We start from the raw sequence: 65,296 nt of genomic DNA, 5'->3' as shown, positions 1-65,296 counted from the left end.
AACTATTTGAGAACTTTTTAAAGCTATCCCCGGACGTTTGTAAGCTTATTGACAATCTAAAGGACGGCTTTTAAACTACGCCCCTTTTACGGAGAGAAAAACCCGTCCATACGGAGGGGATAGATTTGTAGGGGACTACACTTGCCCTAAGTATTGGTTGATAATTTATAAGCATCAAATTTCGTTTTAATAAAAAACATATTTATCGCTTTTTAGTCACCGACCCAAAAGGCTCAGGGGGTATTAGGATGGGTCACCGCCCGGGCTCCGTCCGTAAACTTTTTATTTTAAATGCATCTCCTATAAACCTAGGCCAATTTCATCCAAATTCACAGGAATTTTCCTTGGGTGAAGCCTAAAAAAGGTTTTTCAAAAAATTTAATTTTCCATGCAGAATTTGGTTCCCATGGAAACCCGAAAGGAAAAACTTTAAAATCTTTTCTAAAAAACCCAGAAGCCCAAAAGGGCTTAGATATTTGTTTTAAAAGCATTCCTAGTGGACCTCTACAAGTTTTGTTAAATCATGACCCCGGGTTAAATTGACCCCGCCCGGGGGTCATTGATTTTAATGGAAAAATCTTAAAAAACCTTCTTCTCAAAACCAAAAAGCCTAGAGCTTAAATTTGAATGTAGCATTCCCTTATGGCCCTCTATTAAAGTTGTTCAAATGGGCCCCCCGGGGTCAAAATTGCCCCCGCCCCAGGGGTCACGTTTTTTAAAAGGGAAAAATCTTCAAAAATTTTCTAAAAAAAAACCAAAAGGTTAGAGAAATTTTGACATGTAGCATTGCTAGGGACTTCTACAAAATTTGTTCAATCTAAACCCTGGGGTAAAAAAAATTGACCCCGCCCAGGGGTCATTTGATTTTACATGGGAAAATCCTAAAACATTTTCTAAAAAAAAAACCAAAAGGCCCAAGATCTTGATATTTTTTGACATGGCTTTCCCCTTGGATTCTAAAAAATTTATTCAAATCATGCCCCCCCGGGTCAAATTGCCCCCCCCCCCATGGGGTTCTTGAGTACATAAAAAAATCTTAAAATTTTTTCTAAAAAATTAAAAAAAAACAGAAGGTTAGAGCTTGATTTTGACATGAAACATTCCCCTAGGGGACCTCTCAAAATGCAAATCTTGACCCCCCAGGTAAAATTTGACCCAGCCCAGGGGTTACTTTATTGTACATAGGGAAATTTTCATAAATGGCAAAAAAAATAAACAAGCCTGATCTTAGATTTTGATATGAACATTGCCTAATAGATGCTAAAAATATATTTAATATTCCCCGGGTAAAAATTGGGCCCCCCCCCGGGGGTTATTGATTGTATGGGAAATTTTCCCAAAAAAATTTCTAAAAATCATCATTTGACATTTAAAAACATGTGCTCAATTACTGGGTGAGGACCCAATCTCGCCCCTCTTTTGTTTTTTTCGCCTATTGTTTCATCTTAGGTATTCAAGTGTTTCTGAAATTTTTTCATTGAAACATTGGTTATAAAGGGGAAGAGAAGGTAGGAAAATGTGACAAAAAAAAAAAAATGAAAAAAAATAATGAAAAGAACTCATTTTTCCCTTTTTTTATAATTTGTAAATGGAAATTCGAAAATAAAACCTGTGTGAGTTATTTTCGTCATTACGTTTCAAATTGACTGGGAAATTTGGAAGTAAAAACATTTTTTGATATTTGCTACTAAAACTTTGTTTTTAAAATTTGATGGCATTATTATTCTAATGCATTGTATGTGTCGTTTTCGTAAACACAACCCTGTTCTTACGTTGTGAAATATTTTTCCGTGTTTTAAAAACTTTGGGAAAAACTGAAAATTCTTTATTAAAAAAATTCGTAAACAAAGTTCCCTTAATAGACCTTTCAAACGTAAACGTAAATGGAAACGGAATAAAATTCGTAAATTTTATTTTAAATAAGGGTCAAAGGGGAAAAAATTTGATTAATTGGATGAAATTGTCCCCCCTAGACCACAAATTACCCAAAAATTTTACGAATTGTTTCCCTTTTGAAATACGTTTATTTAGAAAGGTTTTTAGTATTTAAAATTTTTTTTTAAATTAACAAAATGTATAGATTCTTTTTCAAATTACGGCGTAAAACGTTGTTTCTTTAGTATTGTTTTTTATAATTTGGAAAAAAGGTTTTAAAATTTTAAAAAACAATATTCCAACCAATCAGATGTGTCCCCTTTTTATACTTTTTTGGCATGCGTACAGACGGGGTTTTCCCCCGGCGAAAAAACGTGGTAATGACTGTGACGGGCAGGAGATGGGACTATCCCAGGAAGACTTTTAGGTATTTAACAGTACGTTTCATTTTAACCCTTCCCTGTTATTTCTTAAAAGGGACGGTTGTCATTAAATTTGGGAATCCCTTTAATTTTATTTGAAGGTGTGAAGGAAAGGCCCAAACGGGAAGAACCATCAAAACAAATAAACCCCCTTACAATATTTAAAAATTTTTTTTACATAAGATGTTTTATTTAAAATGAATAGTATAAAAGAAAAAAAAAATGATTTAAGAAAGAAAAAAAAAAAAAAAGTTCAGTATCTCTAGATAAAAAGTTCTTATACTTCCATTTATTGACGTGACAAGGTTTTTAATGTAATTGTGAATTTAAAAGTAGCACAAAAAAAAAACTTCTAATTCAGTCCTTTAAACCGTAAATTACGTTGTTCCGTGTTGGCCCCCCTTGGGGTAGGTGTTGCTCCCTGGTGATTCAGGGGATAACAAAATCATCGTCTTTGGGGTTTTCGGCACAACCATGGGCCCAAAAGCCTGCGGGGGAAAATATCAATCCGGGCGGTGAAGAAAAGTAAACCCTGGGCATTGTATTTCCGGGTTATGCTCCCCCAGATAAAATCGTCTGGCGGAAAAAGCAAAAATATATAAATATGGTAACACCTAGCAAACCAAATGTCGGGGCAAAAAATGCCCCTTTGGGAACCCCATACCCCCCGTGGGCCCCCATAAATAATACTGTACTTTACAAAAAATTGTATAATTCAAACGTCCATGTTAAAAATAGTCATTTATTATTCCATATTAAAAAAGTTATTATTAAAAGACAAAAGTAAATGAATGTATGAAAAGTATATGATGAAAATTATAGTAGGACATGATAAACTGCAGTATTATTTACAAACAAATTAACAAAATTCAATGTAAATCAAACGTTAATGAGATTGGGCATCCATAAAATTTAATGATACCTAAAACGGAATTAATTAATGTGCTTAGAGGGAAACAATTAAAAATTACAATATATATTAAAAACAGGTTTAGCTTGCCATATAGTTTTAACAAAAACAATAAAATGCAGTAATGGCTTCCCCTAATTTAAAACAAATTTTTTAAATAGTTTTTGAAACGGGGCTTTACAATTTCACGATACAAATTTCATTTAAAAATTAAGCTTATATAAATAAAAATTTTGACCCCCTTTTCTAAATAATTTAAAAAGCTAAAATTTAATAATTATCCTAAATCCCGAAACTAGCAAAAAATCACATGCAAAAGTAATTTTACAAAATTTGTAGAATGAACAAAATTTAAAAAAAAAAATGAATGCAAAAATAACAAAATCTAACAAAAAAATTTTCTTACCTCGATCGAATAAAAATTTTAGAAAGAAAATAATTCAGACTAGTTTGTCTAAAAAGGTAAGGTGGGTGTGCGAAGGCAATCTAGTCAGTCTATTTAAAGGATAAGTCCCCCCAAATACTAAAATTTTCTGGGATTCAGGAAGCCGGGACTTTACTATTTCTATTTTACGGGATTCACGATTAGCCGGGGAATCTAAACTTTGGCGCGTTTTTAAAATTTGAAAATTTTTGGGCCCTTATAGGGTTTTGGGGAAAAAACAAAATTACTGAAGTTTATAAAATATCAACTTTTTATTTGAACGAATTTAAGAAATTTTCTTGGAAATTTAAGTTATGAAATACGAAAAAATGAAGGTATTTAGGCGTGAAATCTGCATTTACCTCAATAACTCAAAAATTTACAAAAAGATGATGCAATACCTGCATTTACACTACAGCTAAAATAAGGCCCGTATGTCAATTTGTGACAAATGGGTTTCACTGAACATTTACTGACTGAATAGCGAACAGTGCGTCACGATCAGCATGCATGGACGTGCAGACTGATCTTGGTCTGCACTGGTCGCAAAGGCAAAATCAATTGCCTCCAGCAGACCAAAGGTTAATTCCTTTAGTTTTAATTGATTATTTCTGATAGAATTGACAAGTCCCTGGATTCTCAAAATCATAATCCCAGTGCAAGTGTCAAATGGGGGATGAGAGAGTGAGACACAAGCTGGGTTTTTGGTTGCGGGTTTATCCCGCTACCAAAGTTAAGTGTATTTCTGACAATCATGTCACGTCTTTATTTGATTCCAAATCACATCCAAAAGGTCAAAGGATTTTATGCACTGCGCACATTTGTTGTGTGTAAGCTTATCAACAGTCGTCACAGCCATAGAGCCATGCATCGCAAAGTAGGTCCATAACACAAAGAAGCTGTAACTGAATAATATTGTAGACGGGTTGCTTCAAAATAATATTTTAGACGGGTTGCTCAAAATAATATTGTAGACGGGTTGCTTCAAAATAATATTGTAGACGGGTTGCTTCAAATAAATTGTAGACGGGTGTTTCAAAATAATACTGTAGACAGGTTTTTTTCAAAATAATATTGTAGACGGGTTGCTTCAAAATGATATTTTAGACGATTTGCTACAAAAAACCAAACAACAAGTACATTTTAAATATATGAAAAATACAAAAAGGATGGGATTGTAAGGGGTAGATAAAAGGGAAAGGGTTTTTCCTACATTCGATGTTCCTTGAAGTGTATCAGATTTAAACAGATGGTGATTGTGATTAAATATATGAGCGTGCCATGAGAAAAAACCCAAAATAGTGGGTTTGCGACCAGCATGGATCCCGACCAGCCTGCGCATCCGCGCAGTCTAGTAGGATACATGCTGCTCGCTAACAGTTTCTCTAATTCCAATAGGCGTTTGAAGCGAACAGCATGGATCCTGACCAGACTGCGCGGATGCGCAGGCTGGTCTGGATCCATGCTGGTCGCAACCCACTATGTTGATTTTCTCGGCACGGCTCATATGTACTTTAAGAATAATCCATTTTGCCCCCATACATAAGATAGGCTATATTTTATCTTACATTTAGATGTCACGCCTAACAAGGATGTGTCTGGCAAGACATTAAATTGTAAAGGTAAAGATATTAAGATTTTCATAATCCTGCTTTTAAGTGCGACGATTAATAAGATCTCTGGAAAGTTGCAGTCAATGTGATAAAGCTATTTGGCACTTAATGCAATATATGCAAAATATATACGCTATTAGAACGCCATTAGACTGTGTTGTTCGTGTTGATGCATGTAGAAGTAAGTTTCTTATTCATCAAACTGTTGTTTGGGAGGAAATGATTTGGCCAAATGTAGACATTTGATTGTTAGAGACATTATTTATTTGAGGTGGAAAGAGGGAGGTGTAGTCGCGTACTGAATCAATTGAGAAGCAACCGTTGCTTACTTGAGATGAATTGAAGGGTTATTGTGCATTGAATCATTTTAGAAGTAATCCTGCTTTCTTGGAGTGGAGAAGAAAAGAACATGCGTAATGAATCCGCCAAGAAGTGTAGTAGTAACGGAAGAAAGTAGTAACTAACAAAGCAACTCCTGTTCTGTTTGTACATGCATTTTTAAATGCTCTATTTGGGTCGCCGTTTATTCTCTTTTAAATTGGGCGTTAGGAAAAAGAAATCATCGATTTTAGGAAGTATCAATCGGTAAGTTTTACTAATATCTCAGATAATTCATATGAATCTTAGAAGCAGTTCAAAACGTTGAAAACGGTTCGTAATAGATATTTGAAACGAGTCTGACGATTTCTGGTAATCATAAAAAGTCATCACCAATAAAAGCAATACATATAGTCTTCGTGTCATGTTCATGGAAGAATAGTGACAGTATACGTTTGTTTTGTGATCTCGACCGAACAATCCCGTAGGTTTCTCGGTTGCCAACAATCCCGTGGGATTCTGCAGACGTAAATACACAAAAACGTGTATTAGCCCTATATTTTAGGATATTTAAGTTTTATCTAAATGCTTAACGGTATATTTCACAGTTTCTTTTATTTGAGCCGTGCAGGGGAAAATCAAATAGTGGCTTTGCGACCAGCATGGATCAGACCAGCCTGCGCATCCGCGCAGTTGGTCAGGATCATGCTGTTCGCTAACAGTTTCTCTTTCCCAACAGGCTTTAAAAGCGGACAGCATAGATCCTGACCAGACTGCGCGGATGCGAGGCTGGTCTGGATCCTGCTGGCCCGCAAACCCACTATGTTGGTTTTCTCAGGGGCACGGCTCATTTACATTTATATTTAATGACAGTCTTATAAAAAAAACCTAGCTTTTCAGACTAAATCATTTAAAAAAAAACTTAATCCTGGATTTTACTAGTCTAGTAGACAAACTTAAGTTTATTCTAGGGACCCCCTGTGGATTTGGGAAATTTGTACCAAAAATTTTATTCAGAGTTCAAGTTTTCATTTTCGCGTAATTATACAATAATCCATTTTTCACCTTTGGAATCAAAAATCTTCACACAAAAGTGGGCTCGTCTAATTCATATTCCAGACAAATAAGCAGACGGTATTTCATCCCGAGACGATATAACACTCAAACAGACGTCTTATTTCGTACTCCTGAGAAAAGAAAGAGAGAATTTTGTCTGGAATAAACAATTTAGAATACAAATTCATCATAAACTGTGCATCTTTAGCTTATTCACTGTGGTGGACGTTTGTCTAACAGGACCTGCAACATATTTAAATTTCGCTATATTATAATTTTTAGAACTTGCAGGTAGAAATCAACGAAAAACACATTTGAGCCGTGCCATGAGGAAAACCAACATAGTGGTTTGCGACCAGCATGGATCCAGACCAGCTGCGCATCCGCGCAGTCTGGTCAGGATCCATGCTGTTCGCTGACAGTTTCTCCAATTCCAATAGGCTTTTAAAAGCGAACAGCATGGATCACTGACCAGACTGCGCGGATGCGCAGGCTGGTCTGGATCCATGCTGGTCGCAAACCCACTATGTTGGTTTTCTCATGGCAGGCTCATTTATTGTTTAAGTGGCATTTATCAGCTTTCTTAGATTCGCGTTTCAAAATAACTTCTCAATTTTACCATAAAAAACTGTTCAAAATAATCTGAAGAAAACTAACATGAGAGAAACAATTTCACTTGCCTCGAAAAGATCTTTCTTCATGTGTACTTTTTACTAGTATGTCATGTCATTTTATTATAACCAGAAGGTGGAGTCCTGCGTTTATGTTACGACAAACGAGAAAGTCTTTTAAACATTTAAAGACAAACGGCGAGGGTTAAAGTTTGAGACGGAAAAACCCCGAATTAAAAATTACAGAAGGAAAGATTTGGATAGCATTATGAAAACTTTAGTTTGGGAAAAATTTTTAACAAGCACAAAAATTTAAAAAGACAATGGAGTGTTAGGTGTGACTTCAATCACTTGCCCCTCACCGATGTAAGTTTGAGCGTCACTTGAGGCGTTGAATTCTTCATGTAAGGAAGCCATCCAGGTGGCTTACGGAAGATTGGTGGTTCTACCCAGATGCCCACCCGTTACGTAATAATGCATGGAGGGGCACCTGGGGTCTTCCTCCTCCACCAAAGTTGGAAAGTTGCCACATGATCTATAATTGTGTCGATGCGACAATAAATCCAACAAAAACAAAAAGCATAGTTACTATCAGATGGGAAAAAAAATGAATAGAAATACCATTTTTCATGGTGAATTAATACATTAATCCCCATTTAACTTGCTCCATGATTTTATCAATAAACTTGGAGTATATACGCTGGGGAACAGTAAATATGTTCATGATTGCCTCGATTGAAGAATACATTTGGTTTGATCGGGCAATGTAGCTGGACAGATATATGACCAATTACACCATGTTCATTTGATGTGCTCCTACTGATTATAACGAGTTATACTTGTAGGTCCTCTCGGAGAATTTCACAGACCAATTCTAAATCATGGCATGCAAGTTGGTAGACTTTAAAAGTTCCACTCGATGTTTTGTATAAAATGTCCTTCATAAATGTGATTCACACATTTCAGCTGATAAACATACTGTGAAAACTTCTATATTTTAACGGGGGACTAATTTCTGTGCATTTCATGGTTGCGCCAATCCATGAAAGGAACAAGCGAAGTTTCCATTCTTTTATGTCCACAAATGCATATCACGACAAGTTGGTCATTTTGAGTTACCGTAAAACAACAAAATTTTATATCCGCGAAATTAAATAATTTTTCAAAGTATATATGAAATATCCCTTTAATATTAGTTTGCATAGAGTTTTATATATAACAGTTACTGATTCTTGTCTATTGCTGAAATTGTTTGATTCCTTAATTAGTTGTCAGTCAATCAGATTTCTTTTCCAACATGGTGGTTGACGCAGCATACGCAGTGAGGACGTCAGATGGTAAAGGGGGTTACAGATATCCAATCAAGGCAGTGAATATACTCAAAGCACCACGGACAGAGTTCCAGTGAAAGTGTTCTTGTCAAGGGTTACGCTCTTAATTGTACAGTTGCATCACAAGGTAAATATTTTAACAATGTTATTCATTTCATTTTATGCCAGACAGGAAGTTCCAGTGTATTCATTATTCATAGGTATGCCCACTTAGCTCAATAGGGAGAGCTGAGATCTATGGAAAGCGGGGTCATGAGTTCGAACCCTGGGATGGGCATGTGTTTACCGTGACAATTTGATGAAAGACATTGTATCTGAAATCATTCGCCCTCCACCTCTGATTCCTGTTGGGAAGTGGGTAGTTTACTTGCGGAGAATGGGTTTATACTGGTACTGAATCCAGGAACACTGGTTAGGTTAACTGCCCGCCGTTACATAACTGAAATACTGTTGGAAAAACAGCATTAAACCCAAAACAAACAAAAAACAACAAAGCTAGTTTGATAGTTACGGTGAAGTTGTTTGCATTGATTTGTTTTCAGCTCTACCAAAGAAAATAACCGGAGCGAAAATAGCATGTTTAGACTTCAGCTTACAGAAGGCCAAGATGAAGATGGGGGTGCAGGTGTTGATAGAAGATCCAAATCAGTTAGAATTAGTTAGACAGAGGTACGTTTCCATCATCTATTTCCGGATGTAAACAGTGCTGTAAGAAACTGAGACAAAAACGATGATCAATTCTGTGGAAAAATAATTAATACTTCTTACACCAAAACATACAAGTTACGGTCAAATTATCTTAACAAAATTTCAGAACTACTGCTTGCAGTCGCCAAGGTTGATTGTTTACATCCACAGACTTTTTGACGCATGGGAAAACAGACAAAAATACTATACTTCCAATTGTACGTTCTGAAAATAGGTTTCGGTACTCCATGAAAAATATGCAATTACAAAGAAACAAAGTGGAATTTAAAGTCTGAAACTGTAAATAAAAGATATTAAATGCTTGCAATTTCATGAAAGGTAACTTTCAGAAGAATGGAACCCAAATTGATTTTGCTGTCAGTGGATAAAAGAAATACTGGCTGTATCTAGCCCTTACCATGCTGGACACGATTGATTCTGCCTTTGTGACCAGTGCAGATCATGATCTGCACTGTTTGCCATTCAGTCAGTATCTTTTTGGTATGCACCCCTTTTAACAGTTAATGGTACTGTCCAAACTGAAAGATGGACAAGTTCATTATTGAAATTTAGCTGGGTAAGGGCTAGAGTTCTGTATTTACTGAGGCTTTTGTTATCTGTGCACTTAGTGTATTCATTTTACTGCATTTTTCAGGGAATCTGATATCACAAAGGAAAGGATAGAGAAAATTTTATCGACAGGAGCAAATGTAATTATGACCACAGGAGGGATAGATGATTTATGTCTGAAGTATTTTGTTGAAGCAGGTGCAATGGCAGTAAGAAGATGTAAGAAGATTGATCTGAGGAGAATTGCTAAGGCAACAGGAGGTGAGTTAAATTATTATTTGAGAGGTGTTGGGTGTTGCAGCCAGTGTGGTCCGCTGACTTCCAATCGCTTGCCCCACATCACCTCGTGTAGAATACTGTCTTGTGAGGAAGCCATCCAGCTGCCTTACCAGAGTTTGGTGGTTTGACCCAGGTGCTGGCCCATGCCCGTAGTAATACCTTGACATGCATCTTGTGGAAGTCAACCAGCTGTAGGGCTGGGTACCGCCTTGAAAAAAATACCGCGGTATACCACGGTTTTTTCCTAATTACCGCGGGATATACCACGGTATACCACCAACTCTAAACCCAACAAAAACAAAACAAAACCTGGAAAAATGCCATATGATCTATAATTTTGTCAGTTATATCTTGAACCCAACAAAATGAATAAATATATATAAATTGTTACTATGTGTCTGCCTGAACGTCCCGAATTAGTGTCTGGTCAGTAACTTTGTCATCCAGCAAGGGATTTTAATATAACTTGCTACAAATGTTCCCCATAATGAGACGATGTGTCATGCGCAAGAAACGGATCACTACCTCAAAGGTCAAGGTCACACTTGGAGGTCAAAGGTTAATGGAGCTTTTTTCCTGTCAGGTTCATTACTCTGTCACCCTTGAAGGGATTCTAATATTATATGGCACAAATGTATCCCATACTGAGGTGACATGACATGCGCAACTCCAAGACCCCTAGCCAAAAGGTCAAGGTCACACACAGATTTCAAATGTCAAGGTTTTTTTCATGTACGGCCCTCTGTGATCCATCGAAGGATTTTAATATTACATGACACAAATGTTCGCACAATGAGACAGTGTGTTGTGTGCAACACCCAGGTCCCTAACTTAGAAGTCAAAGTCACACTTGGAGGTCAAATTTCAATAGGTTTTTTTCTGCGCAGTCCATAACCCTGCCATCCATCAAAGGATTTTAATTTTTGGCACAAATGTTTCCTAGAATGAGATAACTTGTCATGAGTAACAGCATGACCCCCCAGTTCAAAGATCGTCGTAGTCTGAGGTCAAAGGTCAATGGGGTTTTTTCCTTTCTGGTCCATAACATACAGGTTATAAAAATTTTGACCAAACATTTACCCAAATATTACATATCAGTTACCACTTACACTCAAATGAAGCAGTATGGGTGGGGGGGGGGGTGCATGCAGTTTTTCAAAAGTAGATTCTTGTTGAATATTAGATTAGTAAACAGTTTTGTGGGTGTCGTAGTATTGTTGTTTAATATTTCATATGTCATCTTTTCTTCAGCAAAACTATTTAATTTTTCTTTCAGCTGTTCTCGTGACGACACTGGCTAACCTAGAAGGTGAAGAGACCTATGAAACGTCATATCTAGGTCATGCTGAGGAGGTTGTACAGGATAGAATCTGCGACGATGAACTCATTCTCATTAAAGGGTAAGAGCTTGATAATGTTGCATTTTGGTCCTGAATCAAATTATTTTCGGACAGGCTTTGTCAGATTTAAAATTGACTTAAAGTCAAACTTTGGATTTTTCTGTACTGGTCCATATATTTCAGGCTTTTGTTTGCCAGAATTTTTCTGCATTTATAACTATATTGAAAAAGGATATTTTTGGAATCGAAATGTACTTTATCTGGCTTCTGATTTTTAACTGAATCTGAGGCCTGGTCAAAATTCCCGACCTTTGCAGCCCTGGCAGCAAATATTTGTAGCAGGAGAGTATCAAATAACAGTACTACATTAGATTGTTAGTAAAAAAAATAGCTTGCTTTCAATGATTCACTAGCAAAATGTAAACTATTGTGTGTGTGTATGCTAAAGTAAGTCAAGAAATATCATATGAGCTTAACACTTTATTAATCCACTTATCCGTATGTGGCACATCAGTTTTTGTATGAAGTTAATGCAAAATTCAAATTAGCTTTTGTATTCCTCATATTTAAACATTAATGAAAACTAAGCTGTGAAATTTCCAAGATCAAGTACTTTTACTTATTTCTGTCACTTCTTACAGGCCCATTATTGATTTTAGATAATCTTAGTAGTAATTGTAGAAATATAAACTATTAAAAGTCTGGATTCTGAAAGATTAAACATACAAATTAGAAACTGCCAAGTGTTGGCTGTTGAAAAGGTTATAAAAATAAATAGTAGTTTGGTAACTTTTGATGAGGTTATGAAAATAAATAGTAGTTTGGTAACTTTTGATAAGGTTATAAAAATAAATTGTAGTTTCAAAGTGGTAACTTTTGATAAGGTTATAAAAATAAATAGAAGTTTGTAGTGATGGGCCGACAATCGGTGACAATCGAATAATCGTCGGCGTTGCATTAATGAGCGCGATCGCCGACTTCATTTTTCCCAGACCGATTAATTACTTGGCACCCTAAACGGATAATTTAGTTGTTTCTGACCGGTTCTTTGGGGCAATTACGCCAAGGGAAACTACTCTACCTAAAACTGGCTTCCTCCAAAGTCTCAAAAGAAATTGAGGTCATCTGTGATCACCCAGATTTTGGAAGATATATGGCTTTTACAACATTAAGCCGGGAAAACCATCAACCTAAACTCTTGACATTAGTGTGGCAGTATGCATAGCATGCCATAAGACTTATGCAAGCATATTAGCAAAGGAATTTTCATTTTTTGATTTTGTGGGATTGAAATCATTCCAGTCGTAAACTAAGAAATAATAAATCAATAATACGTTTTTTGCTCCAAACAATTTTAATTTGATAACACAATATCACTGGATAAGTCCCTTGTGAAATTAAGACAAGTACCTGATTTGAAGTTCACTATCTTCACAAATATTTTACTTTTATGCTGTTAACTTACTCATGTTTATGAAGGGATACAATAGAAATAGGATATTTGACGTCTGTGTGGTTCATTTCTTAAGTAATGACATAAAACATACACTGTGAGATGACCTTATAGATATGCAACTAGAGTAACCGATTATCCGATTAATCGAATCGGTTGGCTTGTCCGATTATGCCGATTAATCGATTGGCAAATCTAACCGATTTGCCCATCACTAGAGGTTTGGTAACTTATCAATGAAAACCTGGGCTCATATTCATCCAATTTTGTAAGTTAGACTTCAGAAAGCTAAACTTTTCTTTTTGTCATTAAGTGTCTTCAAATCACTTGCCCCTCACCGAAGCGGGTTCGAGCCTCATTCGGGGCGTTGAATTCTGCATGTGAGGAAGCCAACCAGCTGGCTTATGGAAGGTAACTTGAGAACCACTTGACCCAGAATGTTGAAAATTCATAGGATGATTGGACATGCAGACTAGATTACCCTTATTGATTTTGGGGTCACTTGATCAATGGTCAAGGTCACATGGGCCTGAACATGGAAAACAAATTCCATTCAGTAACTTGAGAACCACTTGACCCAGAATGTTGAAACTTCATAGGATGATTGGCCATGCAGAGGAGATGACCCCTTATGATTTTGGGGTCACTCCGTTAAAGGTCAAGGTCGCAGCGGATAGAAAATGGAAATCCATTTCCGGTTTATAACTTCAGAACCATTTTACCTAGAACCTTCAAACTTCATAGGGAGAAAGGACTAACAGAGTAGTTGACCCCTATTGTTTTTGGGGGTCACTTCCTCAAAGGTCAAGGTCACAGGGGACTGAACATAGAAAACTCTTTCCAATCAATAACTTGAGAACCACTTGACCCAGAATGTTGAAACTTAATAGGATAATTGGACATGCAGAGTAGATGACCCCAAATGATTTTGGGGTCACTTGATTAAAGGTCAAGGTCACAGCAGCCCGAACATGGAAAACCGTATCCAATTCATAACTTGAGAACCACTAGGCCCAGAATGTTGAAACTTAGTGGGATGATTGGACATGCCAAATAGGTGATCCCTTTTGCAGCCAACCATCAGTGTCTCTTTGACTTTCGCTCTTGTCCCCTATTGACTTCTTGCATATACGACTATGCAGTGTGGGAGACATGCGCTTTTTGTGCCCCCCCATGAGTGGTGGGGGCATATAGATTTGGTCTTGTCCGTGCATCCGTCCGTCTGTCCATCCGAAGTTCTCGACGCCCCTAGCTCGAAAAGTATTTGATATAAATAAAGCTCAAACAGTATTAAATTTTGATATAAATTGATGAAATCTTGCATGAGTCTTTATCATAATATGAACTCGCGCACCTCCTATTTTTCGTCTGGCTCCCCTATTTTCAGAGTGATGGCCCCTGAAATAGTCAAAAATGCACATTTTCACCTTGTGACACGCCTACCTCAAAAAGTATTTGATATAGATTCATTAAACCTTGCATGAGTCTTAATCATGATATGAACTTGCGCACCTCCTATTTTTGATTTGGGTCCGCCCCCTATTTTCTGAGTTATGGCCCCTGAAATAGTCAAAAATGCACATTTTCACCTTGTGACATGCCTAGCTCAAAAAATATTTCATGTAGATTCATGAAACCTTGCATGAGTCTTAATCATGATATGAACTTGCGCACCTCCTATTTTTCATCTGGCTCCATCCCCTATTTTCAGAGTTATGGCCCCTGAAATAGTCAAAAATGCACATTTTCGCCTTGTGACACGCCTAGCTCAAAATGTATTTGATATAGATTCATGAAACCTTGCATGAGTCTTAATCATGATATGAACTTGCGCATCTCCTATTTTTCATTTGGGTCTGCCCCCTATTTTCTGAGTTATGGCCCCTGAAATAGTCAAAAATGCACATTTTCACCTTGTGACATGCCTAGCTCAAAAGTATTTGATATAGATTCATGAAACCTTGCATGAGTCTTAATCATGATATGAACTTGTGCACCTCCTATTTTTCATTTGGGTCCGCCCCCTATTTTTAGAGTAATGGCCCCTGAAATAGTCAAAAATGTACATTTTCACCTTGTGACGCACCTAGCTCAAGAAGTATTTAATATAAATGGTTGAAAACTTGCATAAGTCTTTATCATGATATAAACTTGCACACCTCTAATATTTTGGCTGGCTCCACCCCCTATTTTTAAAGTTATGGCCCCTGAAATAGTAAAATAAATGCACTTTTTCACCTAATTATGTGCCTAGCTCAAAAAGTATTAGATGTAAATTCAGGAAACCTTGCTGGAGTCTTTAACGTGATGTGACCTTACACACTTGGCATTCTTCTTGAGAATCTTAGCTCTTATTACAGAGTTATGGCCCTTGAAATGGCCAGAATAGTGGATTTTTTGTTTGTGATGCTCATAGCTCAGAAAGTATAGGGCCTAGAATAATGAATCCTTTTCATAAAATGTTTGTTTAGGCTATACCCCATTAAGACTGCAAACATTTGAATTATTGCCCCTTATTTGTGACAAATGTACCAGTGGGGGGCACACCCTGTGTCCTACAGACACATTCTACAAATTCTAAAAATTTTCGTTTACAAAAGCATCTTCTAGTTTACCACTTTATTCTGTGGTAAGTGCGCAATAATCTTTTAATGTAATGAATACATAACTATAAACATCTAGAAACTGTTAATTAAACAAAATAAATGTCAGTTTAAATCCTCTGGACACATTTTACACCAGGATTGGAGGCTTTTAATGTCTTAAATCTGGTGAGATTGAATCACATTAATATTCTATTTACAGTAATGATTTGTTGCAAAAATGTTCTTTCACAAGAAAAAAAAATACATAAACAACCAGAAACAGTTATACTATTTCTGGGCGATAACTTGAGAACGCTTGGGCCTAGGATCAAGAAACTTAATAGGGAGATTGATCGTGACCAGCAGAGGTCAAAGGTTAAGGTCACATTGACCCAGAACAGTAGAACTTTTTTTGCCAAATAACTAGAGAATGCTTTGGTCTAAGATCACATTTGATACGGAAGTCACTTACAACTGGTAAATGAACCATTATATTGATTTGAGGTCAGTACGTCAAACGTCAAGTGCACAGTGTCCAAATAATTTCTGTTGAGCAATTACTGAATGCATCAAGAGGGGGCATTTCGTGTTCTAGGAGCTCTTTTTACCATTGAAGAATATTTTTGATATTTGTACCCCCCCCCCCCCCCCCCCCCCCCCCCCCCCCCCCCCCCCCCCCCTCTGAAGGGGGTGGGTATACTGGTTGCAGGTTGTCTGTCTGTCTGCCAGTAGACACATTGTAAGTACAAACTCCCCTGACACAATTTAATGAAACTTCACACAAGAGATCAGTACAGTAGTTGTGCATTTTAGGTTATTTCAGAAATTTTGTTTGCAGAGTTATGGGACTTTGTTTTTTTAACTATACTATATACATAGAGTCTGCATATGCAATCTTGTGCGTGCCTAATCTCCTGAACCCATGCACACAATTTGATGAAACTTACCACAAGTGATCAGTAGTAACCCTAGTTGTGCATGATGCATCTTAGGTTCTTTCAGAAAAAAATTCTGCAGAGTTATGGGACTTTGTTTTTTGTTACTATACTATATACATACAGTCCACATAATTATGCAATCTTGTGTGTGTCAAATTGCAATGTACTGTGTCAGGGCGTGTGGGGGGTTACATTCATCACCTTCAGTGATAGCTCTAGTTTTCTCTGTGAAAATACCAGATATAATTCACTCTAGTATTTCGATAATTCACTGAAAAACATGATAAATGGCCAATATGTATATACAGAAATAATATCGGTAGTGTTGAACAATATCTGATTAATTGGCAGCAGACTTAATTAAGTAGACAGCTGCACAAATATTATCCACACAGACAGAAATACTGTAATTGCACAGTCATTCTATCAGTTGGTGTGCCTTTCCTTGCTTCTCTTGGCAGAAAACTCATAAATTTGATGTAAAACCAACACTTAAAATTGTTTCTTCCCATTTCATGGGAGATATTCTATTTATGCATTTGCAACCTGTCTGTAAACATTCTTTGCTTCTAAAAAGTCTGGATGTGTACATGATTAACCATTATCATGCTGGACATGATTGATTCTGCCTTTGCAATTAGTGTAGATCATGATCAGCCTGCACATACGTGCAGTCTGATCAAGATCTGCACTGTTCGCTATTCAGTCAGTATCTTTTTGATTAGCACCCCTTTTAACAGTTAATGGTACTGTCCAAATTGAAAGATGGACAAGTTCATTCTAGAAATTTAGCAGGGTAAGGGTTAACGTACAAAACACTACATAGACAGAGTAAAACATTATTATTGTCTACCAACAAGGACAAAACAGATGGAAGGAGTACTATAGCATACTCATTACTGTCTTGGCAGAAACACCACTTGGATGTATAAACCATTTATGATGTGCCACTCCTCCCTCTTAAAGCCTGTTAGTGCATATCAACAGCACAGCCCACTCGGATGATTTTTGGGAGAGTTATCTCCCCTTAAGGTAGACTACCCATTATGACATTCAGTGATTTCTGTCTGACTATGTATTCACATTAACCATTTTCACATTCTTTGGTTGTAAATGAAGGTCAACATGAGGCTGGCTTTCCATAAAAACTGAGAATGCTGAAATTGCTGATCTCCCCTTAAGTATAAAATTTGCCCACTTCTCCTAGTCTATTGACGAGATTAGAATGACTTTTCATAGGATAAGTAGCTGTAAAATTGAATATTAAAGTGTTTAAATTGAAACTTTAATCAGGAACAGAACATAAATTGTCAATTTGTGTGTCCCAGCACTTTGCCTATCATAATCTCCTGATATTTATAGGTTATACAATTGGGATATAGTAAAAAGAAACATTTCCATGTTGGTAAAACCTGGCTGGTTTAATCAATTTCCAGAATGTTTTACATTAAATTTTTAGCTCAACTATTCAAAGAATAGGTAGAGCTGTTGGACTCACCCATGCGTCGGCGTCCGCGTCCCGATTTGGTTAAGTTTTTGTATGTAAGCTGGTATCTCAGTAACCACTTGTGGGAATGGATTGAAACTTCACACACTTATTCACTGTAAAAAACTGACTTACATAGCACAGGTTCCATAACTTCTATTTTTTTACAAAATTAAGGCCCTTTTTCAACTTAGAAATTTGTGGTTAAGGTTTTATATGTAAGCTGGTATCTCAGTATCTACTTACGGGAATGAATTGAAACTTCACACACTTGTTCACTGTGATGATCTAAATGCATTGCACAGGTTCCATAACTCTACTTTGCATTTTTACAAAATTATGCCCCTTTTTCGACTTAGCAGTTTTTGGTTAAGTTTTTGTATGTAAGCTGGTATCTCAGTACCCACTATTGGGAATGGATTGAAACTTCACACACTTGTTCACTGTGATGATCTGACATGCATTGCACAGGTTCCATAACTCTACTTTGCATTTTTACAAAATTATGCCCCTTTTTGGACTTAGAAATTTTTGGTTAAGGTTTTGTATGTAAGCTAATGGGAAATTGAATGAAACTTCACACAATTGTCCATTGTCATGAGCTGATATGCATTGTACAGGTTCCTTAACCCTGTGTTGCAATTTTACAAAATTATGCCCATTTTTGGACTTGAATATTCATTCAATTGACAAGGCTGTTGAATAGTCGAGCGTTGCTGTCCTCCGACAGCTCTTGTTTTACATATATGAACCAGACCTTTACTCGCCTACAAACCTTATGTAGAATTATAATGATTGTGACTAAACTTGCAGGGGAAGGAATTATAAAGTGTACAGTTTTGATCAGGTTTTTCAGAAGATATTGTTCCCAAATTACTACCTTAGATGTATTTCATAATACACAAGGTTATGCTATTGGGATAAATCAAAAGAACATTTTAGATTGTTTAGACTCTGTTGAACTGAACAGTTATTAAAATGTTGTACATATTGTTTTTAAGATAGATTTTTCATGCAAGTATTTATGAAATGTGTTTATGAATTTTACCAACTAGTATGGTAGGATTCTTGATTCTTCTGAAATTTTGGTATTCTGATATAGGAAAACGTTTAAAGGTATAAAATTTGTTCAGACTGCCTCTAAACTATTGATTGAATTTTAATTAAACTTCATAGGAATATGTTGGGTAACTTTGAAAAACTACATATTGCAGTGTTCTTAACCCTTATCATGCTGGACACGATTGATTCTGCCTTTGCGACTAGTGTAGATCATGATCAGCCTGCACATCCGTGCAGCCTGATCAAGATCTGCACTGTTCGCCATTCAGTCAGTATCTTTTTGGTAATCACCCCTTTTAACAGTTAATGGTATTGTTCAAATTGAAAGATGGACAAGTTCATTCTAGAAATTTAGCAGGGTAAAATTAGGAGCAGAAAGTTATTTTGTGCCTCAGCACTTTGCTTGTCATATCTCTTGATGTTATAGGTTCAATACAGTTGGGGTATGGTAAGAAACGTTACCATCTTGGTCAGATTACTGCATTACTTCCTGAAGCATGTACGCTGTAGAAGTTGTCCCGGAACTTTGCCTGTCATGTCTTCTGATGTAATAGGTTATACATTTGGGATATAGTTAAAGGAACATTTCCATGTTGGTCAGACTTTGTTGGACTGACCAATTTCCAGAATGTTGTACATCATTTCTTTTACAGAAACTTTCTTTCACATAGTATATTTTGTTATGTTCTCTTGTAAAATGTTCCTGATGTGGGTATTTCAGAAAAGGTTATGTTCCCAACTTACTACCTGTGTATTTTATAGTGCACAAGGTTATGCTGATGGGATATAGTAAAAGGAACATTTCCATGTTGGTCAGACTTCTTTGGACTGACCAATTTCCAGAATGTTGTACATTCTTTCTTTTGCAGAAACTCTCTTTCACATTGGTTCTCCTGTAAAACATCCCTGCAAAATGTTACGTTGATGTGGGTATTTCAAGAAAAGGTTAAATTCCCAACTTACTACCTGTGTATTTTATATAATACACAAGGTTATGCTGATGGAATAAAGTAAAAGGAACATTTCCATGTTGGTCAGACTTTGTTAGACTGACCAATTTCCAGAATGTTGCACATTATTTTTTTGCGGAACCTTTCATTCACATACTTTCTCCTGTAAAACATCCTTGCAAAATGTTATGTTGATGTGGCTTTTTTAAAAAAAAAGGTTATGTTCCCAACTTACTACCTGTGTATTTAATAGTGCACAAGGTTATGCTGATGGGATAAAGCAAACTTGTAAAGGAACATTTCCATGTTGGTCAGACTTTGTTAGAGTGACCAATTTCCAGAATGTTGTACAGTCTGTCTTTTGCAGACCCTTTCTTTCACATAGTATATTTTTAGCTCACCTGTCACGTAGTGACAGGGTGAGCTTTTGTGATCGCCCTACGTCCGTCTTCCGTCCACAATTTCTTGTCTGCACGATAGTGGTTTCATTTATGATTTGATTTTAACCAAACTTGCACACAACTTGTATCACCATAAGATCTTGGTTCCTTTCTTGAACTGTCCAGATCCCATTATGGGTTCCAGAGTTATGGCCCCTGAAAGGGCCAGAATTAGCTATTTTGACCTTGTCTGCACAATAGCAGCTTTATTTATGATTTGATTTTTACCAAACTTGCACACAACTTGTATCACCATAAGATCTTGGTTCCTTTCTTGAACTGGCAGATTCCATTATGGGTTCCAGAGTAATGGCCCCTGAAAGGGCCAAAATTAGCTATTTTGACTTTGTCCTCACAATAGCAGCTTCATTTATGATTTGAATTTAATCAAACTTGCACAAAACTTGTGTCACCATAAGATCTCGGTTCCTTTCTTGAACCGGCCAGATCCCGTAATGGGTTTTAGAGTTATGGCTCCTGAAAGGGCCAAAATTAGCTGTTTTGACTTTGTCTGCGCAATAGCAGCTTCATTTATGATTTAATTTTAACCACACTTGCACACAGCTTGTATCACCACAAGATCTTGATTCCTTTCTTGAACTGGCCAGATTCCTTTATGGGTTCCAGAGTTATGGCCCCTGATAGGGCCAGAATTAGCTATTTTGACCTTGTCTGCACAATAGCAGCTTCATTTATGATTTGAATTTAATCAAACTTGCACAAAAACTTGTGTCACCATAAGATCTTGGTTCCTTTCTTGAACTGGCCAGATCCCATAATGGGTTCCAGAGTTATGGTCCCTGAAAGGGCCAAAATTAGCTATTTTGACTGTCTGCACAATAGCAGCTTCATTTATGATTTGATTTTAACCAAACTTGCACACAACTTGTATCACCATAAGATCTCGATTCCTTTTTATACGCCCTATGAGACGTATTATGTTATGGCCTCAGGTGTCCGTCTGTCTGCCTGTCTGTCTGTTGGTAAGCAACTTCCCTTCCGCTCTGTAACTCTTGAACCCCTTGAAGGATTTCAAAGAAACCTGACACAAATGTTCACCTCATCGAAACGATGTGCAGAGCGCATGTTTCGGATGGCTCACTTCAAGGTCAAGGTCACACTTAGGGGTCAAAGGTCATATGACTTTGTTTTGTGTGTATATTGCTCTGCATTTGCATTGCATTGCAATGCTCTTGTTTTTATTTGGCAGATCCTTCTTTTGTTCACTTACAATAATTTTTTTTTAATTACTTCCCTTTTATATTACTATAAATAGCTTATTTAGTAACTTTTTTATTATTGGCCGTAGGGAAAAACCGAGACCACTTTCCTGTGGTACAACATGGATGGTACCTCCAATTTATAGGTGTATTTTGACATATCTGTACCTTTAAGAAAATTTCAACTATATTTTCTCATGATTCTTTTGATTGATCTTGATTATGATTTTTTGACCTTCTTGTCCTTAAGTGCAATGATGAAAGGTGAGCGATATAGGGCCATTATGGCCCTCTTGTATAATGTTCTCTTGTAAAACGCTCCTGATGTGGGTATTTCAGAAAAGGTTATGTTCCCAACTTACTACCTGTGTATTTTATAGTACACAAGGTTATGCTGATGGGATATAGTAAAAGGAACATTTCCATGTTGGTCAGACTTCTTTGGACTGACCAATTTCCAGAATGTTGTACATTCTTTCTTTTGCAAAAACTTTCTTTCACATTGGTTCTCCTGTAAAACATCCCTGCAAAATGTTACGTTGATGTGGGTATTTCAAGAAAAGGTTAAATTCCCAACTTACTACCTGTGTATTTTATAGTACACAAGGTTATGCTGATGGAATAAAGTAAAAGGAACATTTCCATGTTGGTCAGACTTTGTTAGACTGACCAATTTCCAGAATGTTGCACATTATTTTTTTGCGGAACCTTTCATTCACATACTTTCTCCTGTAAAACATCCTTGCAGAATGTTACGTTGATGTGGGTTTTTTTAAAAAAAAGGTTATGTTCCCAACTTACTACCTGTGTATTTAATAGTGCACAAGGTTATGCTGATGGGATAAAGCAAACTTGTAAAGGAACATTTCCATGTTGGTCAGACTTTGTTAGAGTGACCAATTTCCAGAATGTTGTACAGTCTGTCTTTTGCAGACCCTTTCTTTCACATAGTATATTTTATAATGTTCTCTTGTAAAACGTTCCTGATGTTGGTATTTCAGAAAAGGTTACATTCCCAACTTACTACCTGTGTATTTTATAGTACACAAGGTTATGCTGATGGGATAAAGCAAAAGGAATGTTTCCATGTTGGTTAAATCTTGTTGGATTGATCAATTTCCAGAATGTTGTACATTATTTCTTTTGCAGAACCTTTCTTTCACATCCTTTGTCCTGTCAAACATCCCTGCAAAATGTTACGTTGATGTGGGTATTTCAAAGGTTATGTTCCCAAAATACTACCTGTGTATTTTATAGCACACAAGGTTATGCTTATGGGATAAAGTAAAACTTGTAAAGGAACATTTCCATGTTGGTCAGACTTTGTTGACTGACCAATTTCCAAAATGTTGTACAGAAGAATTTGAATGAGAAGATTTGAGTGTGTCACTTAATATTTCATGTGAGATTACAAGTTATGCAAATAGAGTAATGTGAAAAAGAGCGTTTCCAGATTTGTTAGATTTTAAAATACTGACCAGTTTCCATAACATTGTACATTAATATTTATGAACTTCTAGCACGTTTTGTAACTTAGTTACTGTTAAAGGGACATTTTGATTAGTTAGTTCTCTGTTGACTGGATTGAAATGTTCTTTTTTCCCCACATATTTGTATTAGACCTTACTTACTTTATTATCCACTTAATCCATAACAGGTTTACCTGCCAATTTGCAGCTTTATTTTGCAAGAACTTGATACAAACTAGACATTATTCTATGTCCCAGATGGTTCTAGAACACCTTGTGTATTACAAAATGGAAGCACAGTTTTACCTTTTCATTATCATAAGAGGTAACTAATAGGAACTGAACACTTGGTTTTGCTGTATCTCTGTGGTTCCAGCAGGTATAAAAGTATTTATTCATGGATACCTTGTGTTTTTATTTTGATATAATTATAATGGTAAACCATAATTTTTAGTCCTTTTTAGTGCAATATTACCTGTACTGTATTGCTGTGCCATAAAACCCAAATCAACAGAGGTCTTCAAGGATGGTAGTAGGACATAGTTAAATTTTTGAAATATTTTCAAGAATGTCAGAAATGTATTTTTTATCATTTTAAATCATTGTAAATTTTTAAAAATAAAATTTAAGTTAAGAGCAACAACAACAACAACAACAACAAAAAAAACAAAACAGTGTTGTCTGACTGAAATGGATGAAACTAACAGATGAAAATACCCCATCAAAGTTGTTTTGTGTAAATAAATTCAAAATTAATTAAAGTCTTAATTTTAAAAGTTCCTAATTACCTCCCTTTTAAATTTTTAAATGATACTTGAGTGGTATGGGCATATATTTAAAGAGAAGCAAAGGAAAAACTGGTTCAGACAGTAATGTATAAGCATGTAGATCATAGTACATAATATACAAAGATCAATGAATGGTTTTTGTCTGATGGAATTCTGAGAATGATGGATTTTTTCTTTTTCATGTATCGTCCTACATTGTTGCATGTCAGAGATTAATTAAGCTGGCTTCTTGAAGAATTTGGAGAGAATTTGGACTCTGGCCAGATACAGTAATGCTAAGAGGTGTAGCTAAATTTTTCATCTAACATGAATGCTGGTCAATTGCCATATGATTAAAGTTTTCTTTGTGACTTTAAACCCATGATTTCATCTACAGTTGAACTTCCTTCACTCAAACTGGAAGGGGCCCGCCCGCTTAGCTCAGTAGGGAGAGCATTGGTCTACGGATCGCGGGGTCGTGAGTTCGATCCCTGGGCGGGGCGTATGTTCTCCGTGACGATTTGATAAAAGACACTGTGTCTGAAATCATTCGTCCTCCACCTCTGATTCATGTGGGGAAGTTGGCAGTTACTTGCGGAGAACAGGTTTGTACCGGTACAGAATCCAGGAACACTGGTTAGGTTAACTGCCCGTCGTTACATGATTGAAATACTGTTGAAAAATGGCGTTAAACCCAAAACAAACAAACAAAATCAAACTGGAAGGGAAAAGCAAAATTTGTTCGCGTTACTGGTAGTTGGAGCCATCGAAAATTGACATTATGTAGATATTTTGCCGGGACTTGTTGATGAGTTCAAGCGAAGGGTAGTGTAAGAATTATCTGAGTTCGAGCGAATGAAGTTTGACTGTATATTCAGGATCAAGGTCTTCATATTTTTATGTCGTGTCATTTTTGATCCCCCGCCACGAGTTGTGGGGGGTTATAGGAATGGTCTCTGTCTATCCTTCTGTCCTTACGCCTGTCCGTAACATTTTGTGTCCGCTCTGTATCTCCTAAACCCCTTGAAGGATTTTCATGAAACTTTGGTCAAATGATCACCACATCAAGACGATGTGCAGAACACATGAGTCAGCCATGTCGGCTCAAGGTCAAGGTCACAATGCAAGGTCAAAGGTTTGAGCCTTCCATTTTGTGTCCGCTCTGTATCTCCTAAACCCCTTGAAGGAATTTCATGAAACTTGGGTCAAATGATCATCTCATCAAGACTATGTGCAGAATTCATGAGCCAGCCATGTCCGCTCAAGGTCAAGATCACAACTCAAGGTAAAAGGTTTGAGTCTTCCATTTTGTGTCCGCTCTGTATCTCTTAAACCCCTTGAAGGATTTTCATGATACTTGAGTCAAATTACCACCTCATCAAGACGATGTGCAGACCTCCTGTGTCAGCCGTGTTGACTCAAGGGCAAGGTCACAACTCAAGGTTAAAAGTTTGAGCTTTGTATCTCCTAAACCCCTTGAAGGATTTTCATGAAACTTTGGTCAAATGATCACCTCTTTCAAGACTATGTGCAGAACTCATGAGTCAGCATGTTGGCTCAAGGTCGAGGTCACAACTCAAGGTCAAAGGTTTGAGCCTTCCATTTTGTGTCTGCTCTGTATCTCCTAAACCCCTTGAAGTATTTGCAGATTCATTGATTTCCTCATACATGGACTATAAAATATACTCAACAAAGTCAATGCTTCCACCCAATACCATCAACCCTTTCACTATCCATAACAGCGGCGGGGGATATAGCTGTCTTTGAGACTGCCTTGTCAAGTTTATGTTCCCAGACAGATTTTGTCAATGTTCTTTATTGAAATGTGAAAAGGAGAGAATAATTATGCAGATGAAAACTGAGACTCATTTTTTGTTTTCTGCAGCTTTCGATCATGTTCAGCTGAAATTTTGTCCTTTAAAATCTTTCTTGTTATTGAGAAGTTAAGTGTGAATAACATTAAGTATAGTCTGGGGGGAAAAAAATGAGAATGTGATGCCAAGCAAGGGTTATTTAAGACCTATACAGGTTTTCCGTGTCGTGATTTGTTGATGTCTTTATCACGTGTGCTTTACATTACTTTAACAAATGAACTCCTGAATAAGCATCAGATTCTGTGCTTTTAGAAACATTTCTAGCATTATTATCTTGGGTGAAATAAAAGCTAAAAAATGCATTTTTATACCAGACTGTTTTAACAACTAATTTTCCTGAAGATAGTTTAATGGTGAAATGTAAAATAGAGAGCATTTTCTTAGGAATATAAAAAAAAATTGTTGACAATTTTCACTTTAAGGTGTGGGATGGATTTCCTTAGATCTATTTTGCAAATGATTATTGGGGAAAAGTTAACTGTGTAGAGATAATGTTTAAGGGTACATTGATTTACTGGTAGTCTATTTTCACTTAGTCAAGACTTGAAGAGTGAATTTAAGATTTCATTAGAACTTTTATCAAAATGCAATAAAGATACACCTCTGTGGCCAAGTGGTTTAGGCTGCTGACTTCGAATCACTTGCCCCTCACCAATGTGGGTTTGAGCCTCTCACGGGATGTTGAATTCTTCATGTGAGGAAGCCATTCAGCTGGCTTATGGAAGATCAGTGGTTCTACCCAGGTGCCTGCCCATGATGAAATAATACACACAAGGGCACCTAGGGTTTCTCTACCACGGAAGCTGGAAAGTCGGCATATGACATATAATTGTGTCAGTCCGAAATTAAACCCAATAAAACAAACAAGCCAGTATATATTGCATTAAAAATCTTAATGCAACAATAAAAAAGCAAAAGCTGTTTTCAGTCAAGGTGTACATTAATGGTAACATTATTTTGTTTTGCAGAACAAAGGCAAGGTCTGCGGCCAGTATCATCTTGCGTGGAGCTAATGATTTCTACTGTGATGAGATGGAGAGATCTGTACATGATGCTCTTTGTGTAGTGAGGCGTGTTCTAGAATCAAAGACTGTGGTGCCAGGAGGCGGGGCTGTAGAGGCAGCACTGTCAGTCTATCTGGAAAACTATGCCACATCATTGGTAAGTGAAAATTTTTGTATCGTTTATGATTGTCAGAGGATTTCAGTATACCTATGTTATGGAGAGACTGCCTTCCTTTATAAGGGGCCTCGGTGTCTTAAGTGGTTAAGGTGGCTGACTTCATAATCACTTACCCCTCCCTGCTGTGGGATGGGTGTAGAAATTTCTCCATCCAGTTGATTTGTGGAAGGTTGTTGGTTCTACGCAGGTGCCTGCCCATGCCTGAAATAATGCTCCAAGGGGCACCTGGGGTCGCCCTCCACCATTAAAAGCTGGAAAATCGCCATAATTATGACCTTTGATTGTGTCCTTGTGACGTTAAACCCAACAAATTGTAACTGGGTGAAAGATACTCTAGAGGTCACGTTTTGTACCTGATTTACATGCAGACTGGTCAGAAATTGAATGTTTTGGAATCTAGGTTAGTTCTGAAATTTGATAATCTGGACTTGGAGCTAAAGTCACAATGTCAAATGGTAGAAAAACCTTTAATACTCTTAAGGTCACATTTTCTGCTTGACCTTCAAGAAACTTGGTCCAAATGGTTTTGTCACATTCTTTATGAAATCTAATTTGCAAAAACAAGGACACAAGGTCAGATATTTTCTATCTTCATCTTCTTGACACTTGGTCTCAATGTTTGTCAGTCAGCTTTAGGTAAATTTTAAATTATATCATCTTGTGTCAAACAACAAGGTCAAGTGATCGGTACATGCCCTTCTTGGCCCTCTTGCTCAACAACTGAGTTTGAATTTTTTTATGTGCCTACAAAAATGAAGGTGGCATGGTCATGAGACACAGTGGCTAAATACCGGTAACTATATTATGAACTGATCTGTATTGCAGGGTTCAAGAGAACAGCTGGCCATTGCTGAGTTTGCACATTCACTGCTGGTTATACCAAAACAGTTGGCTGTGAACGCAGCACAGGACTCCACTGATCTGGTTGCGAAACTGAGAGCTTATCACAACATGTCTCAAATGAAACAAGATCAGAGAGAACTAAGGATGTAAGTGTTTAGAGTTCAGGGCTTGAGAAATTCACTTGTCCTCTCGTAAATATTAGTAGAAGTTGGCTGCGGGCAAGTGGAATTTGCTGTATTAATCATCTTGCAGGAAGTGGGACCAAAAATAAAATAAATGCCATTAAAACAGAACTGTGCAGAAGTCAAATATCTAAATGGAAGTTGATTTAATTGTTTGCAACTCTAAAATCTGGCCCGTTTCATTATAGTGCAAAATTATGATCACATTAGCCAGATGCTCTATAGTCCATGTCAAGATTTCCATAAGTTATGCTGTTAACAGACTAAAGACTGTGGGTAAAAGCCTTTTTCCATAGTGAATTGCTTCAAACTTTATATAAATATATTTGAGTTACTGTGAAATCATTAATATTCGTGGGGGACTAATTTTCGTGTATTTCGTGGTTGAGTCAATCCACGAAATTTAATCCCAACTAACAAGTAGGGGTGGGCGATATACCGCGGTAGACCGGTTATTGCGATGTTTTTTCCGACGATACGATATTGCGATATGATTTTCGAATACCGGTTATTTTATAACATTAAGTAACACTAACGTAAACCAAGAAGATTCACAAAAAAAATCCTTTTCTTGCCAGCACGATTCAACTTTGTTTTCATTTTTCTCCTTTCATTTCCGGTGCAGGTAGCAGACTGGTTTACAGCTATTTTACGGACCCAATTCCACATAATAAAACCAATAAGAAAATTTAGATAAATATAATTTCGTATTTGTCAACGACTCATTAGTAATTTTTCTATCAACTAGAATTTATTATTCATACAACAGCTATACCACTTTCCTCGTTTAAAATCGGTGAATTGAGCAACCTGTGTTATATGATTGTATCCGTAAACCGAATGTAGTGCCGCATAATAAACTAAAGAATATTTTGACGCAGTCTACTTTCGCTTTTGAATATCCGGTAATCGGCGTCATAGCATGATAGCAACATGTCGGACTTCGAGATTGTTGAAAATAAAGGCAAAATCATCAACAGTTAATAGTATTTGTGTATGACAATTTGACAATACTCCCCATAATCTAGTCAAAACTTTTTTTTTTTGTTTACTGGTATTTTTATTTATTGAGAAGGTCGAGCAAACACTCTTGTTGTTGATACTAGTCATTTTACTCATTTTTAATTGAATAAATTTGAAGAAAACAGTATGATTCATCATGTTTTTGTTCATTAGATAATTGGTACAATATATCCCAGTATATTGCAATATCCACATACAATATTGCAATATATCGCAATACCAATTTTCGTGGCAATACCCACCCCTACTAACAAGTAAAAATTCCATTCATTTTATGTTCAAAAGTTGAAATCCACGAATTCATATCCCCACGAAATTGCCGTTTTGACAAAAACCACGAAATTTCATGCCCACAAAATTAAATGATTTTACAGTAGATGTTTGTCCAGTAGGGAACAAATGCCCACTGAGACTAAAGTACAACAGTACAGCAAGAGGACCATCAAAAGGTTTTGTTCTCGGGTAATATAAATATTGTGAGCTCAACCTAGTGTGCCATCTTTTAATTTTTGTTGGCAGAAACTTTGCAAAACTACTTTTTCATCGGAATAAAAGTCTGTTGGTATGGAAATTACATTGAGAAATGAATATTATTTTTAAACCTGAAAATTCCAGTTTTGAGTTTTCTCAATATATATGCTGTTCCTTTTGTAGGGTTGGACTGGACTTGTACAAAGGAGTTGTCAGAGATAACAAGAAAGCCGGTGTTCTAGAACCAGCCATCTCAAAGATTAAATCCCTGAAGTTTGCCACAGAAGCCGCTATTACCATCCTGAGGATCGACGATATGATAAAATTAGCGCCGGAACAGAAACAAGGCAGCGCTTATCAACAGGCGCTCAGATCTGGACAATTATAACTTTAATTAATAAATAGTCAACTTGTGTTGAAAGTAGAAATTTTCTTGAACAAATGAGTAAAAGAAGGCCAATAAAAATGCATATTTATAGAATTCAGACATGAAATGGTACTCGGATAAAGAAGTACACAAAGCAATAAGTGTTGAGATATGAGAGTGAAAATAACGGAAACTTTAATCAGTACCACAGTAAATTGTAGTTTTGTCATAAAAATACTCTAAAAAATTCATTGAAGAAATTTGCAAATATGAAGTCTTGGGCAGTAATATTGGTAGATAGGATGAGATTGATAATTCAGTTTGTTTATCTGTGTATAAGGTCTAAGACTTCTCATATAATGTCATTCTTTTGTGAGTGAAAAAAAAAACTATATGTTTGGATATAACAATATTTGATATATATTTGTACTGTTTTGTCATCCGTGAGCATTAAGAAGTGATAAGCGCTATTTTGGGCTGTCAGTTGAATGGCTGCCATGTTTGTTTGAATTTACTTATTTAAATGATACAAACTGCTAAATGCATTTTAAAATAATTGAATCACAATTTTCTAGACAGTCCATATATGCAAACTGTCTATATTCACAGAGTATCAAATATGTCTGGGAGAATCTTTAAGTACTTTACTGACAGTTTTAAGTCATCTGGAGTAAATAGATCTACATTTTGAAGGGTATTTATCACTTATAAAATTTAATGTTCTGTAATGCTGGAATACAAATAATGTGTTCGGATTATTATTGTCACGATTTATTTATTTACAAATCCATCCTGTCATTATTTCAATGTGATGCTTTTCTCTTTTTTTTTTGTATGAGCTTATAAAAAGTTTTTATAGTATTTCAAGTGTTGTTGAAATTTTATAGTATAAAGCTTCGAGATAAAGCTGGAAATAAGCGCATCTGTCTATTATTGCAAAGTTTTGTTAAAATGGTTTTGGTACTCCAGACCAAGCTAGAAATAGAAAATTGAGCGTAAGATTCTGCATGTGCCTTTCAGTCTTCATTGAATTTGGTATTTTGACTACTTGAGTTTGTTTAAAATGATTACACTTGAATGCACCAAAGGGGATTCTAAAGTTAAAAATATCGGACCCTTTTTAACGTATGAATTGCTTTATGAATAATTTAGTCTGTTGCATCCTGTTAAATGGTAAAACGATGTGCAAGAGGTAAAAATGCTCTACCGGTAAACCTGCAGTGAACTTCTCTTGAACAAATTTACTGATCTTCACCAAACTTGTCTGTAACTAAGCAAACACTACACAGGGACCAGAAAGGTGAAACCCTTCAAAGAAGCCCTTGAGGTTTAGGAGTATATCAAGGAGTATATTAATCATCACACAGAAATATTTGGTAAACAAGATATTTACCAACAATCTACCTGTCCATTATGTGTTCTACTGGTGTCCTGCATGACTGGATACTTAAATTATTCTCAAAAAGTTGTCCCCCTTTAAAAATGACTGTCATTTGTAAAGAAATAAATAATTGCTGAAAACTATGTTCCACCTCCACCTAGTTGAGTGAAATTTCAGCACTGGGACATTATTGCAAATACATCAAAACAGATAGGTAATAGTTCTTTGAAAATAGCGAGTTTTTAAAGGCCTTGAACTGTCTGTAGCTCATTTATGCAGTTCTTTTCCGGATTTTAATGCATGTAATTGTTTTGCACAGTAATATACATATTTTATATGCTGTTTAATTTTTCATATAAAACAACCCTTTATTTCTATGATTTGGTGGTGTTTGAATTTTTTTCTAACAAAGTATGGGGCTAACTGTTAATGGATCTTTGTTTTCAGTCTGTAGAGTACCTGTTTTCAGACCAGTTGCTAGAGAGTTTATAGCATACAGCGATGAACATTGATGTTGCGGACCAATATGGCAGATTGGTTCAGGCCGCTGACTTTTCATCACTTGCCCTTCATCGCTGTGTTTTTACCTCGACAGCAATTCTACTCATCTTGGCGTCGGCGTCACACCTTGGTTAAAGTTTTGCTGTTTTAGGGTCCAAAGTCGCAGTGACCAGTCGATAATTTTGTTTGCCAGCAGTGGCCAGTGGTTGTTAAATAACCTGATCCTTTTGAGTCTGTTAGTCAAGTCTGAAGCTTTGGTCAAGGAATGAAAAACTTGTTAGGATAATGGCCTGTTTGGGAAGCTGACCCCTATTATTTCGGGGGTCAAGGCAGAGGTCACATTAACAGCAACGGCTGCAAATCAGTAGCAGGAGCAGTAGATTACCCTATTGTTTCGGTGGTCAGGAGGTCAAGCTCCCAGTGATCGAAAACTGCACGATTGTTTTAGACAAGTAGAGTCAAACTTCATATCATGAACGCCTGTGGTCAGTAGATAACCAATATTGACCTTGAGGGTTCAAATGGTTTTAAATATATCACAGAAGAATGATTTGGGTAGGACTGTCGAACTTAACAGAATAATTGCGAGAGGTCAGACGATGACCTGTATTGATAGGGTCAAAGGTCACGGTGACCTTGTGATTAAAACGATTTTTGATCAAAAAGCTGGAGAATGTTAAGACCAATGATCAACTTCAAAGCATGATTGTCTATGCCCTATTTTTAGGTCAATGTCATAGCATAAAAATACTTATTTAATTCAAAGAGGTCATGATAGGGGATATGTGTTTTTTGCAAACAGTTCTGATTTATTGAATGATCAGCGATTTAGGTCCTAGATTCAAATCATAATGGAAGAAATAAATGTACAGTGAACTGGATATTGTCACGTTACATTTGTAAACAGTCCAACAATATTTTGTTATCATCTGAACAAATGCAAATATACAAAGTTAAATACGTAATTGTTATTATTACTAAAATGACATGGTGGTTTTTCCCAATAAGAAAGGTAAATACCAAAAATTCTTGACCTTTCACTTTCATATAAATGTTAGACGTCCTCGCATCTTATCTGCATATTGAAGCTAATTCGAAAACAGTGCATGCTGATCACCCTAATGCCTCAGAGCTCGTACGGGAAAGGTTACTTAAAGGTTATAAAACAGAGTCAAAGGGCTGATACGGAAAATGGTAACTGTGATGTTCTAAACCAGAGTCGAGGGTCCGAGACAAAGGTTGCTGAAAGTTTATAAAACTGGAGTGGAGGGTCATTTACGGTAAAAGGTTACTATAAGGTTATGAAAAAAGAATCTAACATTGGGCAGCTATGATGTAATTTTTTACTCTTTGCATGTATATACAGTGCATCACGAAACGTTACAGACAACGTATACATGATACAGTTTACAGCAATCGTGTCCAATACTTATATACACACTGTGATAAATGATATGTACAATATCTAAGCCAATACAAATAGAAGTACAAAAACTTCCAAAACCTCACACACCAAAGAGCACACATATACACTGCACACAGCCCTCGGACGAACAAAACTTCAGTCATGTAACCAGTTTTTTTATTCACTTTTTAGTGAAATTAAGGCGAGATTCATTTTGACTGGTTTAACGAGTTGGAGTTTCGCAGCGTCCCTTATCTTCAGCCTCCTGTTATGATTATCCGCCTTATACACCCTTATTGTCTCCGCCAGGTAATCGTGACACGCATTCCTGTCCATATCTCTCGAAAGAGGGGTGTGACAGTAAACGATAGATAGCGTCTTAGATATTAATTGAACTGAACGGGCTAGGATTCTACAACTGCAGTGTGTTTATTCTGAAGTTGTTGCCACACACCGTGTCATTTATAATTTGAAAGATTTTATTGCTGTTTTTTACACAATGTATTTTGGAAAATCACGGACATGGACATGTTCATTATTACTCTGATTGGAATTCGTAACACAAAAGAAAATGAACTTGACTGATATCCGTATCTCGTGTTGGACATCGTTCGTTTGATGTAAATCGTTAAATGAGTTAAAGATTTCCAGCATGGTTATCAGTTAAAGGCCATTTCGCAGTTGTTCTCAGGCTGCACGGGATTCACGTTATGCAGTTTATTATCGCCATAGCAACCACTCTGTACGTCTTTACTGCTACCGTTTACTGTATCGTTACTAGTGTCGTTTTTTTCTGCTATAGTATCCCCATTTTTCTCATTCTCTGTGGTTATACTCGAGTCGGAGCTTGGTGACAATAAAGATGTTGCTGCGGAATCACAAGAACTGAAAATAAATCCGAATATATGCCATATACTTCGAGAACTATTATTTACCAATACCGGCTATGATATGCTAGTACTTCGAGAATCCGAATATATATGTGCCAATACAAGGTGACTATGGAATGCTTCAGAATCCGATTGTATACCAATACTGGGTATGATTTAAGGGTCAGAATATGCCAATTCCAGGTTACTATGAGACGTATGCTTCAAAAGAATTTTTTTTTTTTCAATTTGTTCCAACTTGCTTTACAACACATATTATTATTGACTACAAAGGAGTAAAATTATGCTAAACAATGAAACCCTGTTGTCAATTATGTTGTTTAATATGTTACAATTTATATGGAAAATGTTTTAAGCTTTAGTTGAAATTTCTAAAATTAGTAGTACACTATAGCCAGCTGAAATTGTATCAAAAATAGAAAATGCGAATGATCTTATTTCTTAAAAATATACCTTAAAGACTGTGGTTCATCGCTGTTTCTTTGACCACATTTTGCACGTCTTCGTCCATACAGCCAAGTTAAGACAAATGTTCCTGTTGGCAATACCACGGCGAAGCACACAGATACTATCAGTCCAGCTGTTAAATCTGTAATATAATTTTGTTACTATTAATAAGTGTTCTGTTGAAAATGAAAAGATATGAAGCAATTTTAATAAGGAATGAGCCGCGCCATGAGAAAACCAATATAGGGCCTAGTGGATTTGCGACCAGCATGGATCCAGACCAGCCTGTGCATCCGCGCAGTCTGATCAGGACCCATGCTCTTCGCTAACGGTTTCTCTAATTGCAATAGGCTTTGACAGCGAACAGCATAGACAAGAGTGCGCGGATGCGTAGGCTGGTCTGGAACCATGCTGGTCGCAAAGCCTCTATGTTGCCTTTCTCATGGCGCGGCTCAAATGTCTTCGGTTTTTGAGATCAAACTAAGTCACTTCTCAGTTTATGTGAGTTTATCTTGTTTAAAAATTGGTATTTTACCTACTTTTGTTTACTTTTTCAAGCACGGACTTTTCTTGTTCAAGGTTCTGTATTTTTGTATTTGCCGTTCTCAGCTCTTTCGTAACCAAATCTGAAAGATATTTCATTACATAATTTATTTACACAATGAATGTAAACAAAAAATTGCTCGAAATATGTAATACATGCGAAGATTTTTTTTATGGAAAAATTTAAGCTAAACAAATTTTGATTGTCACTGTTACATTTTCTGATCCTTTAGTATCATTTAGTCTATTTAAATGTATCTTTATGTTCAGAGTTCCACTAGAAGGGGCGCAAGAGGGGCCGGAGTGTGTTGGGGTAGGGGGCAAGGTTGTTGCATATTTCATTTCCTCTCTTGAACAGACTTGACAAAACCGAGTTTGCGATTAGTTTGCTTCGACCCTAGGGATCTTTTTAGAGATTTACATAACATTTGAGGAAAAGCTACTGAGTATAAGTTATGAGTTTTGAAATTTAACGATCGCGGGCTTGGGAGGTAAAAATAAAGTCCACACTGTATTGTAAAGCAAGGTCGAATTATATTTGCACCGCGAACCCAGCAATACGTTTAACATAATTAGGAAGGTCAAGAACGTACTGCATTTCACAGTTTAGTTTTCTTCGCAGCGATTTTACTAGGTATTGTCTTTGACCTACACACATTGCAAATCTAGAATTGATATAAATCTTTCAAAGAATACCTCTTAACTACGACAGGTTGACAGAAGGATTCATGACAGAGTAATTTTATTCTGCTTGAAGTAATGTTCTTACACCTGCAATAAAGATGGCAGCCATTTTGTTCGTCTGTGGTGCCGCAGGTTCCTTCATACTGTTCACACGGTATGCAATAAGAATCTAGCTGAGTCAAAACGAGTGGTGGAGATATACAAACAGTGTAACCTTTATTACATATATCCTGTCCACATGCAAATGTTTCAGCTTTAACGGGAGAAAGTCCATTTAAAAAGTACGTGAAAAGCACGAGCGCATTTGCAGTAAAAGAATCGAAGCAGTGTATTAAATTTCGATCTGAATTCTTACGCCTATTCATTTTGAGATCATTTGTTTGTGAATACGCGTCTTTGAATTTTTTTTAATGTAAATTACTTCTGATATCAGGCATCAAATATAAAGCCTATGTATTGTACACGGTTGATTGCTTCTCCCTTTCCGAACGGATTTTTGAGCGGATTTTCCAGTGGATTTTCCACTATAAATTACAATCATGCAACGTCTGGTATTTCCGTATTCTCCGTCTGGTGAAGATAACATTTTGTTTCTCGGTGTCATACGACGATAAACGGCAGTCAAAAGTAATAGAAAATAACATTTAAATTACCGATCAGGAATATTATTGAGTATTATTATTTTACTTTATTACTTTTTTTTCAGAAGGTGTTTATTACATAAAAATCTAACTCAGTCTGTAAATAATTTTGGAACAGATACTCTTATTCTACCTTGTCCAGTTGCTGCGCTTGGTGTTAGAATGACAATAACTTATTAATAATTTAAATAATTTAGCACTAATTTTGTTCACTTTAGATATATTTTTTTTATTTTGTCGATTGCCCTGAGCAGAAACCTGTATAGAGCTAATCCGCTTCAATCCGACGAGGTGAATGCTTTTCTTGTTGAATTGACTAGAAAGAACTTATCGGTTACTTGCGGAAAGCAAGTTAGTTATGGGACGAATTAGTACACGAATTGCGTTTAGTCTGGATTACCTGCCCTTTTACTATCGTTATCGTTACTACTGTTTTGCAGTACGACGGGAACCAGACTAGAATTGCGTTTTGATTCAAAATATCGTTATCATTCACCGAAATCAAATATATACCTTTCTACCGGGAAGTAAAATTTAATTTATAAATTTAAGTACTGCGTATGTAGTATTAATATACTGTAAGATTATGTATACGTCATACATTCGGAAGTTTATTAGGGATTTCCAGGTTAAAAAGTAGATTAAGACCTATATTCATGTCCCCATTACGTAACCTCTGCACTGCATGACGAATCTTTTTCAAGTCTTACGTGATCATTAAACTATGAACGACATTGAGAAAACGATTTATAGCTTACCTATAAACAACCAAATATTTTTCTATTGTTTTGGCTCATTTATTTGTTTATTATCCCAGGTTACATAGTACATGTATATATATATATTATACCTATTAAGTGAATCCATTTTAAGTAGATCATTTAGCGGGCGATGATAAGTAATATTTGAAATTCAAAATGCTGTTAAATGAGCCGAAAGTGCGAGTTTTAGTGATTGGCCTTTGTTTTAGATAAAAAAAGGATATTTAGATTATTGATCATTTTTGCCCTAATAATATCGAGTTCTGCAGTGGTGTCGTAGCGTAGCAAAGTGATAGGAATAACTTAAATAATAAGAAATTCATTAAGTGAATTATAACCTTTTTAGCTCACCAGAGCTCGAAGTGTTGAAGATGAGCTATTGTGACCGGTCATTGTCCGGCGTCCGTCGGCCTTTGTCGTGCGTCGTGCATCGTCTGTCTTTGTAAGCTGAAGCAGGAGAAGTGTCGTATGAACTTCGTATTTTATTAGTCCACACATCCGGTTTTGTTAATGCAAAACTCAGAATTGCACTTGTATTCCTTATATTTAAACATTAAGGTAGTTGTGCACGTTTGATCAACCGGAATTGATGGCGTAACATCATTTATCCGGAAAACGTAGAATAAAGCCAGGATTCGGCATCCGGAAATCATTTTATGAATTAATCGACACCTGTGAGTAAATTTATTACAATGGCACTGTTGCTATATTTCTAAAGTCAAAATATGATATTAAAACATGAAGGAGTTTACTCGCGAACCACTGCACCCAGGACCTTCAAACTTCACATGCTGATAGTACTCATTGAGTACACGACCCCTACTGACTTTGGGGTTACCAGGTCAAAGGTCAAGGTCACAGGGGACAATTTTAACTTTTTGCATGAAGGCATTTACTCGCGAACCACTGACCCAGGACCTTCAAACTTCACATGCTGATAGTACTCATTGAGTACACGACCCCTACTGACTTTGGGGTCAAAGATCAAGGTCACAGGGGCCAACGTTAACTTTTTGCATGAAGGCACTTTACTTGCGAACCACTCAACCCAGGACCTTCAAACTTCACATGCTGATAGTACTCACCGAGTACACGACCCCTACTGACTTTGGGGTCACCAGGTCAAAGATCAAGGTCACAGGGGCCAACGTTATTTTTTTGCATGAAAGCACTTTACTCGCGAACCACTGCACCCAGGACCTTCAAACTTCACTTGCTCACTGAGCTGCTGATAGTACTCATTGAGTACACGACCCCTACTGACTTTTGGGCTCACCAGGTCAAAGGTCAAGGTCACAGGGGCCAACGTTAACTTTTTGCATGAAGGCACTTTACTCGCGAACCACTGCACCCAGGACCTTCAAACTTCACATGCTGATAGTACTTATTGAGTACACAACCCCTACTCACTTTGGGGTCACCAGGTCAAAGGTCAAGGTCACAGGGGCCAATTTTAACTTTTTGCATGAAGGCACTTTACTCGCAAACCACTGCACCCAGGACCTTCAAACTTCACATGCTAATAGTACTTACTGAGTACACGACCTCTATTGACTTTGGGGTCACCACGTCAAAGGTCAAGGTCACCAGGTCAAAGGTCAAAGCGCTGCGGGGGCATTTGTCACCATTAGTGACAGCTCTTGTTTTCAAATCAGTCGCCTCATGTGGTTCTGTGATGATTTATGTATGAAAAGAATTGGAACCACTGCCTTGCCCTTGCATGATCGTAAGAGGCGACTAATAGGGTCTTAACACTTGGCTTTGCTGTAACTCTGTGATTCCAGCAGGTGTGCAAATTTTGATTCCATACCTCGTGTTTTTATTTCGATGTAAATGAGATGTGAAACCAAAATTTGTAGTCCTGTTTGGCACCATATAACCTATACTGTATTGCTGCGCCGTAAAACCCAAATAAATAAATTCAAATCAGTCTAGCAAAAACTCAAGCACACGTCCCAATCTTTTTTATTTGCTGAATTTTCTAGGTATATTTTGAAGTTTTGAAAAATCAGAGTTTAATCAAATTCTACATTGTAGAAAAAAATTCGATCCAAACGTGCAGAACTACCTTAATGACAACTAAGCTGTGAAATTTCTAGTATCAAGTACACTTACTTATTTCTGCCACTGCCAACAGTCCCATTTATTGCTTTTAGATAATCTTAGTAGCAATTGTAGAAATATAAACTTAAAAGGAAAAAAAACATACAAATTAGAAACAGCCAAATGTTGGCTGATGATAAGGTTATGAAAATGAATAGTAGTTTGGCAACTTGTCACGGGGAACTTAGGCTCATATTCATCCAAGTTTGTAGGTATGAAACCTAGACGTCAGAAGGCTAAATTTTTCTTTCTGTTTTGTGAACACAGATTGTTATCTAAAATCTAGAGCTCGACAGAATTTCAATAGTTTATCTTAGCCGTCAAGAAATTATGTCAAATTAAATATTTGCAGTTTTCAAGTCTAAATCAAGTTTCATACTTTTCAATGATAATGAATCAATCTGGGCCCTGTAGCTTAGTTCTTTTAATCATCTGAAGTGGGGATCAACCTTCCTTATTGCTTGTATTGCAATAACATGCAAAGTATCTCAAGAACCAAGAGTTTGAGTGACAGCATCCATATCCGCCTTTGAACGATTTGTGCTGATCTTTCAGTGGCTGATGATGCACTTATTTAAGACAGCTTTATGAATTCAAACTATGTAAAAACATTTGTTTTGCCCACCACCAGATAAACAGATGTTAATGCGTGATGTAACGGCAATCTCCCCTATAGTCAATAGCTTTGAATTAGTGTTTCCTGCAGGCCATTAAACGATGATTATTTTAAAAGGTAGTAATCATTAAAAATGTAGATTGATTGTCGCACATTTTCAGTGCGCTCATTAGGCCTTTAAAAATAAAATATTGAATGTTTGCCCCTTGCCGATCGCCGACCAACCCATGAAAATTGACCAGACTCTAAATATCTTATATCGATTTTATCTAAGAATTGTTTTATTCCTTTACGGATATCATTTATAAAAATAGTAACTTTTAAGCTTTAGAATGATACCAAATTCATTAAAATCGACCAATGTCTTGATTCATAATTACGAAGTCGTACTTTGCAAAGCACATGACGCGCCGATGCAGAAGTCGCCGCCATCTTGAAAATTTGTAAACGTACATCGGTATGAAAATAACCGATAACTTAGTGATTAAGTTATAAAAACTGATAAGAGATTTAAATGAATAAACTAAAAATGCAAGTTCCTAGTTTTGTTTACGTAAATAATTTGTCAAAATGATTTTATAAGGCCGAAATTTAAGTTGAAAGTGCACGGCCGCATGCGTCAAGCAAGCCAAAATTTTGAGTTATTACTCGCAATGAACCATAGGTATTCACATTTATGTTTATATTACTTAATACTGTATGATTAGATGGAAAAACAGATTCATAGTCATAGTGTATGTATCGCAGAAACTTCCGAGCAATGATGGAGTGATAAAAATAGTGGCAGTCGATCTAATCTAGCAAATTTCACAGCATGTACTTTTTACGTCGCATTCTACTTTCGTTTTGGCATGCCCAAAACACAAAAAAGTATAACTTTCCATGTTGATTTGTCGTCTAAATCTTACTGACAACGAAGAACAATGGGTTTAATCAGCGATATAGGTACAAAGTCATTGATTACATGTAGATCTGACGAACTGCCTATGCTCTTAACGTAAATATCAGTAGTGAAATAATATGTGATGATTGACAAAATAAAGTTGCCATTGATAGTTGTTCTATAAAACTTGTTGCTTATTAATTATTACCTAATATCTGTCTCAGAAAATGCAGGCCATCACTTCATGAGGGTAACGGAATAAGAATGTTTGAAAGTATGACCCGTCTGTAGAATGTCCAGGGATTTCCATGGAAAAGTACATGGAATTATTCCATGGAGTATTGGAACAGATTTCCATGGAAAAAATCCAGTATTCCATGGAAAATTTGAAAGGTTTAGTCTGTTAATGTTTCTGGAAAAATTCCACAGTATCCCTGGAAATATTCCATAGTATCCCTAGAAATATTCAATAGTATCCCTGGAAATATTCCATAGTATCCCTGGAAATATTCCCTGGTACACCTGGACATATTCCCTAGTATCCCTGGAAATATTCCCTGGTACACCTGGAAATATTCCATAGTATCCCTGGAAATATTCCCTGGTATCCCTGCAAATATTCCCTGATACACCTGGAAATATTCCATAGTATCCCTGGAAATATTCCCTGATACACCTGGAAATATACCCTGGTATCCCTGGAAATATTCCATGGTACACATGGAAATATTCCCTGATACACCAAGTTTCTTACTGAAAAATCATGTTGTTAGTAGCTCTGTCAGAAACAAAAGATTTCTAATGATTAATTTCTTGGTTCAAACTTTGACATGTGCACAATTTGTATTGAGTCTCTGGTCAGTCTGTGATATCTTTTCATCCTATAGCATGTGCATTGAAGCACTTAAATTTCTTTGACCATATAAATTCATACATATGTGTTGAGGACATACTTCTTAAGAAGTTTATACGCACACACTTTTATTTGAAAGGTAAAATTATAATATTTAAAATGCAATTAAGTCAGTGGTTCAAAGTGATTTAAGTACTAATTACCTAAATTATGTACTGAATGTGTCATCAAGTATTAGATAAACTGTTGCTAGAGAAGTATATTTATTATCTATCATTCACACATACCTGAACAGAAATTACCTGTAACCAGATGAAAGTTTATGCCATTGAGATGAATAGAGTTCCTGCTTAAATCTATAATTTCCTAGTCCTGTGACATATTATAGGTTTATATTACATTTGAAATTAGAAAGTATAAATTTTTTACCTCAGGTGTCCCTCTAAAAGCATTTTAGAGTTTCCAGTTAGATAGCTCCATTCCATGTGCCTCTAACAAGAACAAAGCACTTCCTGTTTACATTCAAATTTTTGGTATTCATGAGCAGTTTTCTTCAGTACAATTAGTTACTGATGTGAATATCCAGAATGTTATGAAAACAGATCTATATACAATACAAGAGTGAATTTGACCATCTTTTAGCTCACAGAATTTGCAAAGATCACAGGAAAACGAACAGAAAAATTGGGATTATTTTTGTTAGGTCACAAGTAGCCTGCATTTTTATTGGTTCTTTATCTTTATTGGAATGTCCAGGTGTTACCAGCTATATACATGTATATTTGCAAATGCTACAGTGTCCAGGGAATTTTTCCATACATATTTTTAGTTAAGGGACATTTTCCATGCATATTTCTGTATGTCTAGAAACTTTCCAGTGTTTCCCTGGAATACAGGACACTTTTCCATGGAACACTTCCAGGGATTTACACTTTCCAGTGTCAATAGTATACTTTCCATGGAATTCCATGCACTTTCCATGGAAAACCTTGCTTGTCCATGGACATTCTACAGACGGGGAATCATCTGTGTCATCTTTGAACAAAAGAAAGGAAAGCTCTTTCACAACATGGTAGGCATTATCTAAAGAATAATGCAAAATATCTACCCCATGTCTGAGACATGAAAGATTCTCAAATGCAATGTTAAAATAGTATGTAAAATGACACTGGCAAGCGTACTTGGACGAATGCCCTTTCAATGCCAAAGCGCGCGTTAAAAGTGCCCTTTTACAAGGAAAGCACCATGCCCCTTTTAGAGTCTGCAGGAAACACTATGAATGTAACAGAGATATTGGACATTATATAAAACTTTAACCAAAAAAAAATGTAAGTTAAAAAGTGGCATAACTTTGTCAAAATTCAAATCAAAAGTTATGGGGATGGTTTCTTCTGGTGTAGACTTATGTATTGTTGTATAATACATATTTTCTAACAGCATTTACAAACGCATACATTATTTGATTACACTGAACTGCATGCCAATGTTATTTACCTTTCCATGAGTTTGCTTTGTTGTGCGTCTGCAGGTCAAAATGTACCCAAACCAAAATGTACTCCTGTTTTCTCCATTCTTGGTAAATTATTTCTAATGTAAAAGGGCTATACATTCTATTTTAAGGTTTTTATTAGTTAATCAAGAGCCAAAACAAGACAAATATATTTCTTTGCTCTTCGCTCGCTCCTGATTTTCTCGAAAACAAAAACAAAATAAATTATTTTTTCACTCGCCGCCTCAATTTTTTCAGAAAGAAAAATCTGATGAACAACTTTTCAATTTGGTGTGGCCTAATTTAACAAAATAAATGTCAGTTAAGATTCTCACATTTTTACACAAGGATTATACCCATTGAAAGCTTTTAACGTCTTAAATCTAGTGAGATTGAACCGCATTAATGTTCTGTTTACAGTATCATTAGTAGCAAATTTGAAAAATGTGCTCTCACAAAGGAAAAAACAACATTTAAAACAGAAATTTTCTGCAATGGAGGAGAAATTGTATTTAGGAATTTCTCTCTCAGTTAATTAGTGTCATAAAATTCTAAACCTGATAACTGTCTCATTAATTAAATATTGTGAACTGATTGAATTGTGTTAGCATGAAACTTGTATAAGGGACATGCATATTGAGGGATAATTATATCGTTTATTTAACTGTTTAATTGGAAAAAAGATCAGTCTGAGTATTTTAACGATGTTTAAGTTTCATTTTCTCTATTTAACAAATGAATAATGTGGTGAGATGGATCTTTAGCCTTTGGTCACCATGAAACCTAAATTGTCATGTATGATTATGAAAATGTTCCAAGAACAAACTGATTGTATGAAACCCTTTATCTATGTAAAAAGACCCGATGGTTAGTATATACACTAGATATACAGTTTCTGTATAGAGGATATTTGTTTGTTTCAGTAAAAGATTGAAGTATCTTTCACGAGTTAACAATGGATGCAATATTTTCACTTGGCATAGCCACAAGTGAAAATGTAAGATATGGAGTTCATGAGTGAAAGATATTTGATCTTACAATGTTTTATTTCATGTTTTTACATAATCTACTCATTTTATAGTTTCATACCAGTAGGGTCTTCCTCCACCATTTAATAAAGCTTTAATGTCACAGTATGACCTATAATTGTGTCGGTACCATGTTTAATCCAACAAAAACAAAACATTTTAACCCATACCAGTGAAAAATATATTTGATATTTTTCAAGTTGTGAAAATACAAGATACATTTCACTCATAATATTTCAATAATTCACTGAAAAACATGGTCTTTTGATGAGATTAGAATGACTTGTATAATAAGTAGCTGTAAAATTGAATATTAAAGTGTTTAAATTGAAATTTTAATCAGGAACAGAACATAAATTGTGTGTCCCAGTACTTTGCCTAGTATCATAATCTTGTGATATTTATAGGTTATACAATTGGGATATAGTAAAAAGAAACATTTCCATGTTGGTAAAACCTTGCTGGTTTCATCAGTTTCCAGAATGTTTTACATTTATACATAATTATATCAAGCAGACCTTTACTCGCTTACAAACCTATAATATATGTAGAACTATAATGATTGTAACTAAACTTTCGGAGTGTATAATTTCGATCAGGTTTTTTCAGAAAAGATATTGTTCCCAAATTACTACCTATGTATTTCATAGTACACAAGGTTATGCTGTTGGGATAAATCAAAAGAACATTTATACTGTTGTTTAGACTTTGTACAACTGAACAATTATTAAAATGTTGTACATATTATTTTTAAGATGGATTTTTTTATGCAAGTATTTATGAAATGCATTAATGAACTTTGTCTGCTAGTATAGTAGGAATCCTGATTCTTTTGAAATTACATTATTTAGATATAAGAAAACGATGTTTAAAGGTGTAAAAGTTGTCCAGATTGCTTGTAAACTATTGATTGGGAAATAGGTGTTAGTTTTGTGTGCTTTGTTGGCAAATAAAACACTGTTTTGAGTTCAGATGCGTAGTAATATGACCACGAAGGCTGAATATTTCCATTCTAACATGTTCGAATTACAGCAGGAAGGGATACTAGACCCAGGAATCCTTTTTCAGGTCATTTCGCGAAACAGGGTTTAATCGACAAGAAAAATGCACAATAAACTCCTTCTTTTTTATATAAAAAAAATCTTAGAAGTGTTAGAACTGGATTTTAATGAAACTTCATAGGAATATGTTGGGTAACTGTGAAAAAATACATACTGCAGTGTTCTTAAATTAGGAGCAGAACGTTATTTTGTGCCTCAGATCTTTGCTTGTCATATCTCCTGGAATTACAGGTTAAATACAGTAACTGTTGGGATTATGGTAAGAAACATTTCCGCATCTTGGTCAGATTATGTTATTACTTCATTACTTTCTACAGCATGTACGCTGTAGAAGTTGTCCCAGAACTTTGCCTGTCATGTCTTCTCATGTAATAGGTTATACATTTGAGATATAGTTAAAAGTCAACATTTCCATGTTGGTCAGACTTTGTTGGACTGCCCGATTTCCAGAATGTTGTACATTCTTTCTTTTGCAGAAACTCTCCTTCAAATATTTTCTTACTACTTACTTACTACCTGTGTATTATTTGTACACGTGGTTATGTGAACTTGTAAAGGAACATTTCCATGTTGGTCAGACTGTTAGACTGACCAATTTCCAGAATGTTTCACATTCTTTATGTTGCGAAACTTTTTTCTAAACATTCTTTCTCCTGTAAAGCCTCTCTGTAAAATGTTATGTTGCAGTGGGTATTTAAAAAAAAAGGTTATATTCCCAACTTACTACCTGTGTATTTTATAGTGCACAAGGTTATGCTGATGGGATAAAGCAAAAGGAATGTTTCCATGTTGGTCAGACTTTTGACTGACCAATTTCCAGAATGTTGTACAGTCTGTCTTTTACGAAACTTTTTTCTAAACATTCTTTCTCCTGTAAAGCGTCTCTGTAAAATGTTACGTTGGTGTGGGTATTTAAAAAAAAAAGGTTATATTCCCAACTTACTACCTGTGTATTTTATAGTGCACAAGGTTATGCTGATGGGATAAAGCAAAAGGAATGTTTCCATGTTGGTCAGACTGTTAGACTGACCAATTTCCAGAATGTTGTACAGTCTGTCTTTTACGAAACTTTTTTCTAAACATTCTTTCTCCTGTAAAGCGTCTCTGTAAAATGTTACGTTGGTGTGGGTATTTAAAAAAAAAAGGTTATATTCCCAACTTACTACCTGTGTATTTTATAGTGCACAAGGTTATGCTGATGGGATAAAGCAAAAGGAATGTTTCCATGTTGGTCAGACTGTTAGACTAACCAATTTCCAGAATGTTGTACAGTCTGTTTTTTACGAAACTTTTTTCTAAACATTCTTTCACCTGTAAACATGGTAAAGCATCTGCAAAATGTTGCATTATTGTGGGTATTTAAAAAAAAAAGAGTTATATTCCCAACTTACTACCTGTATATTTTATAGTGTACAAGGTTATGATGATGGGATAAAGCAAAAGGAATGTTTCCATGTTGGTCAGACTGTTAGACTGACCAATTTCCAGAATGTTGTACATTCTTTCTTTTACGAAACTTTTCTAAACATTCTTTCACCTGTAAAGCGTCTCTGCAAAATGTTGCATTGATGTGGGTATTTCAAAAAAGGTTATATTCCCAACTTACTACCTGTGTATTTTATAGTGCACAAGGTTATGCTGATGGGATAAAGAAAAAGGAATGTTTCCATGTTGGTTAGACTGTTAGACTGACCAATTTCCAGAATGTTGTACAGTCAGTCTTTTGCAGAACCTTTCTTCCAAATATTGTATTTTATTAAGTTCTCTTGTAAAATGTTCCTGATGTGGATGTTTCAGAAAAGGTTATGTTCCCAACTTACAACCTGTGTATTTTACACTACACAAGGTTATGCTGATGGGATAAAGAAAAAGGAATGTTTCCATGTTGGTCAGACTTTGATGGATTGATCAATTTCCAGAATGTTGTACATTCTTTCTTTTGCAGAAACTTTCTTTCACATTACATCCCCCTGTAAAATGTCCCTGCAAATGATATTTGATGTTTATATTTGAAAACAGATTATGTTCCCAACTTTCTACCTGAGTATTTTATAGTACACACAAGGTTATGCTGATGGGATAAAGCAAAACATGTAAAGGAACTTTGTTGGACAGACCAATTTCCAGAATGTTGCACAGTCCGTCTTTTGCAGACCTTTCTTTCACATAGTATATTTTATAATGTTCTCAAAGACTTGTAAAATGTTCCTGTATTTCAGAAAAGGTTATGTTTCCAATTTACTACCTGTATTTTATTGTATTTTATACCACACAAGGTTATGCTGATGGAATAAAGTAAAAGGAATGTTTCCATTTTGGTTAAGCTTTGTCGGATTGACCAACTTGCAAAATTTTTCTTTCACATTCTTTCTCTTGTAAAAAGTTGTTGCAAAACATTACATTGATGTGAGTATTTCAAGAAAAGGTTACGTTCCCAACTTACTACCTGTTTATTTTATAGTAAACCAGGTTATGCTGATGGGATAAAGCAAAAGGAATGTTTCCATGTTGGTTAAATTTTGTTGGATTGTTCAATTTCCAGAATGTTGTACATGATTTATTTTGCAAAAGAAATTCTTTCACATTTTTTCTCCTGTAAAAAACGTCTTTGCAAAATGTTCCTGATGTGAGTATTTTAAGAAAAGGCTATGTTCCCAACTTACTACCTGTGTATTTTATACTACACAAGGTAATGCTGATGGGATAAAGCAAAAGGAATGTTTCCATGTTGGTTAAGCTTTGTTTGACCAATTTCCAGAATGTGATACATTATTTCTTTTGCAGAACTTTTCTGTCACATTCTTTCTCCTGTAAAGAGTCTTTGCAAAATGTTACATTGATGTGAGTATTTCAAGAAATGTATATGTTCCCATATCACAGCCTGTGTGATTTTTAGCAGACATTTTAGGTCATGCTGATGGGATAAAACAAAACTTGTAAAGGAACATTTCCATGTTGGTTAGACTTAGTTGGACTGACCAATTTCCAGAATGTTGTACAGTCTGTCTTTTGCAGAACCTTTCTTTCACATCTTTTCTCTTGTAAAATGTCCCTGCAAAAAGTTGCATTGATGTGAGTATTTCAAAAAAAAGTTATGTTCCCATCTTACTAAAGGAATGTCTCCATGTTGTTCAGACTTTGTTAGACTGACCAGTTTCCAAGATGTCGACATTATTTCTTTTGCAGAATCTTTATTTCAGATTCTTTCTCCAGTAAAAAGTCTTTGCAAAATGTTACATTGAGTATTTCAAAAAAAAGGTGTATGCTCCCAACTTAATAATGATGTGTTTTATAGTGCACAAAGTTATGCTTAACCTTGTAAAGGAACATTTCCATGTTGGTCAGACTTTCATGGACTGATTTACTAGTGACTCTTTCGATATTTCCAGTTCTTCCATGATTTCAAAATGGTGGGCTATAATGCTCCAAAGGACAAAACATTATCTGGAGCACTGATTTACAATAAAAGATACTGCTAGGAACATTTTGATTAATTAGTTATGTGGTGGCTGGATTGAAATGTTCTCCCCCCCCCCCCCCCCCCCCCCCCCACACACACACACACACATATTTATATTAAACATTACTTACTTTTTTATCCATTTAACAGAGTTTTTTTTTGCCAATTTGCAGCTTTATTTTGCAAAAACTTGATATAAACTAGACATCATTCTGTGTCCCAGGCGGTTCTGGGACACCTTGTCTATAGAAAAAATGGAACCGGAGTTTTACCTAAAGTTTGCATTATCATAAGAGGGAACTATTAGGGTCAGAACAGTCTTTATGGAATGATATTTAGGTAAATATTACACAATGCCTGCTGACTGTTACAATTTACTCACTGACACTCCCATTGTGCTTACTGGTATAGTAATCATGCATGCTGGCACCTTTAACACGCTTGTTGACAATGATACCACGCTTGTTGACAATGATACCATGCTTGCTGACAATGATACCATGCGTGCTGGAAGTTACAACTTCCTTGCTGCTTAGAACCTGATGTCTATATCATAATTTCATTTGGCAAATTGACAGTGCCGTGTACCGTATTGGAATATTTCAACATGCTATGGTTATACTGGTTAATCTGGTGCATCCAAGAACAAAATTCACGAAGTGATCAACCAGTAAGGAAAATGTAATCAGGCACTAGGCAAAATAGGAGTAAGCATAATGTCATTTCAAAAGTATATGTCACATTTTGATAACAGGGGGCGCTATGTTCAAGTGGTCGTGTTTTTAATCCCCCGCCACAAGTGGTGGGGGGTTATAGGAATGGTCTCTGTCCGTCCTTCCGTCCGTCCTTCTGTCCGTCCGTCCGTCTGTCCGTAACACTTTCGTGTCCGCTCCATATCTCCTAAACCCCTTGAAGGATTTTCATGAAACTTGGGTCAAATGATCATCTCATCAAGACAATGTGCAGAACCCATAAGTCAGCCTTGTCCGCCCAAGGTCAAGGTCACAACTCAAGGTCAAAGGTTTGAGACTTCCATTTTTGTGTCCGCTCTATATCTCATAAACCCCTTGAAGGAATTTTATAAAACTTGGGTCAAATGATCACCTCATCAAGATGATGTGCAGAACTCATTAGTCAGCCATGCCGGCTCAAGGTCAAGGTCACAACTTAGGGTCAAAGGTTAGAGCCTTCCATTTTGTGTCCGCTCTATATCTCCTAAACCCCTTGAAGGATTTTCAACTTGAGTCAAATGATCACCTTATCAAGGCAATGTGCAGAAGTCATGAGTCAGCCATGCCGGCTCAAGGTCAAGGTCACAACTGAAGGTCAAAGGTTTGAGCCTTCCATTTTGTTTCTGCTCTGTATCTCCTAATTCCCTTGAAGGATTCATTTTAAACTTTGGTCAAATGATCACCTCATCAAGGTGATGTGCAGAACTCATGAGTCAGCCATGCTGGCTCAAGGTCAAGGTCACAACACAAGGTCAAAGGTTTGAGCCTTCCATTTTGTGTCCACTCTATATCTCTTAAAACTCTTGAAGGAATTTTTATAAAACTTGGGTCAAATGATCACCTCATCAAAACGATGTGCAGAACTTATGAGTCAGCCATGCCGGCTCAAGGTCATAACTTAGGGTCAAAGGTTTGAGCCTTCCATTTTGTGTCCACTCTGTATCTCCTAAACCCCTTGAAGGATTTTCATCAAACTTGGGTCAAATGATCACCTCATCAAGAACTCAATAGTCAGCCATGTCAACTCAAGGTCAAGGTCACAACTCAAGGTCAAAGGTTTGTATCTTCTAAACCCCTTGAAGGATTTTTATGAAACTTGGGTCAAATAATCACCTCATCAAGACGTTGTGCAGAATTCATGAGTCAGCCATGTCAGTTCAAGGTCAAGGTCACAGCTAAAGGTCAAAGGTTTACCCTTTCACTATCCATAGCAGTGGGGGGGGGGGGGGGGGGGATTTAGCTGTCTTTCAGACTGCCTTGTCCGTACTTTGAATAATTATTTGCCGGAAAGATTATCGAGGATATCCGAATATATATAGAGATCTAACAATAGTTACTTCCCCTTTTTGCAAATCGCCATTTGTCTTAACTTTATTTATTTTAATGTTGCGTTTATTTACAAGCGACGTGTTATATAAATGGAAGATTTACAGTTTGAAATTCCTGAGATTTCACAAATTAAACTGGCTGTTAAGGACAGAATTTTGCAGATTGCTTATAATGTGTTAAACTGTCATTTTGAACATGTAGAATATGAAGTCAGCTAATTAAAATCCGTTATAGGCCGGATATTCCCGTTACCTTTCGTGAAAACTACGAACTTGCGCCCCCTGGTATCAAAATGTGACGTGCAATGTTGCACTTTGCATTATGCTTACTTTCAACTTGCTTAGTGGCTGATTGCATCTTTCATATTGTGTGGTCACATCGTGTATTTTCTTCTGTGAGCATTGTAACTGTGCAATGTTGCTTATATACAGTCCCGGCATGTTGAAATATTCGAATACGGTACACGGCACTGTCATTTTGCCAAATGAAATTATGATAAAGACATCAGGGTCTAAGCAGCAAAGAAGTTGTAACTTCCAGCACGCATGGTATCATTGTCAGCAAGCATGGTATCATTGTCTGCAAGCATGGTATCATTGTCAACAAGCGTGGTATCATTGTCAACAAGCGTGTTAAAGGTGCCAGCATGCATGATTACTATACCAGTAAGCACAATGGGAGTGTCAGTGAGTAAATTGTAACAGTCAGCAGGCATTGTGTAATATTTACCTAAATATCATTCCATAGTCTTGGTTTTGCTGTATCTCTGTGATTCCAACAAGTATTAAAGTGTTTATTAATGGATACCTTGTGTTTTTATTTTGATATAATTATAATGTTAAACCATAATTTTTTGTCCTTTTTAGTGCCGTATTACCCAAATCAACAATGGGTCTTTAAGGGCATTTTAAAAATATTTTCAAGAATGTCAGTCTTATTGCTAAAAATGTATTTTATCATTCTAAATTTTTAAAAATAAAATTTACGCATGGAACTGTAGTTGCTTTTAAGTTAAGGTACAGTTTAACAATCCATTAACAAATAAAGCCAGAATTTAAGTTAAGACTAACAACAACAACAAAAACCCCAGTATTGTCTGAAATGGATGAAATTAACAGATGAAAATACCCCATCAAAGTTGTTTTGTGAAAATAAATTCAAAATTTATTTAGGTCTTTTAATTTTAAAAGTGTTCCTATTTACCACCCTTTTAAATCTTTTTTAAATGATACTTGAGTGGTATGGGCATATATTTAAAGAGAGGCAAAGGAAAAATGTTTTTATAGAAAAACTGGTTCAGACAGTAATTTATAAGGAAGTAGATCATAGTACATAATATAAAGATCAGTGAATGGTTTTGTCTGAACGAATTCTGAGAATGATGGCTTTTCTCTTTTTCAAGTATCGTCCTACACTGTTGCATGTCAGAGATAAATTAAGCTGGCTTCTTGAAGAATTTGAAGAGAATTTGGACTCTGGCCAAATACAGTAATGCTAAGAGGTGTAGCTGAAGTTTACATCTAACTTGAATGTTGGTCAATTGCCATATGATTAAAGTGTTCTTTGTGACCTTAAACCCTTAGCCTGCTGGCGGCAAGTGATTCTGCCTTTGCGACCAGTGCAGACCAAGATCAGCCTGCACATCCGTGCAGTCTGATCATGGTCTGCACTGTTCGCTATTCAGTCGGTATCTTTTTGGTAAGCACCCCTTTTAACAGTCAATGGTACTATCCAAATTGAAAGATGGACAAGTTCATTATAGAAATTTAGCAGGGTAAGGGTTAAACCCATTATTTCTTCTACAGTTCAACTTTGTTCACTCAGACTCAAAGGGACAAGTAAAATTTGTTCAAGTAATTTTGGTTTGAGCGAATAAAGTTTGACAGTACATTCAGTTTCAGGATATTTTAAATTATTAATCCCCAGCCGTGGCGGAGGGATTATAGGAATGGTCTGCGTCCGTCCTTCCGTCCGTAACACTTTCATGTCCGCTCCATATCTCCTAAACCCCTTGAAGGATTTTCATCAAACTTGGGTCAAATGATCACCTCATCAAGACGATGTGCAGAACCCATGAGTCAGCCTTGTCGGTTCAAGGTCAAGGTCACAACTCAAGGTCAAAGGTTTGAGCCTGCCATTTTGTGTCCGCTCTATATCTCCTAAACCCCTTGAAGGAATTTTATAAAACTTGGGTCAAATGATCACCTCATCAAGACGATGTGCAGAACCCATGAGTCAGCCTTGTCGGTTCAAGGTCAAGGTCACAACTCAAGGTCAAAGGTTTGAGCCTGCCATTTTGTGTCCGCTCTATATATCCTAAACCCCTTGAAGGAATTTTATAAAACTTGGGTCAAATGATCACCTCATCAAGACGATGTGCAGAGCCCATGAGTCAGCCATGCCAGCTCAAGGTCAAGGTCACAACTCGGGGTCAAAGGTTTGAGCCTTCCATTTTGTGTCCGCTCTATATCTCTTAAACCCCTTGAAGGAATTTTATAAAGCTTGGGTCAAATGATCACCTCATCAAGACGATTTGCAGAACCCATGAGTCAGTCATGCCGGCTCAAGGTCAAGGTCACAACTTAGGGTCAAAGGTTTGAGCCTTCCATTTTGTGTCCGCTCTATATCTCCTAAACCCCTTGAAGGATTTTCATCAAGCTTGGGTCAAACGATCACCTCATCAAGGTGATGTGCAGAACTTATGAGTCAGCCATGTCGGCTCAAGGTCAAGGTCACAACTGAAGGTCAAAGGTTTGAGCCTTCCATTTCGTGTCCGCTCTATATCTCCTAAACCCCTTGAAGGAATTTTATAAAACTTGGGTCAAATGTTTACCTCATCAGAACGATGTGCAGAAATTATGAGTCAACCATGCCAGCTCAAGGTCAAAGTCACAACTAAGGGTCGAAGGTTTGAGCCTTCCATTTGGTGTCCACTCTGTATCTCCTAAACCCCTTGAAGGGTTTTCATCAAACTTGGGTCAAATGATCACCTCATCAAGAACTCATGAGTCAGCCATGTCAACTCAAGGTCAAGGTCACAGCTGAAGGTTAAAGGTTTCAGCTCTGTATCTCCTAAACCCCTTGAAGGATTTTCATGAAACTTGGGTCAAATGATCACCTCATCAAGACGTTGTGCAGAATTCATGAGTCAGCCATGTCAGTTCAAGGTCATGGTCACAGCTAAAATCAAAGGTTTACCCTTTCACTATCCATAGCAGTGGCGGGGGATTTAGCTGTCTTTCAGACTGCCTTGTTTTTTTTTATCGTGTCATTTTCAAGTTTTATGTTCCCAGACAAATTTTGACGTGAAAAGGAGAGAATAAGTATGCAGATGAAAACTTATTTTTAGCTCAACTGTTTGAAGGATAAGTAGAGCTATCCTACTCACCATGGCGTCAGCATCGGTGTCACACCTTGGATAAGCTTTTCATACTAGTCCACATTTTGACAAAGTCTTCTGAGATAAAGCTTTGAAACTTTCAACACTAAATGTGTACCATCACAGGAAATCTTGATTAAGTTTTTCGTACCAGTTCGCATTTTGTGTAAAGTGTTTGACGTATGACTTTTATTACTTGTTTATTATAACAGTCTCTATCTGTAAGCAAGGGCACATAACTCTGTTAACTATTTTGCCTGAATTATGGCCCTTTTTGGACTTGGAAATTGGTTCAGTTTTCACACAAGTCAAGTTTTGTCAAAACTATTTGACATTCGGCTTCGAAACATTTAACATTTGTTTATCACCATGATTTCCATCTGTAGGCAAGAAAACATAACTCTGTCAAGTAGTTTGGCTGAATTATGGCCCTTTTTGGACATGGAAATCTTAAGTTTCCCATACCATTCCATATTTTGTCTAAACTGTTTGATATACGGCTTTGAAACTTTGAACACTTGCTTACCATCATGGTCACACATTGCCATATAGTGCAAGACTTATCCAAATCCACAAATGCAGGTTCATTTTTTTGTCTTATCAGTCTGAAAATATCTGGTAATATTTTGACCCTATACTTCTATCACTTCTTCGAATAGTTTAGGGCGCTGTCAACAGACATGCTGACAGCTCTTTTTTTTTTCTTCAGCTGAAATTTTGTCCTTTAAAATCTTTCTTGTTATCGAGAAGTTAAAAGTGTGAATAACTTTAAGTATAGTCTAGGGGAAAAATTGAGAATGTGATTCCAAGCAATGGTTATTTAAGACCTATACAGATTTTCCCTGTTGTGATTTGTTGATGTCTTTATCACGCGTGTTTCACATTAATATAACAAGTGCGTTCCTGAATAAGCATCAGTGCTTTCAGAAACATTTCTAGCAATATTATCTTGGGCGGAATAAAAGCTAAAACAATGCGTTTTTATGCCATACAGTTTTAACAACTAATTTTCCTGAAGATAGTTTAATGGTAAAAAGGTTAATAGAGAGCTTTTCCTAGACATATAAGAACTTTGTTGACAATTTTCACTTTTAAGGTGTGGGTTGGATTTCCTTAGATCTATTTTGCAAATGATCATCGAGGAAAATTTAACTGCGTAGAAATAATGTTTAAGTGTACTTTTACTGGTAATCTGTTTTCACTTAGTCAAGACTTGAAGAGTAATTTAAGATTTCATTAGAACTTTATCAAAATGCGATAAAGATATGCCTCTGATGGCAAGTGGTTAAGGGCCGCTGACCTTGAATCACTTGCCCCTCACCAATGTGAGTTCGGGCGTCTCGGGGGACGTTGAATTTTTCATGTGACCAGGGTTTTTTCTTGCTGTTTCGGGAACATAGCCTATACCCTAAGCATTGGGAATTTTGACGCGTAAATGTTCCAAATTGGGAAATATTAAGACCCATAGGATATAGTAAGGATGTATTTAGGCACTTTCTCGTACACATTTTTCACATGAGGAAACCATCCAGCTGGCTTATGGAAGGTCAGTGGTTCTACCCAGGTGCCTGCCCATGGTGAAATAATACACACAAGGGCACCTAGGGTGTCTCAACTGGAAGCTGGAAAGTTGCCATATGACCTTTGTGTCGATGTGATGTTAAACCCAACAAAACAAACAAGCCAAATCATATTGCATTAAAAGTCTTAATGCAAATTTGATCCTTGTGCAAGACAAATCTGTTTGTGGCAACTTGAAATGAGACAAGTTCAGTCACAGTGTGTGTGAATTTTTTAGTCAGTTGTTGTAAATGCTGAGAAGCTTTCAGTTTTGTCTAGAGTACAAGACGAGACATTGGAGAAAATCCTTGACCATTAGGTTCTGTAATATTGTTTAATTTCATGGGTACGAAATTTCACGAATTTAACCAAAATGGCTATTTGTGGGTAAAAGAATTGGTGGATTCCAGACTTTGAATATGAAATAAATAGGAATTTCACTTGTCCGTGGGGATTGACGCAAGCTCAAAATCCCAGAAAAAATCGTCTCCCCACAAATTCTGTTATAATCAATGAAAAATGTTGAAAAGCAATGTTTAAACACAAGAAACGAACATTGTATTAATGGTAATGTGATTTTGTTTTGCAGAACAAAGGCGAGGTCAGCGGCCAGTATCATCTTGCGTGGAGCAAATGATTTCTATTGTGATGAGATGGAGAGATCTGTACATGACGCTCTTTGTGTAGTGAGGCGCGTTCTAGAATCAAAGACTGTGGTGCCAGGAGGCGGGGCTGTAGAGGCGGCACTGTCAATCTATCTGGAAAACTATGCCACGTCGTTGGTAAGTGAGAAACTTTGTACTGTTCTAGGTTGTCAGAGGATTTTAGTGTCTCTGTGTTTTTAATAAGAGACAGGTTGCTGACTTATAAATCACTTACCCGCCCGCTTAGCTCAGTAGGTAGAGCGTTGGTCTACGGATTGCGGGGTCGCGAGTTCGATCCTCGGGCGGGGCATATGTTCTCCATAACTATTTGATAAACGACATTGTGTCTGAAATAATTAGTCTTCCACCTCTGATACATGTGGGGAAGTTGGCAGTTACTTGCGGAGAACAGGTTTGTACTGGTACAGAATCCAGGAACACTGGTTAGGTTAACTGCCCGCCGTTACATGACTGAAATACTGTTGAAAAAACGGCGTTAAACCCAAATCAATCAATCAATCAATCAATCAATCAATATAAATCACTTGCCCCTCACTGCTGTGGGTATGAAACATTGCTCCATGCAGGAAGCCATCCATTTGATTTGTTTGCCTACAAAAATGAAGGTGTCGAGGTCATGTGACACTGTCCAACAGTATCACCTTTTTGGCTATGTAACTAAATTATGAACTGATCTGTATTTCAGGGTTCAAGAGAACAGCTGGCCATTGCTGAGTTTGCACGTTCGCTGCTGGTTATACCAAAACAGTTGGCTGTGAACGCAGCACAGGACTCCACTGATCGTAAAGAGCTGTTCATTTATAAAAAATTGTTTGTTTTGTGATATACTGCTAAACCTAACGTTGACCATGTTTCGCACTGTGTTGCAAATTTTAAACAACTTTTACCGTGCCGTTTTTTGTAAAGTTTGTATAATTTATGGTATTTCCTCAAGCTCAAGTAGAAACAAATTTCAATGTGATGGCCACTATCTAAAACGTTAGCAGAAAATTCATTTCAGCATTAATTTTGATAACAGAAACATCAAACTATTGTTAAACAATTATAAAACACAAAATAAAACAGTTAGTCTGTAAATATCATTTTTGCTAGGGTGCCTCAAGTAAACAGATTTAATGAGACAGAATTCTAACTCTAACATTGAAAAATTAAGGTCGAATCCTGTGGGTCTGATTTGAATTTTGCCCACTTCATTCAAAAATAACCTTGGGGCAGAAATAAAACCTACCTGCATTTCTTCCACAATATGTAATTTGAAGAATGAAGGCAAAATAGAGAACTTTTACCGCATGTAACTCAGTATTTTTAAAGATGTCTAACTCTACCCCTAATTCACTTTGAACAGCAAAAATCGCTTATAAAATGAAAATTTTCCACCTTTGTACAATACATCCATTATAAGTCTTGAAAGGAGTAAAAACTTTCTACTAAAAAGGAAAATATGGAAAAAAAATTTGGTCCCAGTGGGGCTTGAACCTACGCCCCCAAGAAAATTGTAGTCAAAGTAGGTTTATGGTAGGAATTGAATACTCTTCAAAAAGGAGGTACTCTATTACGGGCCCAATACCTGAACCGCATCGTCTGTTTAAAACATGTTAATCAAACTATTGTCCTGTCTGCATGGTAGAATACAAAATCATATTTTTATGATTATGAACCCTAAACAAATGGTGTAGTGGTAAGGTGACGGCCGCTCAGTTCGGGGGTTATCGGTTCAAGCCCCATTGGGGTCACGACCACGCTTTCCCATATGACACCAGTACTGTTTTTTTTCCAGGAAGTGGACTCGAAAGTGGTTCAAATATGCTTGAATATGTAAAGACCTGCTCCAGTCCTACCTTTTCACATTAAATTGTCACTGAATAAGCATGAAAATCCTGACTATGAACAGTAACGCCTGTCAAAATAGAGTATATTTTATATAAAATTCTATGTGGTTTTGCGTGCTTAAGTGTGGCGCGTGGCCGTTAACTGTTACCTATTGTAATCATGGGTTGCATACACCCAAAGAATTTGAATAGCCGCGGAGCAGGGCTTTAATCACAATTGAGCTAAAATACTAAACTAAACTAAACTAAACTTACCCTAAATGACAATTGGGAATTTCCGTTCATTTACGGATTCTCCGTAGGAGGTTTCGACATTCTCCGATATGAATGAAAAACCAATGTTCCATTCATCAATATAAAAATATCTTTAATAAAATGCACGTTTGTGGATTTCTTTGGTAATAAGGAAAACATAGAAACAAATTTTCCCTTTTTAATCTTTGCCAGAAACTTTTTTGTCGGGGCAGTGGTAATGTGATTTGACTAAAAAAGATCCATAAATTTTGATTGCGCATTTAATTGTTCACCTTATAATTACCTTGGAGTTTGATGAAAAACAAGCAAAGTCTTCAAAAAGGGACACAAACCCGTTTTTTTAAAAAGTATTTCTATTTTTTTTTTAAAAAAAATGCATTTTAGCCACATTGGCTGGAACTTTTTCTTCATAAATACATACCCAATTATAGAAACATGGTAATAGATAAGGTCTTCGAAAATGTCACTTATCTGTTATGAACAATGTTTGTCTTAAAAAAAGGTTATATGCACTTTTGAAGAAATGTTTTTCTAAAAAAAAAAGTCCATACCCCCTTATGGAAAGATAATTGTCTTCAAAAAGGTCACATATCCACTTATACTTCTAAAAATGTTACATATCTATTATTGTTCCAGATTTTTTTCTTAAAAAATGTCGCATCTTTATTGCGGGGCAAGTGGGGGAAAACCATTTTTTATTAATTTTTTTTTAACAGAACAAAACTGCTTAAGTGTCCAGACTGCCATAAAAAGCGCAACCGGGGTAGTCAAAAAGCTAAAAAATTTTTTTTTTGAAGATGGGGCCCGAAAATACTAAGTACGTAACTGACAGGTAAAGGAAATGAATAAGTGCCATTTGAAAGAAAGTCATTGACGCAGTTAAGTGAAAATATGGTAGGCAGAAATATGCCTTCATACCTTTCATCTTAATTGAACTATTTATATCCTACGTCGCCAAAAAACTATGATGATATAAGTTTGGTTATGAATTTTCCCTACATACTAAGAATATTAGTAAAAAAAATCTGTAAAACCCCTTTAAAAGCATGGAACGAAGTTAGCAACAAACTATAAAACAGACCGGTTGATCGGTCTATTCATGAGAGGTAAGGAATTCAACACCCATCATGCCGCCATAGAACCGGCTTTAAACGAATTCTAAAAAGGTGAAACCCCAGAAACCCAAGTATCTTTGATTCCAAGGACCAGAAAAAATAACAAAAAGTTAAAAACAGTGTCAAAAAAAAAGCGAAAAATGAGGGGGGTTTTAAGTGAAATTAAGGGAAACGAAACAGATTTCCTTTTTTCATAAAACATTAAGTTTGAGTAGTTTTTTACATTTCAAGTAGAATTAGAGTACTCAAAAGTGAAAGATGGTCGTTTAGAACTTTAAAGCTTTCAAAAAAAAAGAATACGTTTCTTTTTTTTTCAAGCACCCAGTAAGGTGTTCAATTGATGTGTGTGTCCCTGTGGTGGGTCAACCCCCCGAAAAACTACCACCAGAGGAACTAAAGGTGTTGTTGTCGAGATTCAAGAAAAACTCAAAGTGACCAAAAAACGCTAAGCCGGGTATGATAAAAAATTTTTTTTCCTTTTTTTTTGGGGGATTTTTTTTTTGTTTTCTTTTTGGCCCAAAAAGGTTTGTAGAAAGCGAAAAAGAATAGTTTGGTAATGAAAGGGGTTTAAAAATTTTATTAAAATAATATGAAAAGAAAAATTACCCTTTTTTTAGATTTCGAGAACAGGGAATTAAAGGGTAACCCTTTTTCTTCAAGTTTCGATATTTTTAAACTTCTCAGGAATCAAAAAAATTTATATGAAATAAACAACGTCATGAATATATGACGTTATAAAAGATGACGTTACGTTACAAACATTTTGGCGTAAAACCCTTAATGTATCTATTCATGTTTTGAATGACTTGAAGGCTTTATGAGAAACACAATGTTAAATGGTGCACACACTGTTATCATGTTTATTTCAATGTAAAAATGTTGAGTGAACGAGACTTTTGAAAATGTCAACACTATCTCTTTGAAAGGACAGCTGTAATTTTATAAAGAGGTTCATTTGAACTATTGTAAAGCAGAAACTTCCGAGAGGGTTTTATTTTTAGCTATATTCTGGAGGTCCCTCACCTCATAAACAGTAATTATATTGTAAATATTAACCATTAGTGTAATGCAAATTATGAAAACCTCGTCATTGCACAAATTTGTTTCAACATATTAAATATAAACGGCCATATTTACAAAAATCGGATATGTTCTTTGTTTTCCGTTACAGCTATAGGAAAGTCTTACTTTTATTTTAGGTGTAATACAGTAATAGTACTAAAATGGTAATCAAGCAGCGCTTCGGATAATGGCGGAAAGAAATAATCCTCATTTTTTCCCAGTTAAAGTGGCCTTTTCATGTTTAATGTAAACTAGTTCCTGTTTTTATTTCGTTATGGACCTACATGTATACTTGATACAGATATATTTTGCATTTATAGAAATACATACATGTATGTATAAACAATCCTGATTGCAACTGTGTTCATACCCTTATTTTAGCTATCAGTTTGAAAGAAATTCCGTAGTGTTGACCTGGCAGACAGACAAAAGTCTCTCTTAAAAGATACATGACCCATTCTTTGTGCGGGTGTTTTTAGTGGTTTATAGGTCATTTTTATGAACATAAGGCTAGTAATTATTTTTAAAATTTGGTCTGGCTATGTGTTACAGCTCTCAAAAAAAAACAACTTTAATTTCATAAAGAACATATAGTTAATTTATTTGCTACTGTATATTTTATAACAACAACATTGCTAAAACTTTAAATTTATCCAGATATGGGCATTAATGAGCTCGTTTTTTTTGCCAGATTTTGAAAGAAAATGAACATTTTATTGCACTTTTCTGCAAAAAGAAAAAAAGAGAAAAAAAAAACTCGCACTTTCACTGTTTTTGGGTGTATTTTTTTATCAAAAAGTGCACATTCAGAGCCTGAATATTACCTACTGATAATTGTTAGAGATGAGAGTTTGTATATTTAACAGTGCCTATAGGTGTTTTCTTTGCTTGCCAACTGGAGTAAAAAAAATAGGTCAAAAAGAAGCTCAAACAAGATGAAATGGTTAAAACTTTTTAAAGTCGCGACAACCATTTTTGAGAATAATTGCCGCAGTAACACGCATTAGTGAAAATGCCATAATGCCTTGAAAACAATTTTGTCAAGCTGAAACTTTGTCCTTTTCATGCAGTTAAGCTACTGTTACTACATAAATAAAGCTGCTACCATTAGATAAAGCCACTGTCTCTTATAAGCTATCAGTTATTAGTCCCCTACTGGTTGAAAACCAGTTTCGGGGACTATAGGAATGCGCTTTTCCGTCTGTCATTCTGTCATTCCGTCGTCCGTCCTTCCGTCCGTCCACAATTTCGTGTCCGGTCTATAACTCTGTCATTCATGAAGGGATTTTAATACTACTAGGCACAAATGTTCCCCATGATGAGACGACGTGTCCTGCGTAAACCCCGGACCCATAGCTTAAAGGTCAAGGTCACAATTGGAGGTCAAAGGTCAACAGGGCTTTTTTCCTGTCCGGTCCATACCTCTGCCATCCGTGAAGGGATTTTAATATTATTTGGCACAAATGTACCTCATAATAAGACGATGTGTCTTGCATGACTTTTAGACCCCTAGCTCAAAGGTCAAGGTCACACTTGGCTGTCAGATGTTAACATTGCATGAACAGATGAACAGGGTCTGTTTCGTGTCGTAATATCACTTGGCACAATTGTTCCCTGTGATAAGACGATGTGTCGTGCGGAAATTCCGGACCCCTGGCTCAAAGGTCAAGGTCACAATTGGAGGTCAAAGGTCAACGGGGCTTTTTTCCTGTCCAGACCATAACTCTTCCATCCATGAAGGGATTTTAATACTTGACACAAATGCTCCCTATGATGAGAGGACGTGTCATGTGCAAAACCCGAACCCCTAGCTCAAAGGTCAAGGTCACAATTGGGAGGTCAAAGGTCAATAGGGTTTTTTTCCTGTCCTGTCCAGGACTCTGTCATTCAACAAGGGATTTTAATATTACTTGGCATAAATGTTCCCCATGATGAGAGCACGTGTCATGCACAACACCCAGAACCCTAGCTTAAAGGTCAAGGTCACAATTGGAGATCAAAGGTCAGTGGGACATTTTTCCTTTCTGGTGTATAACTTTGTCATGCAAAACAGGATTTGAATATTACTTGGCACAAATGTTCACCACTATGAGACGGAGTGTAATGCGCAAGAACCTGGTCCCTAGGTCGATGGTCAAGGTCACTCATAGAGGCCAAAGGTCAGATACAAGATTGACTTTGTCTGGAACTTTTCTTCTTAATTCGTAGATGAATTTTGATGTACCTTGGCATAAATGTCCACTACCATGAAACGGATTGTTGTGTGCAAGAACCAGGTCCCTAGATTTAAGGTCAAGGTCATAGTTAGAGGTCAAAGGTCAAATTCAAGAATGACCTTGTCCGGAGCATGTCTTCTTCATGTATGGAGTGATTTTGATGTAACTTGGCACAATTGTACACCATCATGAGACGAAGTGTAATGTGCAGGTCGCTTTTTTAGAATTACTTCCCTTTGTTGTTACTAAAAATAGCTTATATTGTAACATTTTCATTACTAGTCATAGGGAAGAATTGAGACCATTTTTCTGTGGTACAACATGCATGTTACATCCAATTTTGAGGTGTATCTTGACTTATCTCTACCCCAGGTAAGGATTTTTGTGTGGACTTAGAATTTTTTTTTTAAGATTAACTTCCCTTAGTTGTTACTATAAATAACTTATATTGTAACTTTGTTATAATTGACCATAGTGAAAAACCAAGACCACATTTCTGAGGTACAACATAGATGTTACTTTCAAATTTTAGGTGTATTTAAGGTATCTCTGCCTGGTAAGGAGTTTTTTTTTGTGGATTCAGAAAAACAAGAATTACAGTAATTACTACACAACCACAGAATTAAAATTTCATTTGCAAATACAGGTGCTAGTGTGGAGAAATTTGCTATGACAGGCATATATTGCGACATTCTGGCACTCTTGTTTTTTTTTGTTTGTTTTTTTTTTTTTACTATAAATAACTTATATGATACCTTTTTGATAATTGGCCAAAAAACGTTATATGAAAACAACTATAGGTTTTTATACAAATTTTAATCCAAGTGTTTTGTTATAACATATAATATTGTAAATTATACTTTATTGACAGATATCAGTTCAATATGTTATACTTCAGTAGAGAAAATTAGTTGCCATCCAGTAGGGGACTTTGTATTGCATGGCAATACTTCATTCACTTGCTATATATAAACTGGCATTTTCAAATTTTTTGTAAGCCAGTTCCTGTTTTTATTTCATTATGTACCTATACAAGAAGATTTTGTTTTGCATTTATAGAAATATAATCATACCTTACTCCTCATGTGTTCATACCCACAAGTGTTGACCTATAAGACAATAAAATCTCTCTTAGAAGATACATGACCCCCTTACCTACTTTTCTTGGTGTTTTTTTTGTGGTTGATAGATCATTTAAGAACATAAGGCTGGTAATTTTCTTTTAAAATTGTCCTGGATATATGTGTTACAGATTGTTAAATCTATCTAGAACGTGAAGTAACTTTATTTACCACTGTATACTCTTCAAAGACGAATAGAACAAACCACATACTATTAGGAGCATTGGAACTTATACCCAGGTACAAAATTATTCGTCCGTCACTTTTTCAGCACCCGCATTTCATCGAATTTTGGAAAGAAAAATATTTTCGCCGGAAAAAAGTACTCTTGCCATAATCCAGCGACCAAAGCTTAACACTCAGTAGGGGATGAGTTTCATTATATTTTTGAGTGTGTACATTTTATTCCTGAAAGAAAAAAATACATCCCAAGAGATCTAAGAACTCAGAAACTGTTCCAAAGCTCTGATAGAACTGTTTTGTTAAAACTTGAATTATTTGTTAAATATTATCACCTTCTACCTACATAATATAACTTTACATTAAATTTTACTTATATTTTTTATTTACCCATGTCTAGTCACTCTCAGATAGAATTATTACTATTTGAAATATGTTTGAACTGTTTCGAGACTGTTTTGTAGAAACTGTTATTGTGCCATGCAGATGCCCATAAGGGCCTTGTATTCAAAATAAAATGAAAACTGAAAACTAAAATACTTTCAAATCAAATGCGCCATAACCAAATGTTCCAGTCCTTGTGGTTCAATCCTAAATGTCTGCTTACAATGTAAGGCAAAAATGTTCCTTTGGCGACTCTCTACCAGACCTGAGACATCAAGGATCACCATGACCCTCTATTTTAGCTTAATATTCTTTCGGGTACAAGCTCGTGTCACAGTTCCGTAGACTGATCACTTTGAACTCTTTATTTCCGAGTATAGGTTTGTGTCACTTCTTTTTGTTTCATCTCTTTAAGATCTTAATTTTCGAGTATTGGCTCGTGCAGTTTTATATTGATTTAATGATTTATCGATTTCGAGTATATGCTTGTGTCTGCATCTCTTTAAACTCTTAGTTTTCGAGTACGGTTTCATACAATTTTATATTAATTTAATCTTTTGATCATATTTAAGAATAGGCTAGTTCACATTTTATTGAAAACATCCCTTTAAACTCTTAATTTTCGAGTATGGCCTCATGCTATTTCATATTAATTTAATCATTTTATCATTTTCGTGTATAGGCTTGTGTCACTTTTTATTTATACCATCCCTTTTAACTCCTAATTTTCGAGTATTGCCTCATGCAATTCTATACTTATTTAATGATTTTATCATTTTCGAGTATAGATTCGCTCAAAAAGCAGCGCCAAAGACGACAGAACAGAAGCCGCCGCCGTCGGGATTGTTGGCGTGGTATTCCTGGTAGCAATGATGTGTACCATGGTCTTACTAGATCTCACAACTCTAGCACGTGACATTAGAATGTTGATGGGAAATCTACGGCAGGTGTTCCAGCCCTGACGTCGGTCTTTCTG

General features: G+C 36.2%; 1 pseudogene; it reads left to right on the top strand.

Moving 5' to 3' along the window:
* Positions 1-5,361: 5,361 nt before the first annotated feature.
* LOC128549275 (T-complex protein 1 subunit alpha-like) lies at positions 5,362-30,609 on the top strand (annotated as a pseudogene).
* The last annotated feature ends 34,687 nt before the right edge of the window (positions 30,610-65,296 follow it).

Source organism: Mercenaria mercenaria, chromosome 16, assembly GCF_021730395.1.
Source record: "Mercenaria mercenaria strain notata chromosome 16, MADL_Memer_1, whole genome shotgun sequence".
Taxonomy (NCBI): Eukaryota; Metazoa; Mollusca; class Bivalvia; order Venerida; family Veneridae; genus Mercenaria; species Mercenaria mercenaria.
This window is presented reverse-complemented; position numbering and strand designations above follow the sequence as displayed.